Here is a 72,089-nt window from a genome sequence, read left to right on the forward strand (position 1 = left end):
GTGTTATTGAAACAGTCGTAGAAGAGTAGGTCTGAACCGGAGTACTGGAGAATGACCATGTTATCTCTGTTATTCCAGTGCCCCTTTAACTATAGTGCTGAGGTGACTGCCTACTTAGCCTACGGTGAAGGCCACACTTGTCTGCAGTGGAGTCCCATAATCTTAGTTTATTGCGTCGCATGTATTGTATTTGCTCAAGCTGTTGCCTCAGGGGGTGCTTGTGGGAAATGTATAGCCTTCTTCTCCCCCCCTTCTCTCGCAGACTATTTAGGCTGACATCTATCAATAAATTGCACATATTGTTATACATTTTTCTGTCGGAGCAGCGCTACAAGATTATGTGATGAGCACATTTTATCAATCTAGCAACACTTCTTTTTTTCCCTCTGTGCAAAGATTTTTGCTGCAGAAGTGACTGGAATGCCACAGCTCCAGCATGACCTGATTGCTAAGTCAAACCAGAGGTTTTCACTGCAGCCCTCATTTCAGGAAACATTTCTGGGGAAGGCTGTTTCTGGCTGCTCTCCCTCCCCCGGGCCTGTGGACGGCAGGACTGCGGTAAGAAATGCAACATGGCCCTCTGTTCCCCACAAAGCCCATAAATCTCCCACAATCAGGCGATTCCTACATTCTGCAGTTCTGTACGTTACATTTTTTCCCCCATGGGCTAAGCCGCTAAAAGCCACTGCCCTGACCTCCTGCTAACTTTTTTTGTTTGTTTTATTTTTTCCAAGGTAGCAGTACAATGACCCTGCAATCGAGATCATGTCATTTAATCCTCCTTTCCAGATCAGCACAACTCTTCCTCATGCATTACATTTAAATTTTCTTTTTAAAATGCCTTTGCTTGAAAGACAAATCATTTGTCTTCAAATTTCATCTGTCAGGATCTAGACAGGTTATTTCCATAGTATATTTTTAATCTTGCTCTGAAGTTTGCTTCTTCTGTTTTACTCTCCTCATTAGTTGCACCCACATATCTGGATTATTTCAAAATACCACTACTTCGGACAACAGGAAGGAAGCTGCGAGTCATTTCAGCAGAAGAATAAGAGTTAAAACTATTTAAAGGAACACGAGCAGGAATTTATCCTCATGCCTGCTGCAAAATATGTGGGGCAGTGCATACCCTGTGCACAACCAGCCTTCTTTCAGGTCCCTTGGTTAGAACAAATATGGGAAAATTTGGGGAAAACTTATTGCGACTATTTAGTATATTTGAAATAGAACTTGGGGAAGCTGCTAACACCATCAAATCTAGCACTTGTGCGCACACAATTTACGACAAGACTTGTTTAATCGTAAGATGCAGTTGGCATCATAAGCAAGTGCCACTCATTTTGGAAGGAGATAGAATGAGTTTAGAAGAGGTTAGGTCCCCAAACAGTGCAGAAAAGCGATACCCAAATGACTGAATTCACCCATCCGGAGGGAGCTTACAGCTGAAAGTCCACCCACACACCACGGCAGACTTATTTAAGCCTTCTCTGGAAGTCCCATTTGCGTGGCAGAATGCAGTGCTCTGTACACCTCTAAACAAGCCCTGACAGCTACTTGGCGTGGACCGAGGTGCGAAGCGATTCGGACACAAGCCTCAGTGCAGCGCAGCGGGCAGTCTGTGCCACGGCCCCGGAGATGGGTGTCGGTGCGAGCGGCCCTCCAGCACTGCAGAAGCTGGCAGTGCCTGGCAGCCTGCTCCTGGTCCAGCCTGATGCCCAGGCAGGCAAGCAGGGATGCCATCCATGCCCTGTTCTCCGCAGCAAAATTCAGCATGAAATAGACCTTATCTTTGTGTTGGTCCTAGATTTACTCCATCAGCAAACAGGTGTGCCCTGGTGAACATAGCAAGAATTACTGTGGAGGTCCTCACAGAGACATTTGGCACTAAGTGCCTACTGTTCCTTCAAGGACAGTCACATGGGCACGAAAAATTAAGGGTCACACCACATTTGTGGGTGACAGGAATGGCAATTACTGTGCAGACAGCCTGGCTTTTACTTCTTCAAGCTGGTGTGGAATTTTTCCTGGAACAGTCTGACTACTGCGGTGCTGCTGCCCCTAGCTTTAACCCAGAACTACAGAGTCACTGCAATTATGAAGAAATATCCAATAAACTGTTTTAACTTTGAGCCTTAATGAAGAAATTCAATCGGTTTCAACTGAACTGTTTTCTTTGGTCCACACTGACTAGTAGAGACTACTCTGAAATAAAATAGGGATAATACTGTGGTAAAAAGAAACAATGAAAGAACTCATTGGTTATGTAAATTCACTGCTGTAATTGTTTCATTATTAAAAATGTTTTGGTAAGAACATTTTGTTGAATCAAGATTGATTGCAACAAAAAGTAAATCCAAGAAATAATCTAAAAAGATGTCAAATACTGTTAGAGAAGAATTAAAATAAATAAGAAGAGTATTTTATGAAACATGCTGACTCTTTGTTCATCTTTTGATCATTAGACACACACATCAATGAAAGATTTGTCAGAAGCAACCATCTCAGTTTCTAGTCTTCTGTGAGTTACGCGCTAACTGAAGTCTCTGCATTTGTGAAGTGTTTATGATCACTTCAGAATTAACAGCTTCCAATGAATGTCAGATTTATGGACAATCTGTTAAATATTTGAATCAGATCTGCTTACCTGAACTAATCCATCTGAAAAAAATACACGTTCTTCTCAAATGCCAGGGGTTATGTCATGTCATTTTGCCAGTGCGAAAGAAAACATGTTATTATCAAAGAGAAATTTGCTAACAATCTGAAGGGTGTGTGATGAACAGAAGTATTTGGATTATTGACTCTCCACTGCAGCTTGTTTTTCACATCCTTAATTATTGGCTGATATATTCTCATGGTGCACAGAAGAATAAAATCAACTCAAAGGTACAATTCTGAATTTAGCATTAAAATTCAAATAGAAAAATTTCACAAATATCCAGGAGACTAAAATAGTATAATATATATGCAATATATTGAGTGAAGTCTGCTCTGTACCACAAACAGTGGAAAGCTGTTGCATGTATTTAGTAGACAAACTCTGCCCTTCCAATGCAGCATTTCAGAAGCATTTCACTGCAACCATTAATGAATTGAGTCCCACAGAGGAACTAAATGGAAGAGGACAGGAAGAGGAAAAGATTGGGAAGGAGGAAAAGTTACAAAGAAATTATAAAGGGCTACAGCAGAGAAGTGAACTGACTGGTTAAAAATTGACAAAGAGAAAACCACATGTGAAAGAATTGAAGCATGTTGCAAATCATGTCTCCAAAGTAGATACGTGTATTTGAAACTCTTTGGACTGTCTTCCTTTTTGTCAATGCTTACTTTTTCAGCCTGACTCTTCTCTTCTCTCTACCTCCCAGCTAATTCTATTTCGTTTCTATCTACCCCTAGAATATAGGGCACCTCTTCCTTTCTCCCAAAATCCCCCCTTGCTCTCCATTTCCTTCCAAAAGGCATGCAACAGCTTCCTGTAGTACTGCCTTGATTCTTACACTTTTTTTTCTGTAAGAGTTTATGGCACTGTTGACTCACAACACATACAGATATTGGAAGGATCCACTCCCTAGCATTTCACCACATCTACTCAAAAATCCTTAGCCACGTAAACTTTGCTCTGTAAAGCAGCAGGGTGCTACTGTTGCACAGTTATATTTCATTTGTGATCTGATCCCATCATCCGAGTCTCTATCATTCCAGAAATAGCAACAGCTTCCTCATATCATCCTTTTCCAATATTCTTGGAAACAACAATTCAAGTTGTTACAATTATACACCATCCCACTAATTCAAAGTACCCATATAAACATTTCTTGCCAAACATACCTGTACTTAGACTTTATATCCAACCATCAGCATGTAACATATGAACTTAATCAATGTATAATTTAGACATTTTATTAGCACATCTCCCAGAGAACTGGGAGCCAATGAACCGGTTTAGCTAATGATAATAAATGGTCAGGACCACCATGTAACTGGGATGGCATTTGCAGAGGGAAAAGAAGAAAGAAAAATCCTACCTTCATATGACCAGTGTCGCATGGTTAAATAGTACTAGAGTTCTACCCTCTTGCTTTTTGATGTGGAAATGACTAAATAAAACATTAACAAAGAGAAAATATGCATGAAAGATAATGAATGGCCATTTTATTAACTTTGCCATTCGTGTTTCATCTCAGTAGGATAATAAAAGACACATAGATCAGCAAAGCTGTGATGTGATGACCACACCTGGAGCTTTCACATCCCCCAGCCTCTGAAACAATGATAGCTTCCTCTTTCTTTGGTTCAGCTTGCAGATGCTCAACAGTTCTGAAGATCATTTTGGACCACAGAAAAGTCAGGAATCCAGAACAGAACTGTTAATAATTCAGGAATAATTTTTCCAATTACATATCCAAAGCAAGTAATTAACTTTCTAAAAACTAGAGTTGCCACAGATGGAAAATAGCACATGTGCAGATTAGATCTCTTGAAAAGAAAACCTGAATTGCTAGGGGAAGTAAGACAATTTGTTAATTCTAAGGCTACACATTTTTCTGGAACATGTTTTATGCACATGAATTTTGTCCTTAACACCATAATCTCTGCAGATATACGTGTCAGCAGTTCCTGCCTCTTCTAGCTTGCTGTTGTGGTTTAACACTTGCACAGACTTCTCAAGAGGAGAGAAAGGAAAAGTCGTCACTAATAGAATCTATATAATTTCATAAGAAATTCTCCAAGCAAACCTCTTTTCAAAGACTTTTAGCCCAAATGAAAAATTCAAGGTTTTAATAATTTTAATAAGCTTCTGATAGGCATTCAAATTTGAGGTGTTTATCCAAATACCCTCAAGCTTCAGAGAATCCCTTATCACTGCTTCAATTCCTAATAGCTGTCATTCCAATAAATATCAGAGCAATTAAAATCTCCATCAATCAAAAATATTGCTTTCTTACAGGCCTGTCATTTTTTTAAAAGCAAATCCTGATCTACCTTTTCTAACAGCTCTTGAATTTTATAGCAACATATAATAACCATCTGACTGCCTTTATTTCCGTTTAACTTTTATCTTTAATGTCTCTGCTGTTTCAACCAAAGTATTTATAGCATTTTTTCCTTTGCACACTTAATATTATTGTCTGCTTCCTGCTGTATTTTGCCTTCCACCCTATGAGGGAAGGCAAAGCCAGTGAAACCAGTTCTGGGAGAGAAAGCCAAATTTTTCATTAGTGTTCACAAATCTTATCAAGAGAACAAAGACTTCTTCCCATCATGAAGATGCAGAAATAATTCCATGGGCAATACTGACCATTTCAACAAACCTGGACAAATAGGCTAAGAACAACCCCTCCTTTCTCTGTAATGCCATTTTACAGACTAAAATTGCCACTTCTTCTGACACGACATCTTGAAGCCCCTGTTTATACCTTTCTTTTGGTGTCATTTGATTTCCTGGAGGGTGAAGGGGGTTAAACAGGCTATAGAGGAGCTTGCAGTACTTGTGACATGAAACTGTGATGGCCTTGCAAAGAGATTTAGCTGCAAGGACTAGAAAGAAAATCTTGGATTTAAAAGGCGTTGAGACAATAAGCATCAGAAATTAGATCTGGCCTGTAAGTGGAGTTGTAGTAAGGAGAACCAGGAAAAAAAAAGATTGCTCATACTAAAATGACGAAAAATTAAGAATTCTGCTCTTCTCATGCTACATTCAGTCTGAAAGGTGGATGTCCACAAGGAATCATCACATAGCTGGCTGCTTTCCTGGACGAAGGGGAGACAAGCCAGGAAAAGAAGATATGCAAGTTCTCACATATTCTGCAGGAGATCTAACCACTGATCTACATGGAGCTAAGATGAACACGAATGGAGTTTGGAAGAACATTCTCCCATTTTGCATTTTCTTTACTGCCACACCAGGACATAACCAAGGAAAGATTTCCACAGCATGCTTCAGGGAAGCATCCATCTTTGTTAGCCTTCTGTTCCCTCCCCCAGGTTACGCTCTTTTTTCTCTTCCTTCCTCTATCCTTCAGGTTTCAGTGTAGGCAAATAAATCCATTTCTAAATCAGACCCCTTTTATTTTGGTTTGGGGTTTTTTTTATCTACTATTTTAGGAACGAGCCCAGTTTTTCATGGAGCCCAGTTATCTGATCTATCCTAAATCTTACGGGCCCTATTTTCATCTGTAAAAACAAGCACTGAGGGCTGCCTAGGCAGATGACACTTAAAGGTTAAGGAGTTTGGACACTGTTTAGAGGACAAACTGTCATTCCATTATTTTCAAACCCAAGCCAATGTTTTGCTATGCAAATGCAATAATTTTCTGTATATTTGGTTTATTCTGTTTCATGTTTTCACCATTCCACACTCTCCAGGGTACTATTAAGATTAGGAGAGTTGCATGCAGTGGTTTAAAGAATATGAAAAGAAATACTGTTTAGTGTACGAGTGAACTTATGCAGATTGGATCTTTGAGTGACTTTAACCTTGACAATTTTTTTTTCAGATGTAAGATAGGTCTTTTCAGTAAACTTATATTTCTTGGTAGCTCATAATATATTCACTACACAAAATCTACTTCCCAGGTAATTTGACTGATTAAATATCCAGAGATATGTGTGTGTGCATGTGCACGTGTGTGCATGTGTTTCAAAACATGGAATAAAATTAAAATAAAGGAGTGAGACAGATGCTCTTGGGTTGATCTGAGTATGTTCATCATAGAGTTTTTATATACATAAATCTGTTGCTCTGGATTGATGTCCAGTTCTATTTATTCTGCCAGTAAAACAAAAGGTGATAGTAAATGTACTATATTGCAGCTTCAGTAATTGTGGACGAGTACCCAGTAGGAGAGCCAGCAAACTGCAGACCACACACTCAGTGCACCAGTCATATCAGCCAGATCTCCCAGTATATCCAGACCTCCCAAAATGTTGCTAATATAGTTCATGAAGTACCCCAACATTCACAACTGTCAGTTCAAACTCAAGGATGACAAAAAAGAGGTCTGGTGCTGGTGGAAAACATGACCTCTTTGTCAGAGGGCTATTGCTACGTAGGCAAATGTCCATCTTCCTATTACAATACTTTTAATTCAGTGTAGTACCATTATGTTTTAGCATCTCTTGACGAAATATTTACTTTTCCTTTTGAACACAGTTGGTCAACACAATTTTCATGATTTCCCAGACTATTTCTCTGGATCAAGTTTTTCACTGAATCATATTCACCTTTTGCTGATTTATTCATTCTCTGTCAAAAATATAAGTTTCAATCCCTTAATTTAATTAAAATGTTCTTGACTGAGATCATTAAATCTTGGAGAGATGTTGAATTCAAAATTTGCTGTATCCACAATGGTAGTGACTGAGTAACAGAAAATCAACTTATGTCATAGGAGTTTATTAGAATATTTGTTTACTCTTCAACTGAAGCACGCTAATTACAATAAGAGATCTTCACAAGCAATCCAGTTAGCAAATATGATTGGTTAATAGATAAGGAATGATTCCTGATTAAAAATATACAAAACCAGCATCTGCAGAAGAAGGTTACTAGACCTGGGGCCACATTGTAAAGCACCAAAAATTGGGTTGTCAAATATACTTGGGCTGCCATGTGGATGTGGAATCAGATTTGTATTGTATGTGCAAATAGAAGCTCACGTGTACATTCGCCTCATTGCAATTGCAGTGGCAGTGGTGTTTGCTGCTACAAACACTGGTCACCTCTGATCCATGTAAATATAGCATTTTCTCTTCTCACAAGAGTGTCTCACAAAATCAGAAAATTTAGGAATGGATCATAAAAATATTTGACCAAGCTGCACGGCAGAAACAATTTGCGGTCTTCAGAGCATTTTTGATTACTGTGTAAGAAAGACAACAAGCTCAAAAGACATTTCCATTTGTTGCACTTGGGCATGACTAAATATCAGGAATGACTCCTCTCCAGTGTAGCCATTAAGGCAGGAACAAAAGTCCTTGCTGTCAGCCTCTCCTTCTTAGAGACTCTTACATGCTTAGCTTATAAACAGGTTGGAGAGAGCTTAAACAAATAGGGTATCAAAGGTAGATGGTAGCTCATTTTTAACTGATTTGTGCAGATCCGGGAAAACTATTTGTTAATTAATAAACAGAGAAAGTCCATTAAGTATAGTGTTCTTTTTTTTTTTTTTTTTAACTGGGAAATTATTACTTTTGTTCACACAAGGTTATTTTAAGTTTGGGGATTTTGAAATAAGAAAGGATTTTGTTAACTTTTTCCACAGCCATTGGGGATCTTTGATTTTCTGTTTTAATTAAAAAAATAAAATAAACACTGCTTTTAGCAGTATGCAAACAGCTCTTGAACAAATACACTACACCACGACAGCAAAATGAATCCCATTAGAACAGTCTGTTGTTCTTTCACCTTGTTTTCCATCTTCTCAGATACACACATGCTTTTTGAACCTGTCATTTAAGTTCCAAAGCTTCATTCCCCTGCATCTTGCTCACTCAATCTGCATCTCTTACAGCTGATTTCCGCTCCTCCTTTCAATGAGCCCTATCATACTCAGGTCTGGTACTCTTTTTTCCCAGGTCAGCCTAAATGAGTATCTACTCTCAACTTCTTTCATTTTCTCAATATCCCTTCAACCATCCCCACAAACACTGTACCTCAGCAGTAACCCTTAGGATCTCCTACCAATAGGCATGGTCCCCAGCTGGCAGGTCTCCCCCAGGACCTGACCCCAGAAGGCATCTTCACCTAGGTTTAGCATCCCCTGACTATCTCAGCAGCCTGTGAAGCTATAAACCTGAGTCAGAATTCACCTGTCTCTACCCTTAGTTTACATTGTAAATGTGAATGGAAGCATTTTATTGTAATTAGCTGGAAGGGGTACAGATTGTAGTTGTTTTATAGAAGCAAAACTACGAAATCTATAAATGTAAAACTGTTATGGCAGCCATAATACATTCTGAGCAGTAAATTAAATTTTGTCGTAATATATAGGCCATTTATTAAAGATATAATGTCTAATAGCCCTTTTTTTTTTAATGAGGAGTTCCAAATTGAATATATTGGCAGCTGAACTTTTCTCTTTAGTCACACAGGTGCAGACTGTGATGGGGTGATCACACAGCTGTGTCCCAGCATGTTGTCGTCAGGAGTGAAACGCTGGGTGACTCCCCCATGTCTCCATCATCTAGAAGATGAGAAGGGTGATGTGGGGCACGGTACCAGCATCCTGACTGACTCCATGGAGCAAATGTGTCCCCATACCCTGGGGCAGCCCAGCTGACCTGCGGTCAGCTATTGCAGCTTACACTCTCCTTGCTGGAGGAGCAAGGACGCTGCCTTGCAGCTTCAACCCTTCCCTTGTCAGAACAGAAACTGCAGAAGTCATGGCAGCATAAAGCACCACAGGATACTCTCACCTACTGCCTTCTATTTCTCCTCATGGGGTCACTCAAAAGGGTACTGGGGGCTCGATGCTACACTACTGGAAGTGTACTACTGGAAGTGACTACAAGTCAGCAGTGACCGTTGCTTTCCCCAACTCCAAAATCAAGCCTCTGCTCTTCAGCAGTCTCCAAGGAATGGTTCTGAGGGCACCAGCACATTGAACATACCCTCAGCATAAACCTTTGTCAAACACTGACACGTGTTAGTCTAGCTGAGGATCTTGAGCTGGGCCAGGATTCTGTAATCCTTTCCTGGGTGGGTAATTTACTCTCAGAACAGTCTCGATAGCTCCCTCAAGGCCTCTCTAAATATGAATTAGCAGGAGGAGGTTTCTTGTAAGGCTAAGCTCCTCATGGTGAAAGAACTGACTCCTTTCATTGACGTTAGCTGAATATTTGTAAAGAAAGATGGATAAATTCACAAAGCTGTGGATTGCAGAGCACAGGAATGCTAAAGTCACTGATTCCCAGTGTAAAGGAGTAACATCCTTACTAGAGTTACTCAATGATTTTCAGATTAAGTTATTTACTCTAGAAAATTCCAGTTCCCCCCATCCCCCTCGCCACCCCCAATTCCTTTTTTTTTTTAAATCACTGTTCTCAACACACTCGCCACTTCCTCTGTGGTCCTCTGCTGCCACTTAGCAGCAATCCACTTCAGAGTGGAAAAGTTAGGTTTGCTTTTTCTTAAAAACCTTTTCCCAACCAAGGAACAAAAATCTAAATTTTTCGTTGTGGATTGCTTTGACTTAATTTTTTTTAAACATCACTTTTTGTGATCACTTCTTTTGCCCGTCACTTCCTGATGGAAGGAGAGACCTGTAAACAACCAATAATTTGTCCAAGCAGAAGCCTGTAACAGTAAATGCTATGCAGAAAAATATGGGGTTCCTGAAGGGTATGTAGCAGTGTACAAAGCAAGACACTAAATTAAAACTCACTAAATCTCAGTTCCACCCCCAAATAATATGATCTTGGGTATCAATAGCACATCTCATATTCATTTCGCTTTCCACCTGTGCTATCTCATTCTTTTGAAACTAAGTTCCTAAGTGCAAGAAATACCTGTAAAGTATATGTACAGCACTAACACGATGGGACCCTTAAATCCACTACAGCCTCTAGATTCTGCTACAACACAAATGAATAATGATAAGGAGGATCTCTATGCCACGGGAGCATAAGACACTGTCACACTTCATATTTAAGTATCTTTTTTCGAATTCCCTGGTTCACAAACAGATACCAAAACCACCAGATAACCTGCCATCTGTTCCTATTAGGGTAAATTCATGGTTGTTTTGCAAATGTTCATTAGGATTTTAGGCTGTAAGGGTGCTTGATGGAACATCTCTGAAGATTCACCTTCCAAAAGTGCACAAATGGTTGATGCAAACGGTGTTTCACTTTATGGATATAGATATTCCTAGTAACAGAGGCTTTTAAACAGTACTCTCAAGAAATGGCTGCTGGATAGTATTTAGTATTTCCCAATTACTGCACTTAGCCAAAGAGTCTGATCTCACCAGAGAATGTTTTAAACCTTGCCAAAAATAACACATCATTGGGTATAGAGCAACTCTAAACAAGCCCTTTTGGTGGCAATCTATGCAGAACTAAACATAGGTTATCCAACAACAAAGAGAAAATATGCCATTTTTATTACCTGAGCTCCACTGCGGCAGACACAGAAACACACCTGTTAACAAGTATGAGAACGAGTACGTGGGGATGTGGCCTGTGCAGAGTAGACAGCGTTGAGGCAAGCAGACATTATTCTGCTGTTCTCTACCCCGGTTACAATACAACCGTTGTATTACACGTGGCATTGCAGATCAGGACAGTTCATATACTACTATAAACATTAAAAGCAACTTGATCAATGGGATACGATAGATCCCACTACACCAGAAACTCCATTTACAGCATCTAAGGTAACATTGCAGATGGTCATTTTATTTTCTGGAAAGTTTTTTTTTTCACGTTTCAAGTGCTGCACTTGATGGTTTATTAAAGGGTTTGCCAGAATTAGTTTTATCTAAACAGTGGCAACAAACTTTACTACTGGCTCTTTACCCTGTAAGATTTTGCTTTTCCCTGGTCATTGCTATTTAACCAGTCTGTTTGCCACTACGATTTTCCCTTTGTCTGGTCTGCAACATACTTGTGACTAAACAAATAAAGAGCATCGGTTCAGTAGATGGATCTTCAGACCCAAACTCCAGAGCAAATTCCATAATCAACTAGGCTGAATGATGCTTTTAGCAGGCCAAGGCTGATACTCACTATAATTCACATTCCCTGGGTACACTGCTCTGTAATAAAGCTTGAATGTCAGGCATGTCAGCCAAGAGCTAACATACCTGTTTGAACTAGTCTTGTGCCAATGGAAACACATCACAAACTGAAAACATTTAGCCTACTGTATAACCGTAAATGGATTCTTTTTAACCAAATGAAGAATAATCACTTATACATAAGCACACAAATATGTTAAATGTTAATATGTAATAAAGCCTTAAACCACTCCTAGTTGGCAAGTTCAGAATAATGTCACTGTAAATAAATACATTGAACAGCTATTAGAGTCCAAGACATTTTTGCCCATCAGTAGTATTAGTTTAACAGGACAAACTTTCATTATATTCTGACATTTGGTACATACAGTACGTTGTTTATGCACTAAATGTCAGAATATAAAGATGGTCTAGCCCTTTTATTTATGTATTTAGGAGTTATTAATTTAAGAGTGACCTTATTTAATCAAAACTGCTGTTTAATAAAAATCATGTCCACGGATTTCAAAATAGAACTTTTGGTTCTGAAGAGATATTTGTTGTTGTTTAACACTCAGATATGTGCTCAGCCCTCCTTAGAATCCTTTTTTCCCCTCTAAGCTTGCAACTCCAGCATGCACAATGGTTTAATCGTATATTGTTCTCTGAGTACTAACCCTTTACAAATCATATGACATAAAAAGAAAAATAAGTAACATTGTAAAGACAGTAATGAGAACTGTTGAGCTAAAGTGCCTCTTAAAGAAATCCTAATAAATTCCAGAATTTCTAGTCTTCTGGCAAGCTTTCCATTTAGAATAAAATCAATGATCAATGGTTGCAAACAGTCAGCATCAGGCTTGCATGCCTCCAGAGCAGAAAAAACTCATAGACGAAAGATGACATTTAAAGGAAAAAAGCTGACATTGACTCCATCACTGTCATTGCTTCTGCCATAAAGCAGCTTCAAATATTAAAACATTTTTCATCTGTGCTGCATTATTGGCACCAGAAATTGTTTTCTCTCTGTCTGATACTCACTTGAACTGCAGCAGAGCTCCCCAGAGACTCCAGATTGTTACCAAGGCCTCATAACATATTGGCAGTTGATGTGGTGGTGTTCATGTACACTTGCCACTCACAAAGGAGCCTCCCCCTCCCTTCACACTCATAGGAAAAAGAAAATGCTCGGACAGGAATTTCAGTCAAGTTCAATGAGTTCACTGACTCGGACGTAGGAGCTGGTGTACATCATTTTGCGTGGCCTCCTTGAACTCAGTATGGGTTTGACTATAGGTTTGGGGCAGGTGGGTATACTGTCCACACTTGCGGTTTTGTGCCAGTGCATTAACAAACTGACTATTTACATTGATTTTTTTTTTTCCCCCAAAAAATCTCTGTCCTCCACTTTTTACATAAATGCCTCTTAATTCATTTCAGATTCTGTGCTCAAGCTGTTCCCAGGTAAGCGTTTCACAATTCAATGGGAAATGCAGAGCCTTTAGTGATCAGTGCACTTACAGTCTGTCACTAGGAGGGAAGACAGATTTAGGCACACCACAGAAAGCCTTCACTTATTGTAAGATAATCTTGGCACAAGTTTTTATGCAAACACACCAGTAGTGTATAGGTCTGTGAGAAATGGTAGGCAAATAAACCATAACTAATGCACCAGCTCGTCAACAGAAATTAGGCACCTAAATCCCTGTAAGTGTTAACAACACTGCTGAAATTAATGAATACACTGCATTTTGCATCATCTAACAAAAACCCCACAAACCTAGTATGTTGTCAAGCACTGGTACTCCCTCAGTTTATGAAAGACGATGCAATTAAATGCAGCTTTACATCATCAAAAATGATTCATGTATCCTGCTGCTAGGAGGAAGACCGAGCCTTTCATGAATGGAAGCTTCTGTCAGAAGCACTTGCCCTAGATCTAATGTTCAGAAGGACTCGGGGCAGCAGGACAGGTGGGTCAGCTCTACCTCCAGTCCCTTAGATGCATTACGACCATCGCAGAGGCTGGAGCCTGAGTCACCTTTGACTTATTATCAAGTGCAATAACAAAACAAAGCAAAGAGAAGCAGTAAATTATCTTCCGTTATTTTCCACTGCCTCTACTCTCCTTGTCAGTGAATACACCCCCTTGGACATGCCAGGTGTGAAACACAATGACTGTTGCAATTTGCAGCTACGTCCAGCAATTTTTTTAAGACCAAGGTCTCTGCCCTGTGACACACAAGCAACAATGCCCACCAGACCCTTTGAGACTATTTTCAGTTATAAGAAAGCAAAAAATTAAGACTCAGGCTGACAGGAAGCAAAGATTTTCTCACTGTTCACAACTTTACCACCTTCATCCACCTTTTGACCAACAGAGCCAAGGGACTGCTACTCAAAACGTTTCCAGCAGCTGGGGCATGACAGCACACAGAAGCTGACTGTGGTGTCTGTGCCTGCGGTATACCTCAGCTCTTACAAGCCATAAACCACTAATGTTGGCATCCCACATGCTACCAGACTGGGAACTGACCTGCAATACTGCTCCAAGTGCCATACAGCCTGGCACCAACCAGCGTTGCAAACTGATACAACTGCAAAGCCAAATGTGACCCTGAGGGACTGTCCCACTGCTTGGATGGCAGCGCTTCTTGTGCTATGCGCATCTTGTACTATGAAGACAGGCTTGCGCTTCCACTACAGTTAACTTAGCGTGGTTCTGTCTCACCTCATGAGATAGACTTTTAAAAGTCTGGACAAACAGGGCACTTCAAAGGTGTTAAACACCCCTAATCGGCCCTCTTCCAAAAGAGAAACCCTAAAAAATCCATGCCCACTTTGTCCCAGGGGCAAACCAGCTCACAGGAATTAATCTGTCTGGCCCCTTCCCGCCTGGCCCCAGCAGAAGGCCCAAACACATACGCTGCAGCTCCATGCCCTCTCACATATGGTAGTACCTTATTGTGCAGACCATTTTGTGAACAAAAGCAAGCCACAAAGAGCAAATGTTGCCACTGGCCCTGCCCAGGGTGTCAGGGAATGTACTAGCTGCGGATAACAAAATTTGCAGTCACCGATGCCCCAACCTGCAACAGGATGGTCTGTTTTAGCAAGTTGAGCATCTAAATTAGAGCAAGCAGCTCTAATCTCAGCTCTGTCAATGACTGGCTATTTTGACGGTGACAAGTCTTTCTCCTTCTGTCGTCTGTCCCAAACACAGACAGAAAAGCAAGTTACTTGCTTTTCACCAGAGCTGCTGGAGAACTAGCTAGCTGCATGCAAGCCACTGACAGAGAGAAAAATGCAGGACAGGGATGAGCAGTGTTGGTCGAACTCCTACCATAAGAGAAGCAAATCAGAGATGGAAAAAGGTATATTGGAGCACAAGGTGGTGCAAGGGGCATGAATGAAGGTGAGAGGAGGGTGCTTTATGTTGTTAAATGGTATGGTTTGTCTCAGTGGAAGACATTCAGCATCCCTCCACTTTGGGATTTGTTTTTTTTCACAATGTCACTAGGACACAGTTTCCTAGAGACTGACAGCATTAAAAAAAATTATAGGGTTTCAGTCTATGAAAAGGAAGTAATCATTTGCCACAGACCTTTTGCTGGATATTATCTCATGAGTCATGACCCATATCAAGAGAGCAGCCGTTTGAGTCTGGCTTGAAAAGCCAGTGGTTGGTAATGTTCCCCATATATTCCTGCAGGTAACAAGTGATATTTAGCTGAGAAGGTCTGTATAACTTGGCTTGCTGGCCCTTTTAACTCAAGTAACTGCCTGAGAGTGAATGACAGACTAGAGAGATTGTGTTGAAAACAAACAGAAAGAAAAATCAAATAAAAAGTATCTGTGTGGGTTGTTTTATTGTGGAAGTGAATGACAGCATTAGGATTTAGACCTCCTAGTTTAACACATCCTGCCTTCCCCAGTTTAATAACTATACACACAACTAAAAGACAGCATATAAAAACATGTAGCGATTTACTGGATCAGGGTTGCTGTATTTGGATTATCAGGGCATTTGGGGGGCGGGGGGGAAGACGACCACACAGGGAGACAGCGCAAAGAGCCTCTCCATAACCATCTGCCACAACATCACGTGGCTCTGTAAACTGACAGACACTCCTTTAGCAGGGCCCAGGCACGTCAGATGAATCAATCAATCAAAAAAATTCTTATGAAACTTAATCACAGAGGGTCGTGTTAGGGAGTGGGGAACAGATTAAATTACCACGGTATTAGATACGGGAAATGATTTCTGTCAAAACCATCTTTACTGCAATTATAATATGTTAATTATGTATTTCATTAAGTAAGTGGATTAGAGTCTGCACAGATGAAATCACGCTGAAGGCTTTGAATCATTCGCTGAGCAGTGTGGGAGGACTGGTGTGAATGGAACTTAGTTAATTTTGAAAACTTTCACATGCTAAACATGTCCCCCCCCCCCAACTGCAGGAAATAAATGCCTCCCAGATTGCTGTGTAAAACATCCAAAGACCACATTAATTTTAGTGATGTAATCAGATCATGCCTGATGTGGTCCAGGAGCTTGTCAAAGATGCCATAAATGTGTTTGTGTATAACGCAGCTACACTGACTCTGAATCTCCTAGCCATAGAAGGAAGATAACTTGGCCAGGATACCAGTTTTCTTTTAGTCTGTGCTCCAGAACAGAGCACTACGCAGCACATAAGGAAAACAAAAATCCCCCTTATTTTAGGTACTGCATAGCCATGTATGCAGCTGCCAGCAACATTTAGTCTGCAAATGCATTTAAATAGCACAGCTCTGCAGTATCGTATCCTGCATCTTTTGTGCTCCTGCTTATGTCTTATTTGATGGCCAAAAGGTCCTGGATTCGTAGGAAAGGGCTAGTTAGTGATGTATGAACAGCAGCCCTGGTAAGCCAACCATTTGCCATGTGTTTCGGGGTGCCTGAAGGGACTCATGCAGGGTGAAATGCTCAGAAAGTGTAAGTCAGCACAGCTACTGCTGTCAGTAGGACCAAGCTGGTTTACACCATGGGAGGATCTGGCCCAACACGGTAATCCTTCTATTTTTCAGAACAGATTATTGATGTACATAGGTAACAGTGAGAAACACCTGCATAAGCTATGTACAAACCTGGAATGACCATTTTCTTAGTTTGAATTCTGTGTGAGTGAAAGAGAGTGTGTTTCTCTTTCAGTAGTTAGATGCTCCTCGTGCATTTAATGCTGTGCTCCTAACAGAGGAAAGAACATGAAATAAGGGAAGATCATGGTAGCTATTGTTCTCCTCACTCCCCAATAAATTAAATGGCTCATTTTAGAGGTTTATCTCAGAAAGGCAAATTAATGAATAAATAAAACTAAACGTGTGAAGCTTTAATTAACAACAAGAATTGGGCATCTTGTCATGAGACTGTAGTCTTAGCAGTAGGTAACCTTCCATTCAGGAGAAACTACCCCACATTTTAAAAGTAAAAGGACATTCAGTGTCACAAAGGAATAAATCTTCCAGCTCTTGCATACCCCTCTCTTCTTTGGTATAGCTTCGAGAGTAGGAGAGTTGTTTAAAATATATGAAAAAATAAGAGCAAAATAATTAATTTTAAAAAGGAGAATACATACAATATACATAAATTTGCCTCATCCCAATTATTTAGTTATCAGTAATAATCACAAGGGATTTAGAAGGAGGAAAGAATCTGAGACAACATAACACCCTGCATGGAGTGAACGTTGGTGTAAATGACTGGAAAAGGTTGGCTGATTTGATGAAAACCCAATCAGACTCTCTAGGGAGATATTACTTTCCTCATTATTCCACTGATTGGCCTTATTTCATCTGAAGAATGCAGCACATTCTTTACAGTGCTGGCAAGCCTCTTTAACAATATCCAAGGAAAAAAACCCTATCACCTCTGTAATCGAAACAACGAGGAAATTAGCAGGAGTCACTTTCCTCGGGGAACTGTTACAGAGCCCCCCGAAATCTCCTGACGGACTGGCACAGCGAAGCTGCGAGGCAGAGGGGGTGGGATTTTGTCAGATTTGGCATACAGCAAAGCCTTTCATAAATTTGCTAAAAGCAACTTAAACAGCAGGCTCAAACCATAACTCCGCCCTCTGCACAGGGAAAAAAAAATAACACTCAAGTTGTTTGCTTGTAGCAACCTAATCTTAACCAACAGTGACATAATTTACTAAGGGAGTTAGTTCTTGTGATACAAAATTTGTTATGCCCACATCACGGTGCAGGGCTTTAGAATAAAGCAGCAATTTCAAGTCAAGTACAAAACACACTTGTGAAATTCAGTCTGAGAACTGTGTTATCAATGGCCTCAGGCTTGCAATAACTGTTAATTAAGTGTATTTTTCATTATTCTTTAGCAAAGAAGCAAGATTTAATGATGTAAGTTAACAATAGATGATAATTTAGAGTAGTGACAATAGTTTAATTATTCACACACACGTAAAAGTTAACTTCATAACTTATTTCTTTGTAAGAACAAGTTCATTTAAAATATTTTGAACAGTGCATACAATTACCACATACAGTATCTTGCCACACTATTTTTGTGGATACAAGTCAATTTGCTACAGAAGTCTCCTCTGGCAGTAATGCAGGGAAGGAATTCTCAGCCGTAATTTTTTTGTTTGTTTGTTTGGGAGGAGAACAGAATTTACTAGCAACAGATAGCAGTGGGCCCACTAGGCTAAAAACTAGAGGTCAGAGTCCTCAAACAATGGAGCTCAAGAATGTCTAAGCTATTTCCAACCCTTCCACAAAGGCCTTTGTTGAATTACAGGAAATACTGTGGGCAGAGAATAAAAATACAGCTTATGATGAGCTGGAAAATGATGCTCAAAACCTACTCGAAAACCAACTTCTGAATGCATTTTAATGTCTTGAGACCATCAGTATCCTAAAGTAAATCTAGACTAAATATAGTCAAGAGCCTTTTGTAAGGAAGATGTTTCTAGTGTTTGTAATAGAACAATCAAAAGGGATATCAGTTTGACTCAAAGACTGTGAGTATCCAAGGAAATTATAATCGTAATGCATTTAAATATAAAATGATTCAAAAGAACCACCTATTAAGTAAGCAATAATGAAATAATGATTCAATCTGTTCAATCAATTCATCTGTTTCAATGCTGTATTTTGTACATTTTGCTGTCATTGCAAAGGACAAGCCTTGGCACCCAACTAGTCAGCAATTTTAGACTAGATTTCCTGATTGGGAATGTGGAGCTATTCCTCAGTTATTACTCAAAACTCTCAAAAATGTCTATCACACGGAGAATTAGAACTCAGTAATAGTATGCCATGTCTATTTTCAGCTGACTCTTTTGATTGGCTGTTTTCTCCAACATTGTGCCTGAAAACGTGCAGGGATAATTCAATGGCAGCCTGATCCATTGGCCCAGTCAGGCTGTTCTTTCTCTCTGTTAAGATTACATTTTAAAGACAGATTCAAGACCAATTAAAGATTTCATAGCGTCCTACATCATGAAGAGCTATGAGGGTCTCGATTTTCAAAGAAATGTTCCTCCTTTCAAATAAAAAATAAGAAAGAAAAAAAAAGTCAAGGCAGATGCACACTCTTACACCCATAAAATAACAGCTGAGGTAGTGGGAAGGTTAAGATTATGAAGATTATTCCCATTTGCAAGAACTTTCCTGTTTTGCAGGAGATTTGTTTCTAAGCAAGGCCAGCTGAAAGTGAGGCCAGGGCCAAGCTACTTATTTGACTTATGCGTGCATAATTGACACCCACATTTTGGACTCCCACATCCCTGCGGGTGCTCTTGGGAAGACCCCTTGAGTTCTGAGTGGTTGCAGAGTAATGATGGAAACGTGGGAGACATTACATTCCTGCCTCTCAACTGGCTCAAACGTAATTAATTATGCCTTTTTCTCCTGCTGGATTCATACTGCTATGAAAGCCAGTATATTTGTTCTTCCAGCAAACACAAGACCCTTCTTTTTGTCAAGCTTATCGGAGTCACACAATTCAGTATTGAATCTTCTTGGAATGAACAAATACTCTGGGTATAATAGAGCCAGAAAATGTGACTAGCTCAGGATATGCTTGTCCGTCAGTACACTGGAAGCAAGGAGAGGCACCCTGACCTTTGGATCTGCATTTAGGGAAGTATCTTTGTTAGAAGGTGGCGCCCATGTTCTGGAGCCAAACATCTGTTTCTTTATACTAAAAACGCTGCTGCTTTTAGAAATATCAAGCTCAGTGCCTTGCAACTGTCTATAAAATTCTGAGGATAAGACAAAATTCACTATTTTGCAAGTGATGCTTATTGGGAGCTGTTGAAACCAGAATGATAGTTTAAAAGATGAGCTAAATAAACTGGAAGATTGCCGTGCTATCAAGTAGCAGGTCCTTTCCTCTCTGGCCCTTAGAGAAAAGAAACTTGAAGGAAATCTCAGGGTGAGCGGGAATGGAGAACATGAGGAGAAAGAGATTCAGTACCATCTTGAGGAGAAGACGCTAGCAGCTCTGTGGTTTTTCATATGTACTGTGGGCTCTGCAACCTGCAAGCTCCTCTTGCGTGACTCTATGGTTCATCTTAAGACACAGAAGTATCTATTCTTGGGTTCTAAGGGTTGACCACTTAACACACATAGTTTCTCAAGTAGGCTTTGAAGGTCACAACCATCCCTGCGTTGCTCTAATAGTGATGTTTGCCCTTCTAGCAATAATTGAATTTCTGGTGATTTAGAGGCTTGATCACTTCACTGAAGATAGGTCTGCATGGTATTTTGCAAGCCCTAGTCAGCTGCCATGCACTCCTCCTTGCGTAGAGGCTGTGAGAAGGATGCAGGCACAGCAACAATCCCGAACAAGATACCTTAACTTGAACTCAACACTGCTCACATTCACACCGTTCTTCATCAGCTCACAATTCAGGCAGACCTTCCTCACATCTGCCTGGAGAAAGACTACGTACACCTCCCCAAAGACATGTGATTAACCACTGATGTATTTATCAAAAGAAAGATGCTCTTATTTTGGGGAGAAACAGATGTGAAAATGCATTCCAGGATACTGCAGACCGGCGATCTTTCAAGACCACACCTTAAGCTACAACATCATGAAGAATTCAGCAGGACAAAATTACCCATTGCCTTTGATGAATCCAGAGTGCTACCTATCACTTATTTACTGCACTTTTCACTAAAGAAGGCTGATTTTGTAATGATGGAAGATTATAACATCTGATTACATTGTACATGACAGGGCTTATATCCTATCCACAAAACATTTCAATTAAATATGGCAATCTTGATGTGCCCTCTTGATCAAAAAATTAAAACTGAGATAGGAGATCATAGTACATTTCAACAGTACAGAAATCAGACAAATACATCAACCACCTTCATAAATACAGCAGCTGAACTGGCTGTACAAAAGGCCTGTTCAATTCAACTCCATCCCAGTTTCTGAATTTTAAATTAGAATAAACCAAAATATGTCAAATTAGAATAACCTCTGAAATTCCCCCTATATAATTTATTTAAAATTTCCATCTAAAATTCATTATAATCACTAGCTTGAGCAGAAATTCAACCTCCAGCATATATGGATGTACAGCTGAGTAAGTAATTTTTCCTGTTTCATTTAGGTATGGTGCTTGGCTCCAATATTATACATAACATCTCACTAAAGGACAAAAAAAAAAAAAAAAAAGAAACCTCTTGCTCTCCTTTTGGAAAGAAATAGGAAAAAGCAACCTGCTTTCAAGCCTTGTGGAGGCATTTATCTCCTTCTTGTGGAACGCAAATTGACTCACCTTCTAACCCACTCCAGTTCTCCTTTATCCCAATAAACAGATATTGCCTCTTGTGTGTCCTGACTCGGGTTGCTTAATTCAAAATGGGTGTGGTACGTGAAGAAAGCTTTCTCAGATCTGTTTTGGGTGAGGTAAAGTGTTTTGGGACCTGCTCCTTGTTAAGAAAAAAAAAAAAAAAATCCCTGCAATGTGTGCTGTCCTGTTCCCAGAAATGGAAACAAAGCTAAATTAACCATACTGGTTCAGATGTTGATTCTTGGAGGTTGTGTGAGCTCTGCTCTTGTTACCCACCCACAAAACAAAAAAAATCAAAATGAGATTTTTCTATTCTTTCCCAAATGGTCTTAGAAGGTAACCAAAGAGATGAAGCCAACAATTTTAATAACATTTGGCCAGCAAAGCAGCAAATTTTAATTTTACTGTACTGATAAAATGGTTGGACAGTTTAGAAAGCTATGGAAATACCAACCTCCAGTCAGCTTCAGACTAAACCCAGTTCTCAGTAAAATCACTTAAGGTTTTCTGGTTTCCTTTGTAGCCTGGGAAAAATCACAGGTTTTGACCAATTGCCGTGGAAAACTATAAATCAGACTGTGGTCACCGAAAGAAAGTTAGACTCAGGTTCACCACATGGTTTGTAAACCTGGGGAATCACTGATGCGTTTTGAGTTTCTGATGAAATCTGAAACATTAACTGGTTTCACATGGTTTCAGATTCCCTTGCAAACATTGCAAACTCTCCATTCTCTTAAAGTGCAAATTCTTTCATTCATTCTAGAACGTGTTAGGAGATCACAAAGGAAACTTAAGATTAGAAAGAAGAAAAAAGTAGAAACATACAGTTTTCACAAATGCGTATATAACCAGCTTAATGACCCGGACAAATGCACTTAATTAAGCATTTGTGTGCACAATTACCCTGTTTGTGAATAAAGTCTTTACAATTGTATGTACTAACCGGATGCCAAATGTGCCTAGATTGTACATACCCCATCATAAACTGACCTTCCCGAACTCTGGCCTTCAACTTAATCAATTGTTTTATCTATTTCAAGGCATGTATAAAACATCAGATACATTCAGCACATCAGCTCAGTGTAAAACTCAACAGCCAACTTGGGAGGTTAGGTTTTTGTTTTGCAAGATCGTCAGTGTAACTCACCCTAGATATTTGGAAGCTGAGAGGTTTTATTTTTTATAGCCAAGTATGGGAACCCTTTTAAAAAAATAACTGCATACTTTTTCCATTTCGGTGAGAAATAGTTAATGTTCCATAGTCTTTGATTTATTTATTAAAAGTATTTTACCAGGAAACACAACAGAGACAGGCCTTCTCATTTACAGTGAGACCCTAGAGAGCAGTAAATTTACATACACAAAGGACTAGCATCAACCCCTGAACCTTTAATGTTTATTTTGATAGCCCACCCTGCTGGTAAGGCCTTTTGTTAAGAAGCCAGGTACAACAAGGCAAGGATCCAAACAAACAACACTGGTAGCTTTGTTGACCAGGTCATATGATGTCCTGCCCTTGAACAGTACCCCTTGTCTTTTACCCTTTGCCCCCAGAAAATGAAGTTAGTTAAAGTCCCTGTGGCAGATTTAGCATTTCCTTTCAGTGTCTGCCAATCTATCAAAATTCAGCTACTGCTGTGAAGCCATCAACCCAGTGCAAAAAGGAACAAGGCTTACCACGGACCCCCTCAAAGTAGCAATCATTTATCCCTTCCTGAACTCTAGCTGACCTTTGTAAGCATGCTAGAAGTTGAAGCATGTAGCACCTTGTTGTGTACAATCTAGGTTGTAGGTTTTTCTCTCTCCCCACTCAGCCCCCAAATCAAAGCTTTTATTTCATTTCATTAATAGAAGTGTTGCATTTAGGAATAACCACTTGAAGGGAAACAAAGTCTTCAGCAAGAGGATGCAATTGCTTAGCACCATGCAAAGAATAGAAACAAATATAAATACTCTGCATTTACTGAGCCGGTTAGCATCACTTTGTAGAGGAAATAAACAAAACAAGTGGATTCCATTCACAAAGATTTATCGGAGGGAGGAGAGGAGATATTGTTCGCAGAACACAATGATGCATTTATATACAAATAATTGCAAAGTAAAATGAATCATATAGAACATTCAGCTCCAAAACTGAGAATACCACAAAACTACAATATATTGGCTAAATATTGCAGTGGTTTTGTTTTATTTTTGAAAGCAGGAGGAAAATCTAGATTGCAGTAAGGGTTATACACAGTGTAACTCCCTCTGTAAATTTAAACTGACCTAAGGGACATAATTACATACATCTCATCATGAGACAATATACTTTTTATTTGTTTGAATTTTATTTGTATTGGTGAAACTGACCTGAAACTGACACAAGTTTATTAGAAAAAGGACTCTCAAAAACAGAGTGGGCTGGTCTTCTTACTTAAGATGGATGTGCCAACTTCTAGTATGATTAGAGAAATGGATAACTCACTAACATCTGTGCAAACTACAATAAAAAGGGATTTAGTGTTACCCCAAGGAAGGTAAAAGAGGCTGTCTGTCCATTAAACGCTTTATTACAGTGCCAGCAGCTTTTTTCTAACTCAGTTATTCCTGCACAGAGCTCAGCACTGTGACTGCCTGTCATCCTTACCAGACAGTGCTTGGGGCTTCGTAGTTTTTTCGTGCAAGGTAGATGACAATCAAATGACTCATTGAGCAGGGAAAGCGCCTGACCCCTAGTGAAGGATTAACTACGGAAAGTGAGTGTGATCATGTCACACCATTACTTAGAATTTTCACAGTCAATTTCTGAAAATATGAGATAACTCCTTAAAGAGACAGCTCTTTCAGGAAGCGCTATGAGCCAGCAGAAATTCCCTTCCAGTACAAAGGCAGACAGTGCCATCACGAAGACATCTGCTTAGCTGTTCAGTGTAAACCAAATACTATCCTTCTCATGACAGCAGACAAGGTTATGAGCGAGCAAGACAGAAATCAGGCGGCTTAGACCATTCAGGTGGTCTAGGCAGAAAGCAAAGCCATATGAGAGAAGACTTACCAAATCCTATGGAGTGGCACGGTCTCCATTTAGGTTAATAAAAGGACTTTTAAAATACGAACATTAACAGCTCTGTGCAAATGTAGGTGGACATTTCATGTGACCCCTCTTTTATATTAACAGAAAACTACTCTCAGCGTACCACAGGAATGCAACAGCCCAGCAACTGCTCAACAAATCCATTGAGAACAGCAAATGATTTACCACACTTCCAAACATGTGAAGACTGTATCACGTATGGGAATGTGTGTTCCTCTATGGCACAGCTGGACTACCGTAAGGAAATCTCAAGAAAAAACACAGAAATACTGTTGGATTCACCAGCAGTTAAGCCCCAGCTTGTTGTTTCTGTGAACCTATTATCACTTTCTCACATTAAAACCCCCTCGTGGTATAAAGAGAGAGGCTTGACCCATTAATCAGCAAATGAAGGGCCCATTTGCTCTGTTTTTACATAACACATTTTTTTCATGCACAGTTCTAAATGTGAGATTCATCAAGTTTCCACCAAAAAAAAAAAAAAAGTCATTCAGCTTAAGAACCTCAAAGCTTGGGCGTGCCAAAATGAGTTAACATCTGCTGCTGCCTGAATCTAATTGAAATGATTCATTATAAAATTTACAGATCTGCTTAATGATTTTGTATTTCTTTTTCAGACTCACCTTGTTCATTATCTCACCTTAGGTAAGCTAAATTCAGCAGTCTCCCTAACCGGCTGGAGTTTGTATACAACAGTTGCTAATAAAAGGAGGCTGATTTTTCCTTTGACATTGTGTTTGTGATTTTTTTTGGTGTGAATGTACTCCCTCAGAGAAAAGCTCCATTATCATCGAACAGAGACCCATTAGGGGCACCTTGGAAATTTGGACCCTTTAACTAGAATCGGGGCTTAAATAGCAGTTTAATTTATGGCAGTTTTCTGGCTGATGGCATTCTTATTCTCAGGTAAGGTCATCTCAATGTATATCCCTTTAGAGAAAGCCAACATAAAAATCTTTTTATGCTTTATTTATTTTCAAGTAGCCAACTATTCAGCTGCTAAAGTGTAAGTCACATATGGAATGCATGCACGTTTGATTCTACACTGTTTTTTTTAAAGGGAATATCCTTTATGTGTGCAAGGAGGAGAAAAGTGAAAGAAAAAAATGAATAAGCATGTGAATAATTAGATCAGAGATAGATGCCACCTTTTCTCAGTGTTGAAACTGTGAGGGGAAAAGAAGTGCTACCATATAATTGACATAATTGATCTATTTTTTTTCCCTTTTTTGCTGCAGTAATTTTTTATGCATGCCATTGTTGCTGTTATTATCCAAGATGTGATCTTGTGTGGTTGATAATACTGACTAGATATGAATACTGGTAAGTACCAGCCAATCACAAATCTATAGTGTCTATTTCTGCATCACCAGGTGCTATCTCATGGGAAATATCCTCTTTTTTGGCAGGCACACAGCGCTCTGCATTATCTGTCATTTTCATTAGATTCAAGCTACAGCTGAGCCAAAAAGACTTAGTTCTAGCATATGTGCTCAAAATGGCCAAGATGAGATTGTCCAAATTCACCCTTTCAGGATTGTATTAGAAAACAACTGGAGCTAAAGCTAAAAATTAGAGCTAGCAAAGTATCTGAATTACATTTGGGAAACTGCAAACACCATAAGCTCAAAAGATTTCCAGCTTATCACAGTCATCACCTCCAAAAGCTCCAAGGAGCCTAAGTCAGCAATTTCTATGTTTTTCAACACTTCTTTTGTACAGACTAAATGTGATGATGTCAACAAAGAAGAACAAGGACATCACAAGAAGACAAAATCCTTCTGTTTTCCAGTGGCTCAGAAAACTACAGCAAGAAGCCACTGATTACATGCAAATGCCATATTTAATAGGTCAATGTTGTTATATTCTGAGTCAGCACTAATATATTAGTTGGGACTGTTGTTTATTAATAATTCTGTAGCTAAACTATATGAAATGGGACCATGAGCCTTTCTTCAATTACAATAAAATAGTAATATACTGTATCCTCCATCTAATGAGGACAGGCTTAATTGGGATGGTTGCTTTATTAAGATACCTCCCAGGAAACTAATTTGGTATAATGTTAGTGAATAGCTGTGAGTGCTGTTTAATTGGGATGGTACTAACAAAAACTCTGCTTAACAGGGATACATTTGGTCAGTACCAAGGGGTTAAGTGATACTTAACTTGGTGTTAAATGGGTGTGAAATTCTGACTTTTGTTCTTTTAACAAAGACCTAGCTAACTAGGGGTCAGGCAAGTAAAACAGGGAGAAAATGGAATTCTATAGCTATCATTTTTGTCCTCTTATTTCATTGCAAGAACTTTAAAAATGGCGAGTGAGTCCTTGGTAGCATTCATTCAGTTCCTTGAATATAATCTCTTCTATCCATTTTCTGTTAAAATTTCTTAGTATCTGACTTTTAACCTGATATGCTTTCACTGAAATATGAATGACTGATTTCATACGATTTCATTTTGCATGTAGGAAGCATTTCTAGGTGGTCACTTAGCTAAGGGCTGTGAAGAAGCCTTTACTCCACTTAAATCTCTTTATTTTATGAGCTGAAGCACAAACCTTCTGCTACTCCTACGCAAAAGAATGAAACTAGGAGGAATGCACAAAATGAAAACCAAAAGCCATACCCATGTGAGTTCTCCTGCAAGCCATCCGTATGCATGAGAAAATGTATTTGTAGTAAAGTTTAGTCTCCTGTAACAAGCAAATAGCTTACACAGACCTTCCTCCTGCATGTAAGCCTTTTACTCAAGGAACAAGGGAAGCAGAAACAGTAACTTGATCTCAGCAATCAACACATGTATAGGAAGTTACCAATAGCAGTACACCTACCAGCAGTTGTCGTACATGTTAGCTAATAAATGTTTTATGTTAAGAAGTTTTGGTCTATGGAATGTAAACCCTTAATTATGAGCTCTTCACCGCATCTAAAACATTTATCAACCAATACTGAATAGCAAACATCTGTAAAAATCAATCTCTTTGTGGCTTATTTGCAAACCAAGGAAAAACTAAATTGTGCATAATAAGCACAAAAATGTTCAGAAAATATGCATAACAGGCATAAAAAGATAAAAAGATACCCCATTATGGTACTACTGCATATCTTTACGTACAACTAGAAGTCAAGGTTTATTGGTGACAGGAAAGGTACCCATTGGCATTTAATAAAAATATTTACAAGAAATCAAGTTAAGGTCTATGTTTTAAAATCAAGATTGAGGTACCAGTCCAAAATGGATCTTTGGTGATTGTTAAAATTTAATGTTACTTTGAGTATTGTTTACTCCTACCAAGTATTAAATTACACTGTCTTAATTACTCTTCTTGTGCATTCACTCTATTTACATTGCTATGGAGAAAAAATAATTTTAAAACAAATGACATGATGCTCTCTTAGGGCCAAAAGTCATCAAAATCAATGACAAAATACCTTTAAGATGCTGGAGTTCAAATCAAGACCTTCATTATAACCTATCTGTGAAAAAGAATAATACAGAAATTGCCTTATATTTTTATTTAATTTATTGACATGTTAATGGAAACAAGATGAGAGAATCTCAAAACACTTGAGTGAAAGAGCGTACAAATAAACTTTCTTGCACAGAAACGGTCTTGCACAGCAAGCAAGTCTAAAGTTATTGAATATGTAAATTGCCTTATTAAAAGAAGAATGATGCCTTTCTCAGCAATCAGTTTAATTACACTGAAATCTTTCAATAGAGAAATCAAGTAGTTCTGTACAGGAAAAGTCTTTTAGAAAAGGAACTCAGGTGTGACATGAAAACTGGAAAAACATTCATGACTTGTGAAACTATTGAAATGTATAGGATTTACTATGTGTTACAATGCTGCAATAAATTGACATCTTTATCAGCATACGGTGATACCATTCTATGGAGGCATTGCTGCTCTACGTTGCGTTTGGCCTTTTTGCCATGTTACTGATCTTCCATTCTCATAACTGGTACATTTAAAAAGAAGAGTCTTATGAAATGTGGCTTTTGAAAGGAGCCTGAGATTCTGATGAGAAACACTGCTAACCCATCCTGAGAAGTACAATACAGAAAGTTTTTTCAATATTTCTGATACGACTTTCTTAAAATAGTCATTTATACTTTACATTTCACTGCAGTAAGGTGAACCCAATTTTGACCAGGAAAATCATCATACAAAATTATACCTGAGGATAAAGGACTGAGGCTTCTCTGGAACTTAAGGATACAATTTAGCCTTAAAAACACCTGTGCTTAGTTCTTCTCCCTTATTTTTTTGCAGAAACTTTTGAAATTGACGGTCCCAGTTGGGCCTTCTATTTGGCAACAGTGCTAAGATAAAACGGTGAAGGACATGAAATCTTTCAGCAAGCAAGGTCAGATGATGCACAGGCTAATGATGATTCCTAGTGATGAGCTAACCTAATGTTTATGCCATACAAGAACCAAAGGATTAACGGTCAAATGACCGTCAGGACTAACACTCAGCTAGCTCAGCAGACGTCACTGTAGTCCAAATGTGGCTTTGAGGGCACAAGGAAGATAATGGACCATACTTTGAGAAATCAATCTGCATTTTTCCTGTGGGGACAAATGAGCTTTTTGCTGCAGCAAATCTGGAATGCTAATGGAGGCTCAGAAAGGCCCTGGAAGAGGTAAAATACTGCCTTGATTTTGAATGAGGGAAAATATGATTTGTAATTGGCCTGGGTCTTTGAAATTTGCTTACGGTCATTGTCTGCTAAATACTTTTTTCCTAGCTTTGTTAGCCAGGATCCTCAGTGTCCTATGATCTGTGGCTGATGAAGGTAGTTAAGGGAAAACGTTAAAATGGCAATTTGAGTCTGAACAATTGCTGCAAAAATTAACGAAATACTAAAACATTATGCAGTAAGATCTTTGCAAACTTTCCACATTAAACTGAGGGCATTAGCTAGACTGAAACTTGAACTTTGAAGTGTTTTGTATGTCAAAGTCTTTGGGGTATTGTACTTCTATACCAAATATCCCTCATATTTTTAAACCAAATATGCAAAATGATACTATATATAAAGTCAAAATAACGAAGCAAAATTAACAAGCAATTTCTTTAAAGCTTATGTTACGTCAGCTGAATATCAAGTGTTGAATGTGACTGTTTTTTGCACAGTGCCTAGAGAACCAATAAAATCTCCTTTTTTTTCCTTTGTTTTTAGTAGTATATAATCCCTAGAAAACCTACCACCAGCTAATGTAAAAACAAAAGCACCCTGTAGACCTATGTACTTGTCTCAGCTTTGAAGCAAAACAAATTTTCAGTTCTGTTAGGGTTAAGGGTTGGTGGTCTCATTTGAGTCCACAGTGGACAGTCATCTGCATGACATGGCTGGTATGCCTTTTGGCACAATTCAGTGTGATTGGCAGTATTTGCTCAGGAGAGGCCCAATGCTGGATGATGAAGTAACTTCCATTATAGAATACAGACAAGGTCAGCTTCATGCAGAGAGTAGCAACAAGAAGTCCTGGTCCCCTAAGCCTTTGTCCTACCGGATGTACACTTTTGTATTTTGCTGCTATGTTTCAACGAAAAAAATGTTTTTCATCTGTTAACTGCTATGTGCATGAAGGTTATCAAAACTGTGGGAAAAAATACATTCCATGTACAAGTTAAAAAACAACTGCGCTTACCTACTGCATCTAAAATAATGTAAGGCTGTCATAGATGTTTTTGCGATACTTTAGATCAAATGATTGATTTTAGAGAAGCTGTTTGGACTGTGTCTCTCAGGAAAGCTGCCTGTAGAGCAGTAACTAAGAATAACAGTTGTGTTTTAAGAGTTATGCCCAGATTTGAGAGGCCCACCTGCAGAGAGCCTCAAAGTCCACCAGCTTACCTACAGAAATGGGATTGCTTAGAGCTGGAATGGAGCATTTGACATTGCTGTCTGAACTGAATTTTCCTGATGAAAATCAGAGCTACAGTAAAGCAACTCATTCAAACCTAATGAACTTACAAAACTCACTATGAGGTTAGAGTTAAGAGCAATGTTAATATGAGCAATTCAAGTACTGCGAGAGACTTTCTCGTGCTACAGCCTGGTTTTTGCTACCCAATAGTTCACATGACACAGACATTTATAAACTGAAATTTGGCTTATGCAAGTGGACAAGTGACAGTTCTCAATCCTCGCTTTAACCTTAGCGCTTTAGTATCTTTACTCCCCACAAGCCTATCCAAGACCAAAACCTTTACTAAGACAAAGAAGCAGCCTGTAAGAAAGCTCATGGAAGATAAGTCAGGTTTTGTAATATGCCCCTTACATAATTTTCTTCAGAATTTTCTTTAACAGAAAGTAAAGGGTTGCTTCTTTTGGAAAAACAAGGGATAATATACATGCAAAGATTGATATGAGTCCAAACTCTGCTTCACAGACAAGATAAGATTGGGGACTGCTCTTCCCCATCCCAAGCCTTTTGCAATCTATCCCAGTTGACTCAAACTTTTTGAGTTATTAATTACAGTCTATTTTCTTCTTGGTCAAGGTCTGTTCCCAAGGTCACTAGGGAACATTGGCAATATTGCACACTGTGTATTTAGTAGCCCACCTAATCCCTTCCTTCCTTTCCCCCCAAATGTAAAGCCATCTCTCATTTGCATGCTGCCAGACAGTACAGCTTGCAGGGGTGAAAGCAGAACATACAGTAGCAAATTTCTTTTAAATCACAGACGACAACAGAAAAACCCACCAAACTGCCAAACAAGTACATTCTTAAGTTAAGAAAGCATACACCTTGCTGGAGCCTCGTGATGCTACTGACAGATTATTCCCATTATATACGTCTATTTACTTTGCTAATCAATTAAAACACTGAAGTTAACATATGCCATATTAAGTGGTACATATGCTATGAAACAGTTTGTTAAAAAAAGCAGAAATACTTTTTGTGAACTTCTGTTCCCATCTGATGTTTTAAAACAGTCTTGAAAAATTATCATTTTCTAGCCCCAACACAAAAGCAATTTTCCCACCCTCTGCTGAGGCAGCTAAAGTTAATGGAGGAGACCTTAGGGGAGAACAGAAGCAAATGAAAACATCCCCTCTTTGGCATGAGATTGGCCTTCAAGTCTTCTGGAAAGGTCTTAAAAATGTTTAGGATTAAGTGAAAAACAAATCAGCTCAGAAATTAAACATCTTGTCTTTGGGCAAAAAAATTTGGCTGCAAAAATCTCCTGATGACAGACTAATTTCTGCAGCTCCTATGTGACACTATTCCCAGCAAGACTGGACATCTAAGGAGAGGGTCATCCCCAGGCTATAGCCTTGCATGTTAGCATATAATGCTCTGTACCACTGGAGTGGTTTGACTGCTTAGGATTGCTGTCACACAGATAAAAACAAGGAAAAAAACAAGGGTTTTTTTCCCCTCCTTGAAGAAAAGTGGTAAAAAGGAAAAAAAAAAGACATTAAAGAACATTGGTCATTAGGTCCAGACTTCCAGGCCTTCCCAGGTGAGACTGACAAACAAACTGGTGTGAGTGCACATTTGTGCCCATCAATCCTGAGCATCCAGAGAATGAGTGAACATGTACAAAATCTACCTTTCCTGGGGCTTCTTCCTGCCCAGTTCAAAATATCCATACACCATTCCCACCACTTCTTGGACTAGAGTCTTCATTACTAATTTAGTAAACAGCTATGTGCTGATCTCAAACTAGACCAAGGGTAGAGGAAACTAAAAAATTAAAACAGCATTTTAAGACTAAATGTTCTAGTGTGGTTAAACAGCACTCCTGAAGTGCCCCAGGCTTCACACATCATTCTGATGAGGATATGTCATATTCTGATACTGACATGTCAAGCTTAGGAGGTTTAGACAGGTGCAGTTAAATCACACTGCAGCATTGAACTTCCACTTCTAAAATTTTTATCTTACTTGTACAGAAGGTCAGGATGGCTGGCTTTACGAAGTTGACTTACCACAAAAATAAAAGAGGGGGAGGGTAGCTTACTAGGTCATACAAAAATAAATGGGGGAGGTGGAGAAGACCTATATTGCTTTCTACTCCCTTTGTACACAACCAAAAAACCAACTATGTGGAGAAAAAGAGAGGCAGGAGAAGTAGAATTAGCTGCTCTGAAGATTCAGCTGCTCACCCTTTGCCAGCACACCCATTTCAATTTGGAGTTCCAGACTGTCACAGACCACTAGGTTCCCAGGCTGTTCCTTTCATTGATGGAGACAGTTCCCATGGCAGGATAAATCCAACTTCAAACCACCTATGCAGCACATAGCTATGCTGACCAGATCAAATTTGAAGTTTTAGTGCACAGCAGGCACCAACAGACTCAATTAAGGTGAACTGCTAAGGTATATTTGCCCTGCCACCCCTTGGCAACAGAAGGTTCTTCCTCTCACAAATTTCCCCTGTGGATAAACAGCCCAAAAAGCCTTTCAAAGACACTTGGATGCCAGGCAGGAGTAATCACTGAGGAGAGCTTCAGGGGATTCATGCAGTGCTATTAGCTTCAGCAGTAAACCAAGACACGCAATGATAAAATAAGTTATTCTGCTGTGAGAAGAGGAATATACATGATGCCTCTTTTTCCTTACCTTCATATGAGAGAAGCACGGAAAGATCTATTTCCACCAGTAGGCCTCAAAATAGCATTAGAAAGAAGAGCAAGCCAAGCCATTGAGACAAGCATGGGGATGTTAGCTAAGGATGCATCTGTATGATGGTAGCAAGAACCATGCATCAGCACTGTCCAGATGAGCGTTTTGCATCCTACTATATATCATATAATTTTGCACCAATGGATTTTACTCTAACCAGCAACAGCCCAGTGCAGTTAAAAACAGAACTGGATGCTCTGTCCAAGACTGATGTCAGATATTCCTGTATCTCCATCTCCTGTCTCCAGTGGACTCCTATTACAAAATCCTCTGGAAATATTTCCTGGCAGCATAAGTATCTGTAGTTATTGGGAAACAAGACATAGTCTACTGTGTTAGAGGGAAGTGCTAACAGCACTGGGCTTCTTTTTCAAGAATTTTTAATCTAAACACTGGTAACTGCTCCAAAAATCCTGAAGAACCTCCAAGTGAATTAAAGCAATGCAGCTCACAGAACAAGCTCATTTGAAACAGTCGAAGTTTGTTTCAATCTGCAAAAATTATGTATTGCTAATTCTTTAAATCAAGTCTTGGGCAATAATGTCCAGGTATTTCCCAAACTTAGGGAATGTCTAACCAGCTTAGAAACAAAAACATACAATGCTGTTTTCTAAATCATAGGAATTTTCACCATTGGTATAAATGAGCGAAGAATATAGACACTACTGAGTTTTGGAGGCTGTGCTAGAAGAAAGTGGGAACATCCCAATCACACAGGTCAGCTGATTCCTGTGATAGAAAACTTCAGCCAAGATCTTTCTAGCCCAAAATTGTATCAATGGGAATTAACTCATTTCTTGGTTGAGGTCCTTTTTGTGAAGATTTTTCTACTTTTGAGGTTCAAAAGTTCCTCTGAACATGCATTCTTTAAACCCTAAAGTTTTGTTCTCTGTCCCTGTATCACTTTCCCAGTTCTCCTTCCTAGAACCAACAGGAGATCACCAAAGGCACTGATGTCCAAGACTCTCCCTCCACACAATTGTTCAGAGTCAATTAAGTAACTGTTAATGAAGAATTCCTTTTCCAAATAACATATCTTTGTGAAAGAGGAGTTGAAAACACAAACAAGCAAAACTCAGAAAAGTCACACTGTGGATTTCAACAAGTTTCTTGCAAGGTAAGAAAAACACCACTTTAGAAGTTATGGTCATGGTTCTAAAATAAGTATTTTAGAAGAGGATGGCTCAATCTGAGCCTTCTTCCTTATGATTCATTTATTTCATATTTCTCTTTTCAGCAAGAGATTGTTAAACTCCACATAAAAGGCAAATACACAAATATCTTTATGCTAAAGAAATTCCCAGGTTTGTTCTTTTTGGGGTTTTTTTTCCTCCCCTGGAATCTAATTCCCTGAGTCAGGGGGACAGAGGAAGATACAACTTGACTCCAACCCTGAAAGAATAGGCAAAGTCTTGGAAGGCAAATCCTAGAATCAAAGTCCTAGACCTTTCAACTGGACTTTGTTTTGGGGTTTTTTTTTCCCATTAATTTAAATCCCTTTGTCCTCCTAAACCAAAATCTAAACTCTATATATTTCAGGAACATGACACCTTCAGAGAGGAAAGATGCTTGGCTTAAGACTTCAGCAACTGTAATTCTTCTAAGGCTTACAGTTTTTACGAAAAGGTCATCTCACTGAAACTCAACAACATGCTAATAAACACAATGGAGATTAACAAAATTCTTGGTCTTATATATTTTTTTTTCTTTCTTTCTAAAGTTTCAGTCAAAACACATTTCAGTCCCAGCACCCAATTTCCTTAAAGAATTACAGAAGGCGATTCTGCATTTCAAGCCTCAACCTCTGGTTGTTTGATGGCAATCAGAGGTCAACTTATTTTAAACTTCTTGATCATATCATTTTACTTGACCCTTTTTGCCTTAATTGCAGATCACATTGGCTGTAGCACTGTATTCTATAAATACTTGAACAATCTGTTCAATAGAGTGATAAAGCTAAGCAATTTAAAAAATAAGTTGAGCTATGTCACCTTCTTGTCAACTAAGCTACTAATTTAACTATATGTAGAACTTATATAATGAACTGCTATGCTGAGCACTGAGTAGAATTTCTAGTTACTTGCTTTCAGTGCTCATTAAGGTGAGAGATGACAGGACCGGCCACATGTTCCTCTACAGCTGGATATCACCAAGCTTATAACTAACCTGGCTAGAATAGAATTAAAAACACTTATCAGCATTTAAGGAATGGAGTATTTCAGCAGTAGGCTAGCCCTGCTTACTCAAGCCCTCATGTTTTACTGTTACTACTGTGGATGATAGTAGAGTTTTAATTATTACAACCATTTAGATATATGGTTGACTAAAAATTGTTTCCCACCCCTAGTCTCTGCCCAGGCCATGATCTCTTTAAATCACCTTGCTGACCTCTCCTCACCCTCATCTTCACATTTCAGCTTTTGAGGGCTACTTCTACCTCCTACATCACGTCCTCCTCCTCCTTGCACAGGCAATTTTCAGACCCAGATGGTCTCCAGCTGTCCTGTCTGCCATTCTCACTCATGAGCTGTCAGAGAAGAGGTTTCTTTTCAAAGGCTGAATTCCCCTTGGTGGTGCAAATGGACCAGAAGGAAGCATGCTGCATCTCTGAATCCAAGAACCCTGGGAGCCAGTTTCCGACTATTAGCAGGTAGCTGAAACAGCACTTTGCTAGCAATTCATCCCTCTGCTTCAAAAACACCTTTTTTTTCTTAGGACCCCTTCTTGGAAACACTTGCTATAGCAGGTAACTTTTTCAAAAAAAAAACAAACAAAAAACTTTCCCACTTGGGAAAATGCTGATTTAGATATCAGAGAGAGGAGAATATCACATCATTATGAAAACCAAACAGAAACATATAGTGTCAACTATATTGCCAGTAGCATTCACCAGGCAGTTCATGGAAAACCTTAATTTCACAATGCAAAGCAAACAAGTCATTCCAGAACATTGTCTCCAGTAGATTTGTGTCTTGTAGTCTTAACTACGAAATCTATGCAGATGCAAGGTCCATCCAAGGCTTCTCCTCTGCTGGGATATTTAGAAGGGTTCCCTACAGTACAAATCCTCTGTTGCCTAGTAAATTACAAATACCAACCAAAATTTTTCTCTCACGTGTGAACTATTAGACTCTTCCTCTACCTGATTGCCTGGGGCTCATAGGAATGAATATCCTAAAACCAGTATTCATCTGTTAATTTTTGAACTCCAGTTTCAAAGAAATTTATGCATGGGAGGGACCTACAGAACCAAATACGCTGTGTGGCTGCATATGTTTTGTTTTCATAGGAAACTAGGCTAGAAGATGACCAGTTTTAGTTTAGTTATACTGCAAAAAGTCTTAATATACAAATGTATTACTTTATAGAAGTCCTTGTACCCTCCTGGAGAGCTGTCCTTGTTAAGTTCTGTTTGCTCAAGGAAATGACATGGCTTAAGTTTTGATGTATACCTCTTCTTTAGGACATGTTATTGCTGAGAGAATACTTGTAAGTGTTAAAAGGTGCTTCTTACATGGTTTTCAAGTGATTATATCGGGGCTGAGGAAACTTTTACTTGCTGAGAGCAAAATAGACCTTCCCAAAGAATTTGGCAGGCCACACTAACACATACCCTAACGCTAACCCATACTAACAGGAAAAGAGGAATATCACAATACAGGGCACAAGAAACAAAAATCACAGTCTGTAGCAAGCCCAAAGGCTTCAAGTTGCTGAAAAAAAAAATTAAATAACCTTCTCAGGCCTTGATCTCAGACTTTCCTCTTAAAGGATTCCCCATCACTGTCCATACTAAACAGCACCTTGCAAGCAGGGTTCTACACTGCAGGAGTCACAGTATGCAGAAAGTATGCAGGAGTCAAAGTATGCAGATTTATAATTCCTATTGAAGTCTTACCATTTATTAAGTCAGTAGAAATTATGGACCAGGATAAGTTTAAGAGTCTCAGCCTTTCTGCCTTCTGCTTCCCAAGTAATACAGGATCAAAACTGTTATTGTGTAAGAAGGAATATCTTAGGGATTTAGCTATCTTCTTAGCACACTTAAAATCTTGAAAAAACATGCTAATACAAATAAACACAAACCAGTAAGGTGTTCTCTTAAGTTCTAAAAATGCACACTTATTCCTAAAACATAGGCATAGATTTTTCTATCAGAGGCAGATAGGAACTCCCTTTCGGTTTCTACATTTCATTTTAAAAGACTCTTTGCCCTTGCATTTGAGAAATTCTTATGAACCTCTTGTTTCCATCCAGCTTTCAAAGTATGACACAAAGAAATTGTTGGAGCTAAGGAAGTTCTTCCACTATTTCTTTAGTGCAGGAGGAAAGAAATGGTTGCAGCTTATGCTTAACTCCTTGCCTCCCACACATACAGTTTCCTTTCTGCTCTCAGACTGTCTGCTGGGTTTTCACAGAATTACCAAGTACTGATTGAAAATGAATGTTTTAAAAGGCCAAGTCACCCTGCAGCCAACGCAGCAGTAGTACACGCATGTCCTGCAGGGGAGCAAAGCCTTTATTTAATAGGACTTTCCTCACACATCCTCCACCTCTGTGTCACCACACAGCAGAAGAGTTTCCTCAGCGTTAGGATGCGCACACAGCCAAGAAAGCATGAGCTTGCATACACAATCTGGTCTGGGTTCCCTGGCTCAGTGCGTAGCTGCAACAGCTCACCCTTTCCAAGACAAGAACATTTCCTGCTGCCAGTAATTTAAAAAGTCATGTCATTCAACTAGTTTAAATCTGTCCTGAGGCATCAGAGTCAAATCACATGCCTGATGGGAGCGGTTAAGACTGCACAAAATAGAATTTTTTTCATTTCTTTCATCTGAAAAAAAAAAAATTCCCAGGAAATTACATTAAGACTATTGAGAGAGGACGATTTATGTTATAAAAGTTAAGCATTTACAAGATAGGTAATACTAAAATTAGGTGGTCCATATGACTTCAAATCTGCTTTCTACTTAAGTGTAGCATAAACTGTCTTCAATTATATTATTACTTTTTTTTCCCCCCACGCAAGCCTTGCATCATGGAGTATTTAGGGAGGACACTGCAACTCAGGGAAAGAGGCAGCTATTCCAAGAATACCTTTTCAGGTCTCTATTTGGGTTTCTGCCTCTGATGCACTTGCTGCAAGGAATGCTGAATTGCTTTGACATCTATTTCCAGAGTATACACATGCCTCAATATTACTAATGATGTCTCTCCACAGGGAGATTGGACAATATTGTTTTTCCCATTTTACAGGCAGCAGAGTCCCGAGTAAGTCTGGGTAAGTTAAAGTTAGTTAAGTAAGTTAAACCCTCTTGTCTCCTGGCCACATGCTCCAGCTTCCAGATCTGCATATGCAATTACTGCTTGGTTGACTTTACCCACCACTGTAAGAGCTTAGGAAGTCTGCTGTTCAGGCCCTACACACCCCATGCTAGGCAGCCGAATTTATGATTGAATTTTCTTGCATATTATTTATTCTCATGATTTATCCATGTTTTTTTCTCTTCTTGCAGTAGAAAGTGTTACTGTTAACTTTCAACTGCTAAAGCCACTAAGGCAAGCAACTTGCAGATAATTACCTGATACTGTGCCTTACTTCATTTCCAGAAAACACTTCGTCCTGTGCTCTCGAAGGAAAGGATGGGGGGTAGGGGGAAAATCCCATAGAGAGGAAAAAAAAAAAAAGTATTACAGGATCAGGGAGCTAAAGAAAATGCAGAGCCATGTATGTACCAGACAACACAAACAAAGTTTAGCTTCAATGAATAGCTAAAAGTTATAGCATTTTCTAAAAGTCGAGTGTTTGCATGGGAAACTGCAATGATCTTACAAGACCCTGTTATGTGCTCAAAGTCCTAAGGGTTCTTTACTTAAAGCAGTTTAAAGGTAAGTTGTTTACACGAAAGCAGTGCAAAATAACATAAACTTATGGTTTCTTATATTCTTATGACTTCCCTTATCTCACTTCTTCCTCCAGAAGATATTCTTTTTTTACCTTTTCACATGACTTACATTTCTATTATAGTTTCAACTCTGAATTTGCAAAGAAGGGACAGGATGTGAAAGTTGCAGTAAGAGAAGCAATTTATGTGCAACGAATATTAGCTTTTCTACACTGTCGCAGTGAGTGTGATAAGAAGTAGGCACCCATGTACTGTATGCACAGAATGAAACCTTTCCTTAGCAAACAGAAACTGAAATGTTTGCCCAGAGGATCAAAGATTCACACTGCAAAAGACTAATATTAGAGGGCAAGACAACCAATTAGTGTTTCCAGGCCATGTGCAGACTTGAGTATTATATTTAACTCAGGTACAAATTTCATCCTTTGCCCTCTATAAACTACCACGGTGACACAGACTCTGTGACTATGGGAGAGGTGAATAATTTCTAACAAGATCTATGTATGAAAGCACAGGTAAATTCATATACAATTCATCTAAGAATTTGTCATTAATGTAGGAATCACATTTCTATTCTAATGTCTTATCATTTATTGATAATGCTTAAACGCAGCTAAAGAAAGGTAAATTGTGAACCCTTAACAGTGGTTTCTGACCACTCTGTCCTGTTTAAGTCAGAGAAACTCTTTGAAGAATAAAGTACTAATCAAAGTCAGGTTTCACTTTTGCAACTTGATCCTATATATAGTAAACTGGAAGGTGAGGTACCATAACGTCTTAAAATACCAGTACAGATTGTTTCTACCCCTTCCAGGATTTCCAGGGTCATCCTATCATCTATGCTTGCTAAATACATCCCATGAACGGTTATGTAATAAATATAGTAACATCTGGAAGCCTACAACATTCAGCACTGTTTAGTTAACATTTAGAAGTGTGGGCTGTGTAAAATTCAGGTTGAAGAGCACTGATCCATTACCAAGGTTATCTGTATTAAGGAAATACAGAGGGCTGTGTGGACACTGACAACCTTACAGCATATCATTACTGTTGTTGTTATAAATGATAACTATAATTTCCTATTTAATTTTACTCTTCAAGTACATCCATCCTGTTCTTCTGGTTTCTCATTCCTTTTTTTCCCTTTTCTCCTTTTCAGAGAAGTTAAGAAGGCCCACAGTTGGCCTAACACATACATACCGTCCCCCTTTCTAATAATGCCCCTTACATTAGTGCCAAACAGTCAAGCTTTTCTAAAGCACTGAAGTAATTCTGCAATGCTCTTACTGCTGTGGAAACTGCTGAGCAAAACCCTCGCAAAATGGGTCTCCCCGGCATTCTTTAACCCTGTTGGTGATGATAAAGCCTCATAAATCTAGGTAAATCTTTAATTATACCTTAGGAGCACTCTGATATAATAACTATATAGTAATAAAGAATACACTGACAATTAGCTCCAGTAAGTCCACGCTTTATTGAATAGGGGGAATTGCTTCTAGGGTTAAACTAGAGTTGCATCATGGGTTCTTGTTGCTATTTTCGGTTTTCCTTCACTAACCCAAATTTTATGGGTTAGCATATATGCATAGAGCATATAACGTCTGCACTTTTTATTTTCTTGGCAAGTATTTATCTCCTGTACCTTTTTGCTTTTCTCTAGAACATTCAGAGTTCCTGGTATTGGAAAGCCATTTTAGTTATAGAAAAATTAAAGACTTGACTACATTTTTGCCATGCATGGCTATTTCCAATAACAGTTCTTTTTCGCCCCATCTCTGGTTGAAAATTAGCAAAAGTAGACCTCTTTGGCTTTGGGGTTCTGGTGATACTAGCAGAAAAAAAAAAATCAGATCATGTCCGTCTGAAGGATATAACTTTGCTTTTAAATGTCAGCGCTACATGTGCATGTATTTTCTACTGGTGTGTGCAAGTTATTTATATCTTAAGTCAAAGCATACATTTTAACTTGCGTGAATAATGCTGAAAGAATAGTAAGTTCTTTTACTTTGCTAATTAAATCATCTTGAAAAATGGTCTATGTAGTAAGTGACAGGACTAACAAGGGCACTTTGCAGGATTTTGATGTTTCCTTGATTAGATCAGGAGTATTTTATATAGAAGCAGTATTTGATGAAGTGGTTTTAGCAATGTGAATGAATGCACGACGCTAGTTTATCTCAGTATCTTCATAAAGAAGCCATCTTAGCTGTCAAGGAAGCCCAGCCAAGAGTGAAAATGACCTTAGCTCACAGCTAAGCAAAAGGTCAGCCGAAAAGAATAGTGAAAAACATTATTCTTCATTCTGATCCTTTGGGTTAGCTAGTGCTATTTTCAACTAATGTAATGTATTTGTGCTGGTTTTGGCTGGGATAGAGTTAGTTTTCTTCATAGTAGCTGGTATGGGGCTATGTTTTGGATTTGTGCTGAAAACAGTGTTAATAATATAGAGATATTTTCATTATTGTTGAGCAGTGCTTGCACAGAGTCAAGGGCTTTTCTGTTTTTCACAACACCCCACCAGTGAATAGCCTGAGGGTGCACAAGAAGCTGCGAGGGGACACAGCCAGGACAGCTGACCCCAACTGGCCAAAGGGATATTCCATACCATATGATGGCACGCTCAGCATATGAAGCCAGGGGAAGAAGGAGGAAGCGGGGGAATATTCCAAGTTACAGCGCTTGTCTTCCCAAGTAAGCGTTACATGTGCTTTTCCTGGAGATGGCTGAACACCTGTCTGCTGACAGGAAACAGTGAATTATTTCCTTGTTTTGCTTGCATTCATAGCTTTCACTTTACTTACTGAACTGTCTTTATCTCAGTCTGTGAGTTCTCACTTCTTCTCTTCTGATGCTCTCCCCCATCCCACCACAGGAAGGGTGAGCAAGTGGCTGTGTGGTGCTTAGTTGCTGGCTGGGGTTAAACCACAGCAGTATTGTACTGAACTTTAATAGGTCAACATTATAGGAATATTAGGTCTAAACACCACAAAATTCTTTTCACTTTTCCTTTTATTTTTTTCCTGCAAGAAATAATGGGTTTCCTATTAATACAAGGAGCTTGCTGAAAAGATTATCTGAATGGGGACTGTATTTTAAATAGATGCATCAAGATGAAACTTTGATGTATGAAGTAAGAGAGTTGGTCAGAATACTTCTATTGGCAACAGCCAGGCAAATTCTCAGCCTTTTTCCAAATATAATTCCTAAACCTTTCTGGTTTTAACGTAGAAGAAATAATAAAACTGTCAAAATGTTTACATATAGTGCCTACCACCTGAGGTCTCAGGCTGCTCTGTCAATATCCTATTAATTGCATTATAAATTTTATAGAGCTGGAAAGTATAAAAATTCCCATTTTATAGATGAGGAAATGGGAATATTAAGAATTCATGCACTCTGTCACACAGGAACTAGCAAGAAGAGGGCTAGAATGAAGATCCCCAATTGCCTAACAGCAAAGCTGATTAGATAGAAGTTGAGCAAAGAAAAATATTGCATTTGTCCCTGTGATTTCAGTCTTCTAGATATGAAATAGTTTGGTACTAACACAATAGCAACACATTTCCATGGATTGCTCGAGGATGATGGCAATTTGGAGCAAGTTACAACTCTCTGGCCAAAAGCAACATGAATAGACTTTTACAAAAATAAATTGCGAAATAACAAATAGTAACAAATTTTTTTTTCATTGAAATATTAAAAAGAAATGAAAATAAAAACCAGTGAGGATTATTAGAAAGCTACCCTATCTTCATAAAAATTCAGTGTTGGTAAATGCAATAGCCTGGATTTAGTTTGCATGTGTTATATTAATCCTGATCATACTTAAAATGGAAGATGGAGGGTATAAAGAGATCACATCCAAAGCACTCTCCTTGAGATTTTTAAAATGACAAAGAAAATCCAAGATCACTCACAGAGAAGGAACTGGGAAAGGCGATATCCACTGATTCCAACCTATCTCTGACAGATGTCATTCAGGCATTGAATTTTATTTGGTTTTATTTGTAAGGCTACATGTATCGCTTAAGTTTTACCGGATCTGAATGCTTCAAAGGCAGCAGGATTTATCCTGTACTCTGGTCAAGTTTCCTCCCATTCACGCTCTCACTGTAGTCACCTCTTGTTCTGTGCATATGCCTTGCACAGAAATGCAAAAAACTTCAGTCTGTAAAAATGCAGACATGTTGCAATGTTAAAAGCTCAAAGCCCCTTGCAAAAATTCACAAAATAAGCCTTAGAAACCACTCTAGGAGCTACTTTCTCCATATATGTTTTCAAAGACTTTTTTTTGTGTGGCTTCCACACTCAAAGAAAACAGTTTCTCTGTGAGAACGTTCTTTTGGCAAAACTTGAAATAAGAATTGTGTGTTTTCAAAATAAGTTACCCCAAAAGGTAAATCTTAAATTAAAAAAAGTCCTTCCATTGGAAAACTGTTTATGCTTACGAAAAACAAAACAAACCCATACATTATTTATCTGAATAACTGGATACAGTGTCAGTAGCCAATATCCTGTCGGCTACAGTTCTTTAGAAACTTACTTCTTTACTTCCTGTGTGATTTCACACTGTTTTTATTCCTTTCCTAACTACAGTTCTAGGAATAGTTTATTGATTATGACTCATTGCTTGAAATTACACACAGGTTTGGAAATCCACCACTTTCTCGACGTTTGACAAGTGAATTCGAGCTATATTAGAGTTTTAGAGATCTCAAGGAACATGGTATGTCAAACTTTTGACACAGAGGCTGCCTCCTGAAGCTTAACTGCCCATAAGTTACTCAAAAAATTCAGAGTGCAGTAGAATAGAAGTGTAAAAAAGTTCTGTTTGCTTCTTTTTATCTTACTATATTTTCTTTCAACAATGTATGAGCTTATATTACTGGGTTCTTCATTCCTAGTCCTTTTTTTTTTTTTTTTAATATTTACTAATACATCATTTTTCCCAGGGTACTTTTGAACAGATTACATCCAGCTCTGTGTTGGATGAATTTCAGCTCTTTACATGCTGTTACAACACTCAGCACAAACATTACTTGTGTGATCTAGGCTTTGGAAAGTTATTTCCCAACCAGAGTAGGAATAAATGGTTATCTACAATTTAGGATACTTCTATTAGGCTGCAATTTCAACCCAGCTAACAAGGCTCAGCTACTGTCCCTGCTCTGCACATAGTTTCTGCTTGAACACAGGTAGATTTGGGGTAGGGCAAAACTTCTCTGCAGAGTTTAGTGGACTTGGTTTGGTTTTTCACTTCCCTCTGTTGCTATACAGACTGCCCACACCTGATGGGAGGATAAAGGGTAGAAAACACTGGTACTATTGTAGGTGGTAAACTCTCAGAAGTTTGATTGGTGTCTCCCATTTACATTCACAGGATTACTCCAAATCCCAGGTCTTGCACCCAGAAAGAATCCCCCCAAGTGAGAGAATAGGAAACTTAGGGTTAGCAGAAGTTACCCCTTGCTATACTATGAGAGTTGATTCCTTTCGTATGATTGTTTGCATTTTTTACCTACTAGTGCTCCATGAAGTTCTTTCCTCTAATATTTCCACATTTCAGAACTGTGGCACTATTCTGGTAGTAAAGGCTCAATAATTATTTTAGAGGTGTGTTTATAGTATAGATAAGTATTTATTTGTTGGCAAGTGCTTTGTGGTCTATGGAGGCGAAGAGGTGCATGGAGGTGATGTTGCTTAACCAACAAAGATACTTATTTCTCTTCAGATGCTGTCTTTGAGTCTTATTGCTGCTTGCAGAGACACAGTCCCTCCCAGTTCAACATCTCTATGAACAGATCCAGAGGATTCCCACAAGCAGATCACCTGCCTCATCTCACACGTCTTCTCTTCAGCTTGTTATTGCCATCAGCACATAAGTGCCTCTGTAGGCACCAGGAATTGCTTATCATGCACTGATCCTCAAGTAAAAATGTGAAAGGCCTTTTCTAAGCTGCCAACACAATAAATAGCTAAGCCTCAAAGTTAAACATCAATTATGGTTGCAATAGGTAAGCTACAAGCACACTGGTGGAACAAAACAAGGATGTTTTTTCTTTCCTGAACATATACATTTTAGGAAGCTCAGTGCCTTAAAGGTAGTCCATGTTTGCTATCTGGACGTGAAGTCACTATTCCTCTAAATTCTGAGCTAGACATTGACAGGTTGTCACCTTTCAACTGCTTTCCAATTCACCAGACCAGAGATTTCAAAGAAAGCATTTTGTATGGGTGCTAAACACACATTTCTGGAGTTCCAAATAGTGATCCAAAAGCACAGGTATTCCAGATTTTGGACAGCTAGTTGAAACACTTGCCTATTTTTCACCCTGAACCTCTCAGATTTGATCAGTGTCTGTGATTCAAATACAAGATCAAGATAGATTCAAGAGAAAGAACTATTAATGCAGTTTTAAAAAAAGATTGTATCTATTACATTGAAAGTTAAAATGGAAAGTTAAATTAAAAGCAACAATGCCAATGATAAAAAATATGTTGATAGAAATGTTAAATAGGACAATTTTACTGTAGGCAAGTGGTTTCCAACTTCAATTGAATTCCTAATTAAAGCCATGACTGCTATTTATTGTGCAATATGCTTATTTGGTGCTGCAGCATCTGCTGCTTGAAAGCAGCATTCACCCTCCTCTCCTGGGTTAATTTAAGTTCACCCGCCTCCCCTCAGTTCAGTGCTGGCACTGGAGTCTCACAGAATGGGAATTCAGCACATTGCAGAGATTTAGTACCTATTCTAAAGCCCAAATCTTCTTTAATAAATACATTCTAAATACTAAAAAGTTTGTTTAAAAGTGGCAGGGACTGCACGTAGAACATCAAGGTGCCCCTGTGTGTGCCATTCACTCCGATGTGCATAGGAAGTGTCCACAGTTCAAAGTCCTCTATTAGGAGAGCTGGATGATTAAGGGGAGAAACCTCCCTTTTCAGTCCACAGTTCTCCCCACAAATGCAACCGCCCTGAAAATAAAAGGCAGGCAAAGTGCTTCCTTTCTCCCCCTTTTTACTTCTTCAGCAGCCTCAGGCACAATGATTTATCACCAACGCAACTTCTCTCCCAAGGAATCCTTTTGGAGCAGTACCACAAGGTCCAAGTAGGGATGTGGGCTGCAAGGCTGGGTGCTCCACAGACAGCAGGGCAGGATCCTCTCTTTTCTCTGCATCTCTTTTGGGATTTAAATGAACAGACAGAAACAATTGTGGGGTAAAGCTGAGGTCAGCATGGGAGACTTATTTGCCCACAGTCCCATATGGAGGGAGGAGGAGGAGGAGGCCGCAAAGGGGAAAGCATCGCACACAGCCGCACCGCGGGCCCTCCCCTGCCGGCACAGCATCCTTGCCCCTCACCGCACAGCGAGGCTGATGCGGAACACTTGGTGAAGGTAGCAGTTCCTCCAGGTAGGGCCTGCACACAAGACAGGCCCAGTGCCCACCTTAGAGTAGTGCTCCCAGGCTGACTGAACACAGACACCCCTTCTGGCTCCTCAAGGAACTGAGGTTCTCTTAAAAAGACAAACCTCTAAATCCTTATGAGCAAATGCCTCTTTTCTGCTGCGCAAGAAGGGTGCAAACATTTGTGCCAAAAAATCAGCAGCTTTGCACTGTCTTCAGAGAGGCATAGCTAGTAGTGTCATGCCTACAAGCCTGTGCTGAAGGAGGTGGAGGACAAAGAGAGAAGTTCAGTTCAAGTCACCCATGAAGATGCTGCGCAGACAACTACTGGCAAGATAGACTCACTTCCTTCAGTGCAGTCAGAGAAATTGAGAAAGCATCACAAAAATCAGAACAAAGGCTAGAAATACGGCTACATATTTTCCAGATAAGTATCTAAAGCAAAAGTGTTCATCTGAACCAGTTCACACATGCTTACACTTCCCAAGGTTTCAGTTATCCAGAAGAGAGTGCCAGCACTGAACTGTCAACTGGTTGGGCCCAGAGAACCAAGGCTGGAGGAGACCCTTACCAGTCCTATTTTTCCTCCCTTGCGTCACGATCTTTCTGTAGATGTTTGCACAGCAGAGCTGAGATTTCAGCCTTTGTTACCTGCACAGCGAGGCACCCCATTTATTCTGCCAAGAAAGGCAGCGATGAGCTCAACTCTATTACAGAGCTACTCCTCAATCAAGACGCCTCCCTTACAGTCAATCCTCTGCATCTCTCTCGGGATGCTAATTCTGGTAGTGGATTTTTTGTTTATTTGTTGTTCCAGGACTTATGTAAAGCATCTAGTTCTTCATGTGACAGCCTGGAGGTCCATTTGGCTGCTCTGTCCAGGGCTGGCTGTACTAGGGCCAACCAGGAAACAGATCAAAAAACTGAAAATCTTTGCCCAAACAGCATGCTATTGCCAAGAACTCTAGAATATGACTGAAATGTTAAAGAATTTTTAGTCACTGTTTGGGGGAGGGAGAAAATTATATGTTAAAACATAAGAATTCTCTTCCAGCATAGTTTAAATTGCTTCACAATACTGATTAAAATAACAGAAAGTTATAGCTTGCTTAACTAAACATTATATTTCTAAATCCATTTTCAATTGTTTTCCTTCAATTTAAACATTTTGAGCAATTTTATTGCTATTCATACCTGCTTGATTTTTTTTATTAGAAATCAAAATGCATTTTTTTTTACCTAGGTTACAGAGTGCTGGTACATTTAACTCCTTCAGATCTGCAGACTGAGAACAGGAGAGCTATCAATGGCATAAACACAGTGCCTGTCCATTAGATTATTTATATTAAAAGACACTTTTTGTCAATTACAATTGAGAGGAGAAAAATGAACAAAGGAGGTAGAGGGAAGGAAGCGTCGGGGAGACAGAGGGAGAAAGCTAGAATAAAGAAAAGAGTATAAGTGACAGCCTCAAGATTAACATTCTATTTTGCTCATTCGTATCCCTTCTTTACATTCTGGGCGCTTCTCTCCCTAACCCCCACTTGGCAGGAAAAACAAAGCAAGAAAGCGAGAATTTTTAAGAAATAAGTGAACTAATTTTGACTACAGAAAAAGAAGTATCTTTTTGTGAAATAACAGTGAATTGTAAATACACTTCTGTGTCAAGACAGGCACCTAGAGCTCTTCTCATGTAGCAAGGTAATAATTATCAATACTGAGAGACAACCAGCCTTGTCTGGAGTCAAACTGCACACCATTTGAAAACCCCTCTTTGGGCTTAATGCCTCCTGCATTTCCTTCTCCCCAGCCACCCTTCACTGCTCCTCTGGAAGGCTTCTCCCTGATGGCACGAGTCCACACCACCACCCTTCATAAAGCGGAAATCCGCACCCAGGTAAAGATGGTATAACAGGCCCCACCACATTTATACATGAACGTTTCTAATTTCCCTAAGTCAGCAGGAGATGTTCAGGGACCACTAAGTGCTGGTAACCACATCAAAACATTAATTAACACAACTATATTCCCACACAAATAAAACATTAATATGGTAATTTCTAGCCTATAACCAGCTGGTATCTTTTCCCAAGCTATATAGATAGTAGGATTAACAGTGCAAAGCAAGTATTATAACAAAGTCAAATTAATATCACCTTTTCCCTGTTTTATAATTCAGAATCAAACAATAAATTACAGAAGTCCTTTAGAAACCGTCCCTCATGAAATACTTCTCCTGGATCCACGCTCATGGTGTAAATCCCTTTCCACCGAGTTCTCCTGGTTTCTATGTAATTCAAGGCTACTCAGTGACAGGATCTCAGCCTAGATGACTGTGGCCATCAGATGGTCCTGCTCCCCTTTCCACTCAGTGTCACTTTCTCTCTTCTCTCCCTAGCTTTTTCTCTCTTAACACTTCTGAGATAAGACAACACGCATATTATTCAAATGGAGTTGCTATGGATCTATTGTCATACAGACAAGGAACAGAAAGAGAAACACTGTTTGGTCCAAGAGAAAACCAAGACAGAAGAGTTTTCTGCAGGAGGACTACTTGGTTACTACTTCAATTTTTTTTTCTTTAAATCCTCTCAGGCTCAAGCTACACTTGTCAAAAAACCACACACACATATTTATTTTTCACTCTGTAATAATTTTGGTATCGCCTTCAATGATAAATGCATTTCATGAATGTTAACACATTATACAGACATAATTTGAAAGAACTATGGGGAAAACAAGCAGCAAAAATATGAGCAGTGTCAGTTAATGAAAAGCTCACATTTTCAAACTAGTGTTTGGCTAATTAAAATTGAATTAAGTGACTACAACATTAAGTATGTCAACTATTTAGCATAAAAAGTTGTTAAATATATCATATTGTATGTAGAAAGATCCTTGCAATCTTTAATTGTAAGAAATAGTCATGTACTATTTAATTGCACAACTTGGTAGGATATAAAATTCAGTTACATGAATTATATTTAGTAAAATATTTTAAAACACGTTGTTTTTAAGATTGTGGAATTTTATAGATAGTATAATAGAATTGAAGTACATTCTTAATTACATAATTATTTCCATTTTTAAAGTCCAGCTAACAGCTTAACTGGTCTTGCTTTTACAGTCTAAGGTAGAAAGAGACATCAGGTTAAGTTTTTTTGAATTTACTTACTACGAAATAATTTTGAATTCTTACTTGAATCATTTTTCCACAAGATTTCGACCAAAGTTAATCCAGCATCAGACCATACAGAGTCCTCTAATTATTCATGGAATGTGTGTTCCTCATGATCATATATACATAAACATATACAAAAAACTTTTGGCAACACTTTGATACTAACCTTATAATAATTAACGTTTTTGAAGAATAAAAAACCACACAGAAGAAAGCCTGACAAGCCTGAATATGTCCAATGAGGATTTTTTTTAATACAATTATTGCCATTAAAGCTTCTGACATGGGGAAATCTGAATCTTTCTTTTTCCTTCATCCATAAAGAGACCGTCCTGTTTCTTCATCTACCACAATGATAATTATTTGCTTTCAAAATTAGATGGGTTTATACCCTATTCACCTGCCAGCATACACAGACAGTTATTAACTTTTGCCAAGAAGTCTATGCTACATGTTGCTATACAAAAACACCACCACTAGTTAGGACAGAGATTAGGGTAGAGAACTACCCAGAAAAAAAAAAGCAGGTAATACTCAACATTCATTGAGGTAATTAATTTTAGAAGTGTTCTCCACCCTACTTACACTATGACTCACCAACAGCCATACTCCTTGTGGTGCACGCATGGCCGAAGGACAGAAGCGCAGCAGGTGACAGTGGGGAGAGCTCCACGGCTCTTTGAGGCCCCCCCCAGCAGCACTCCTTTGCCTGGTTTCTCACGATACCACCTGCCCTCCCTCATTGGCAATCAGGGCTTTGCCTACCAGCTTAAAGGGGAAGTAGCCTGATTGATACAAGATGAAGGAATAAGAAACATACTTTCCCCAGCCAGGACAATAAACACAATCTCTTAAACTAAATCTAAGTTAGAAATTTCAAAGTTTTTTTTAATACACTCCTAGAGGTAGCAACAGCTGTCATTCCTAGCTCTACATGTACCACTTCAATGTAACTCATCTATCACTAACTCATTTGAAACCCACATTTTATGAAGCCTCGAGCTAAACTGCAGTTAATCATCTGGGCATGGCCCAGAAGACACAGCGATCATAAGGAAGTGACTAAACAGCAGAGCGAAAAACAGATGAAAGAAAGACTAAAGCTTCTCTTCCGTTATCTTTGCAAAGAAATTCACAGGCAAAAAGATGTCACAAGCCTCTGGCACTTCTGCCATGCCCAATGGATGCCCATGGCCATGCCAAAGTACTGCATAATCACAGGCATCTTTTGGCACATACCCAATTCCAGGTCCTTTTTTTTTTTTTTTGTCTTTTTGTTAGCAGCACAGTCATTTAAACAGATACTCAAGGTTATACCAAAATACAGCACATTCAATTATCAAAACCATCATGCACTGAGGCTGCAGCTCACCCATCCCACTCTTCATGCCAGTGGGCAAGAAGCTCTCAGACTCATTGCAACGGCCATACTTTTAGATATCACCTTTCAGAGATTACCAAGTGAAACACCTTAAATAGCTTAACTTTTTAGTTAATAGCTTTTTTTTAATAGCTAAACTTCATGTGTACAATTCACACGCAAGAAAGGAAATAATAAAAAAAAAAACAAAACAGGAAAGAAACTTAACTACAAAGGAGGAGCGCATACACAGTCCTTCCTTTAGTCTCAGCAGCTGTGTCACTAAGAGTCAGTTTATGGAGCTAGCAAACCCATCTGCATTTACTCAGAGCCTCTCTTAAATTCCCAAGCTCCCCAGCTTTCCTTAGAAAGACCTAGCAAGATCAGGTGATATCACTTAGGCAACCCCCACTGCTGTAATTCTGTACAACCTCCTTTCAGGTTTGGGGGGTGGTTTTTTAGCATAAAATGCTTTTTAATTGTCAGTTTCCCCCACCTCAATATCCCTGGATTGTCTTGCTAAAATCAAACAGTACACATGGTTAGACTAAAACATGCTGTCCTGGATAGAGTTGCACAAACAAACATATTAACTATCCAGATCAAGTGGTCTTTATACCACTTGTTGAACCCATTCTACCTTAATAAATCAAAACTTTGATTCCACATTTAAATTCCAAGTTTCTTAAAGAATACAGGCAAAGCTAATAACTACAAAAACAACTGATACATTTCATTGCCATCCTTTGTAGACAGGGTGATGCATTGGATCACAATTCTGTTTTAAAGTGCTGTTTTGTGATCATCTCGATTTATCTTACACTCATTCTTGCATTAATATTTATCATGTCTGATGAGAATTTATATAAACAAGTACAATCAAGATTATTTTAGCATCCTTATTACACAAATGCTGTTGAGTAATTTTATGAAAAACATGGTTGTGTATTTATTCAGAGATAGAAGTATCACACAGGCCAGTCATCTTAGTAACAACCTTACCAGTCCTACAGCCAGCTATAGTTACAGTCCAGCAGCAGTATCAACAAACTGGAGAGAGTCCAGTGGACTGGAGACATGGGAAGAGAGGCTGAGGGTACTAAATTTGTTTACGCTGGAGAAGGGGTGATTTAGGGAGAATCTAATTGCTGTCTTATACTAGCTAGGGCAGGGTTATAGCAGAGACTCTTCTCAGAGAAGCACAGCAAAAGAAAAAGGGGCAATGGTCACAAGTTGCAGCAGGGGAAATCCAAATGGCCTAAAAGAAGAAAAAAAAAAAAAATTTCACAGCAAGACTATTTACACACTGGGACAGTTTGACTAGAGAGGCTGCAGAATCTCCATCCATGGAGATTTTAATTCTTTGTCTTCATAAGGCAGACAAACCTTGAGCAACCTGCTCTAATTTTCGGTATAGCCCTGTGTGGAACAAGAAATAGGGCTTCCCAGCCCCACAGGTCCCTCCAATCTAAATTGTCTGATTCCAGTGCACCTCCACCACAGAGGATGTGTTTCCTAAAGCACTTCTTCCCTTGGACAAAATAGCTGTCAGTATTAAATATGATATGCAGGAGAAAATGCTTGAAAAATGTAACAAAAAGATGGAGAAACTTGTTTAGTGATGGCCCCTGATCTGCATATTTTAAGAAGTAAAATATCTCCAGTGTTTATGTCAGTCTGAAAGAGCTCTGCCCATCTAAAGCTGAAGTTTAGGCTCTTTCCATGGCTCTTGAATGTAAAAACATGTTGATGGCAAACAGCAGGAAAGGAACAGGACTTTTGCATCCCACTGTGTTTCTCTGGGGGAACACAAGAGGCAGGATTCTCTCTGTTTGCTTTAGCAATTACTTTACCTTACATCAATAACCAAGAAATCCCTAGGTCATTCATCGCAAAATCTAAACAAATGAAAGATAGTTACTTAAATTAAAAAAACTTCCTCTGACAACTGTTGGGAAAAAATGGCATTATATACTCCTAAGCCTTTGCATAAAAACTTTTTGCATAAAATCTTTTTTTATGAGGCAGATGACTTTGTGGGTCATTCTTATGCTAATCTCACAAAAGAGTTTTTGGTTTTTTGCTTCCTGGTAGAATAGCAGGTGCTTTGGTCTTATCTTGCACTTTTTTCCTCAGCTGTAATCTATGAGTAGATTGCCGTTCAAGCCTCTTTGCTTGAATGTCTCTGTATATCCAGGCTGACTCCTGGCTCTCAAACAGAAAGAAACACACTGCAACATGGAACAAAGCAGGTACTTATGCTAAAAATCACCCTGCAATGGGAGCTAGGGACATTTAAGTTGTCAAGCAAAGACAGAAGATCCACATTAGGAGACTGCAGCCCAGGATAACTAGACTCTCCCTTTACCTCTGAGGGTAATGGCATTAGAAACCCATATAGCACTTTACCAGTTACCAGTCATTGCTCTCTCTCTGAAGAGCTGTTCCTTTCACTTGAATTACTAGGAAGTTTGCAAGCCAGATCTTATTTGGTAGAAATCTTTCCTGACATTCGGATGAAGAAATGGTTGCAAAATGAATGGCAGCATTTAGAACTTTTTGTATTCTCAGGGGGTTTTTTACCTCTCTTTCTGAAACTGAAGTATAAGTGTTACCAGCCAAAGATAATCTACTTTCCCTTATCAGACAAAAGAAATAAGACTTCGCCATTCATCTCTATGCCAATGCTAGTGACATCTAAAGCATATAAGCAGTAAAGTTGTGTCCAAGGCTGCAACAGTAGAAGATGGGGGAAGTAATGTATAGCTGGAAAAGTTGCACTCTCTCTTTTCTGCTATCAGTTTTGTCAACCATGCTGTACTACTGGTTGACATGACTTCTAGAGGAAGACAGATACTAATTTTTATAGTTTATCACTTCTTCATACGCTGCAGGGTGGTCTCCTTTCCTGTGTCACTTCCATGATGTGAAGGTTGAGTTATATACCATAGTGAATAATGCCCTAGTCAGTCATGCTGAATGTGTTTATGATGAGGACCCAAGAGATAGGTCTTCATGCTGCTTCTGGCATGGAGCACTGTGGTTTGGTATTCCATTCTGATGGTATTGTCACTGCTGGGAATTCTGAGCTGCAATGTGAGAAAAATTCCTATTTGAAGTCCAATGTTTTGGGCTCAACTCCCCAGTCTTGACACTCAACCTCTGTAGAACATGGATTTGAATAAATTGGATATGCTGCTTGTAAATTATATAATAGATTCTTCCTATGTGCAAGAATGGAGTAGCATTTACCTATTTTCACAAAGTAATTTCAGTTCCTTATATGAATAGCAGTCTTGTCTTGTGTAACCAGAAGATGTTGGTATTAAAATAGTATTCTATTTTTAATTGTACACCATACAACTAGCATCTTTGTCATCCAATGCGCGTCTATTTCTTTTTTACTTCAGTATTTTCCTTTTGCATTTTCAGAATACACCTCCAGAAGAAGGGGTGATGGAATCCTTAAACCAATTTCCGTGATTTGGGAGTGAATCACAAGGGTATGAAAACTATAATTAGCTTAGGTAATGTGACTGTAAATCAGGCAACCATAGAGCTGTGTAGTTAGGCTTTCTGAGATGTGAGGTTAGGTGCAAGGGAAATAACCTTAGTTTCTTCTAGTGATCACAGTCACTGAAGCACAGCCTTCTGAGGTGTTTAGTCCTAGCTGGTTTGGATTAGGATAATTACTTGGATTTTCTGATAGTCTAATGAGTGCTTTCATCAGTGTGACCCTCCCACCCACAGCTATAGGCAAGGGTCTAGGATGTCAACAGCCTGTTAATCACTGTGTCCTCTGGTGCAGGCAGTAGCCAACTTTCATGTCCAAGAAGGAGATACAATTTGTGGTCCAGGAAGAAGCTGTTTGGCTCTAAAATCTGACTAGGATTGAGTGACCTTGGAGCTTAGAGAGTCTTACAAAATGTACATATTGCCATATCTAGCTCAGGATTTGACCTTCTGCGCAAGCTGATGAGGTTAGTGTTATCAGAAATGCCGTATCATGACATAAGACATAGCTCCACTTTCAACACAGGCTTTTCAAGTATTGCCATATAGCATAAGGGATATGTCTTTATTGCTATTCAACTTTGTCTCCTATTAAGAGCCAAAATTTTGTTAAGTCAAGAAGTCATGTCAAATAGTAGAGTAATATTTGAGTTGTCTTTGAATAGGGCTTTCTGCATTCAAAACCACTTAAATATCTGCTTCCTTGTTACTCCTCCTGGAACATAGCCTAGATTTTTCTGAGCATTGCCCCTGAATTCCAAGCTATGATGGAGAACAGGGACGGCTGGTTGAGGCAACCTCAACCATTTCAGACCCCAACCTTGCCTTTTAAAGCAGTGCAACCTAACGTATTTAGACAACAGCTGGATCAGTTACAGGCCCACACAGTTTTGAATTATTTCCCAAAGAAGAAATTCAGTCAGAGATTTTTCTCTGATTGACTGACTGCAACTCACTCAAGACCTGTTTGGAATGATTATATGAGCACACAAACGAAAAAAACATTTGTCTAGCATTTCCAAGAGAAAAATTGCAAGAGAACTTTGATATTAAAAAAAACACAAGTATTGGAAGGGAAAAAAATTATGTTTTTATCTATACTGGACTATAAATCCAAAAGGAGGTAGGAAACTAAAAAATGCAATGGAGGCTTTATAGATAAGCTTTAGCACTTAACAGTAAGGGATGACCTTTTTTAATGTTTGAAAACTGTACCACATCCTCTCCTAGTTTATAACTCAGAATGATTTGTCCACATGTGTATCAATTAAAAAAAACTAATAATAAAAAAATAATTTAGCATTTTAACACACTATCAGCTTTCCACTGGCTCAAATGCTCTAATAGCAACATCAAAAACTCTCAAAATTTTCCAGATAGTTACAGTTTGCTGTGGACTGTTCCAAGGTTATAGGTACTGAGGAATTTAGCAAAGGTTGTTCTATTTAATGGTGTAACAGGCTATGGGAAAGTCCACTCAGTTCCTAATTTTCATGGTACAGTCTTAATGATTGTAACAAGTTGAAGGAATAAGAAATCTTTGATTCATGTTGAACAGTTTTCACTGTAGAAGACCCGGCCACCGATAAAAAGTCTGTGTAGCTGCATGACTCCTTGGCTCCACGGGATACTGCAGCAGAACAGATGATGCCTCTGAAGCAGGGATGTAGGAAGAAACACATCAGAAAAAGGTACTTTATGACTCTGGGTGCAGTTCTGCAAAGACCTGACCTGGTGAACAAAAAGCTGTTTGAGACATTCCTACCCTAGTCATTGGCCCATGGTCCCACTTCGGCACTACCGCTCACTCTCCCTGCAGTCTGGCTTTAAAGAAATCCAAAAAGCCCACCTCCTCTCTGTTGCTAGCAATGTCAAAAGGGCCTCAAAAAGATGACGTGCCCAGCCCTGGCTTCACTCTGTTATGTGCCATTGTCCCTTAGATTCCTTTGTTCCTAAATGACCCTTCTTTCTCCTTACATGCAGTCCCTCCTGCCTGCTTCTCTCTTCAAAGCTACCCTTGATCTCTTATGTCCACATTTCGGTTCACTCCTCCTTCTTCAGCACATGCTGTATTTTTCTGCCATGCAGTGATGCTACAAAGGAAGGAAGAAATATAAAATTCAAAGGATCATCAAAAATCAGATCTAGTGGACAATAAAATACATAGCTATATAATTACTGTATGACATCACTACAGGGCATGATGAAGGTTATTTACTTGCCTTAATTAGGTATTTCCCTACTTTAACATGTTTGCATTTCTTTTAAGTTTAATCATGTCTATTGAATTTTGTGGGCTTGTAAAAGTTGTTTTAGGGATAATTACAACACCCTGGTTATTTCTTTTACCCCCAAGTTACTGAAATACATTCTCAACTCCAACCCTATTTTAACTCAGTGCTTTCATTAGGGAGTATACAGAGCTTCTTGTATTCTGGAACTGAATTGTGTTAAATTATATTAAATGCAAGTTTCATTTGTAATTTCTTTACTTTGAAACTGAAAAATAGTCAGTTAAGGATCCTACTATAAAAATTAGTGGCACTCATCTATAGATCTCAGCTTGATACTCCTGACTAATTTTTTAACCTCCCAACAGTTGAATCCTAAAAAAAATATTTTGAGACACAAGATACTTTTCACTCACAGGTAGGTGACAGGAAGCTGTTCCCAGGTTAAAAACTCTGTCAGAAGCAAGGACAGCTATACCTTCTCCCTGTATAATTTTTCTCTGTAACAAGTAGTTTTCTGACTTGGATACCAACTGAAACTCTCAGATCCTACATTTCAAGTGCATTTGTCCACTAAAGAAGAATGGAAAAGCCCAGTGTCCATGGAGGTCCCCTCATGCATCCTGAGTCAGAGGACCTGAGCTGCTGGAGGCCATCACAGCTCTGCTTGTCCTACTGGAAAGGCACCAGAAGAGGCAGTGCCATCATCATACCTCACACCCAAGATCTGCAGCTTCATGTTAGCACTGAAGGTAGAAGGTAGGAGGAGAGGGAAGACACTGGGCTGTGATGATAGCTGGCCATCAAAGGCAGATTGCTGCTTCTAAACAAGTTATAAGGCAAGGGGAAAAAAACAATTTTCCATGGCTGTGGGAATGCAAGCCCACCACCTCCAAATACGTATCAGAATTTCCAGCCACCAAGATGAGAAGTCCCTACAGGACCTGTAGGCCAAACTTATTCTTTAAATTTGCTTTTGGACCTAAATTCCACTGTGTGAATACAAATTTCTTTGGAAATTATAAAGTGATGATTTCTCTTAAATCCTTTTAATGATGTCTGCATACAAGTAGAATCTCACTTTTTTTTTTGCCTTGTCTAGATATTACATTAGTAGAAAGGTCTGTTAGATTATTGGTGTTTAGGAGGTTTTTTTGTCTCTTCTTTTTTTTTGGTGGATTTTGGCTCCTTTAAAAGGGACAGGCTGCTATAACAGGTGCATTGCAGACAGGTGCTGCATAAGGTTCCCTACATAGCTCTGCCAATGCTTTTCAATCATGATCTACAACACCCCTGTTACTCCTGTGTGGGGCCTCCCCTCTGCTGCAATTGCCAAGGTTATGAATTATGCCATTGTGTATTGATTTGGACAAATGTCCACTACTGACTAGGTCGACACCATTGAATTTGGTTCATGGGTAACACAAGCCAAATCTTGGAAGGCTCAAGCTGAGCATTTAACCCACTGTGCAGTCTTTGTCACAGTTTTTCTTTTTGATTCAGTCACACATTATGTACCCTGACTCCCATGTAGAAGATTTGTGGCAATTGCATGATGTATGAGGTGCCATTTGTAAAATATTATTTAGTGTAAAACATGATGTTTTCTCTGTTGATTTACAAGTTGGATTTATAAATCTGCACTTCTCACAGTTTGAGTTATATATCTTGCCTCTGATTTATAAAACTCACCAGTAAATCTTTAGCAGAAAGTTTTGATTCAGAAATCATTATTTTACACATTAGATTTAGCTAAAACATTCAACTGTTTTATAAGTCATGAAATGGATTTACATACCCCAATCTGGATTTACAAATTCTACAGCAGATTTACAAATCATGCTGAGAAATTCCTAAATAAAATGCTTTGACTTATAAATCGTCACTTTATACTTAGGATACAAATAACTGATTTATTACTCTGAAGCTATACAATAATGATTTAGTGTATAAAATCCTACTTTTACTTGAAGTTAAAGTTCTGATTTATAAGTACTTATTAGGTTTACTGCAATATAGGCCACAAAAAGTGAAATTGTTTGCTGCAGGGCTGCTTTGCAAGCAGCTCCCTGCATACATGAAAGGCAAGACATTTCTGAGAGGTCATAGGTGTCCAACTGATCAGAATTAGCAGCAGGACAAAGAAGAAAAACTGGAATGAAAAAACTCTTTATTTCTTGCTAATAAGCACAAGATTCTGAGATGGAACATTTTGAATACCTTGTCAAAATAATTTCTCAGTTCAAAAATCTTTGCCTAACCCCAGTCTCAACCCCCAACTATAGCGAAGTAGTTTGAGTGCCTCCAACAACTCCAGGAGTTACGGGGACTTCTACTGAACGTCATGAGGAGTTCCACTGAACACTGGAGGAAATTTGTTCCTCTCACGTGAACATAATGATTTCCAGCTTTTAGGCTCTGATCAGATGTCATTTATTTGCACCATTCCAGCCCAGGTGTTTTCAAGTATTCGAAACCAAGCAGTAAAATAGCCAAGTGTAAGAGTGAAGGAGACCTCTGCAAATGCCTCACTCTTTTATGTGCTCCAAAAACACTTACATGACCAGCAGGGCATTTAAATATTTTAGACACTTGAGAAGCAGTTCATTATTAATACCCATCAAGGACTCAGAAGGGATATTGGGTACAGACAGAATTGTCAGATAGTATAAACAAAAAATGCAGTGGAATAGAAATTAAACAGCCAGTTTTCAGTAAAAGCCAAATTTCCTGGAAATGTTTTGGTAATATTTTTTTAGAAATTACTAACAGAAGATTTCATCCAAAAAGCAAATTTAGAGTAATTATCTGGAACCCACTGAAGAAACCCAAGCATCCTGTCAAATTGTGGGAGAAAATGCCAGAACTCAACCATCATAGATGAAGCTCCCTTTCAAAGCTCACTTCGTAAATCTTCAGGAAATATGAGCAGGCTGGAGAACCCCATTGATCTGAAGGGGATTTTCTTTATCCAAGTAGCTCTATTAGAGGGTATCAGCAGCACTGACTCTGGGAGAAGCTGTCTTTCTAAGACAGCTGGAATGCTTCCATAATACAAGGTTGCTGGAGCACAGAGTTAGAAATCATGATTATCGATTTTATCCTTCTTTCTAACACTGCATCACCAAGAACTAAATCCTTCCAGACATTTGGGTTCCTAACCCACAAGAGAAGCTAGGCATTTATTTAACTCTGAGAGTCTGATGACAAAGGTGTCTTTAGATTACCTCTTCCCTCCTTGTCCATGAATTTCCACCCCTGTACAACGGGTCTGGCAAGAGCCATGTTACTGCATCAGTGTGCTGGGAGCTGTTAAAGACAGGAATTTTGAGGCATTACGGGAAAACAGTGATCCTCTACTATCTCTGCTCTCCCTCCTACCTCCTCAGACAAATATCCAAGATATGCAAAGTACTTCTTCAGAAAACGTAAACAAGATACATATGAATTGACACTCTGTTAATCTTGAATGTTTTCTTTTATTAAAATAGCATGCGAGAAACTAAGAGTATGTGTTGTGTTCTCCTAATGACTGATACACTACCTACAGCAAACTTGATTTTTAAAATGTAATGCTCAAAAGTTCAGTTCACCATTTGTAAAATGGAGGTTATATTTTTAAAGCACTCTAAAATCTATGAATGAAAATGAAATATAAGATCTAAGTACTATTTTATTACAAATTATGATTAATTCATCAGTTTTCTGAAACTATTGCATTTCATTTTGCTGTCAAATTTTTGGAGTAGAAGAAAGTGTTACACAAGATTGAAGCCTTAGAACCTAACAAATAAAATGAAGATCTGATCCAAAGCCAGAGAAGGAAATGACAATGCTTTAGTTTTCTTCAGCAAGCTCTACATCAGGCCTCTTCTTGCTGGTACAGATAATATAGTTGGTACAAATTCCAGTAAATTCAAATGCAGGTGCAAAAAAGATCACGCCTACATGCACATGTATGTTATACTCACTTCAGCTATAACCAAGTGAATGACTTTAGTAGGGTTGACCAAAAATAAGCACCTAATTCTCATTTGTGAATGTGAATTAGCAATTACTGCAATTCCATAACTGCTGCATAAATACATTTGATGATTCTGGACTGCAGCAATCTGAAACTTGATTCTTATTTTTACAGTAGGTTAAAATGCGGCAGAGGCATGTAAATGCTGCACCATACTAGATATATGCAGAGTATTTTGTTAATTTACCTTTTGCAGAAGATCGTGGTGATGTCACATGAAAGAAGAATGGCATTATTGGTTTGCTGATGTAAGAGTTGTGGAGCCTGGTACCCAGGCTGTCCCATGAAGGAGGCACAGGCATCCACTCTGTGGAAGTCCTCACTGTCTCACCAGCCACAGAAGGCTGGCTGACCTACTGCTGCAAGTGTGAACCACAGTAAGCTGAAGGTGTGCTTTGTCTGTGGGTTGTTCCTTTTAATTGCCAGAGCTCAGGAAAAAAAAAACAGGGTGACATGACTGTGAAAAGGAAAAGTAGCTCTGCACTTATATCTTAAAGACAATGGTGCACATGTATGTGCCTCAAAGTGCTTCCTGACATATGTAGATGGCCTCTTGCTCTCAACCGCAGCAGTATGTCCCACGGTCTCCTGCTCAGGCAGGCACCCGATAGCTCCTGAGCCAGGCAGGTCTCAGCCCTTCCTCCAGCCTTGCTTGTTTCTCTAGGACAAGGCCTAACCCAGAAGGGCCACAGCAGCTTCTCCCAAGCAGGTACTGAGGTGCAAGGGGCTGACTGCTGGTTCCTAATGCCACTCACACCTTCCCTAACCCTGATATACACCTAGGGAAACAAAACTCTTCCTCACCTGCTGCAAACTGCAACTTGCATCCAAGCCCAGTACACTCTGCAGTGTGGGGTGGCCAGATCACCTGCCTGGTGTTGTCAGAAAGCAGGGCAATGCCCAGCTGCCTTCCCATTCACCTCCCTGAAAGGCTCAAAGATGTTTTAGCACCTTGAAAGCATCTCAGGTGTTGAGACTCCACATCTGAGATGTCATTGTCAGAATGACATCAGCAAAACTCAGCATACGTTTGCCCTCAGCTAATGGCATTTCTTTCCTATTCACTGTTAAATCCTTGAAATACTATCCCATTATCTGCAACTTTGATCAACTCACACACACCTATTTAAAAGTCCACATTTACCTTGCCGTGTCATCTAAAGCACAAGAGACATCTGTATTTGGGATAACTACAGTAGATTAGCACCATTAGGAGATGATTTTAGGAAACAACCTCTCTTTGAATTAAAGCTCCTATTACTCGTGCTAGCTTAAGTAATTCTGACACTGCCGCAATCAGAGGATCACACTACATCCTGATGCAACCTCACTGCTGGAATTGGCTCAGTATAGTGCCATCATTTGGTGTAAATCGTAAGAAAATTAAGGCTATGCTTACACTCTTGAACTTTCCTTTAGTGCATTTGAAGACAGAAGACATACGCATCCAATTATTGAAATAAAAACGTCTTGAAGAAGAAACTAAATTGTTTCACCAACATATCCACAAGAAAAATGAAGTACAGCAAGCCAGGCTGTTATGGTCAAGTTGTATCCAACATCTAATACAATACCTCAAGTGCAAGTCTTAATGGAGTGGTTCTCAAATGCATGGGATCAGATTTTCTGTTTCGTCTTGTGAGCCTACAGCTTTATGTGCACCCTACATCTGATCAAGCACGATATGTGCTCAGATATGTACATGTGCACATTTTAAATATATTTACTAGGGTGTTACCACATCTGTATGCAGCTGCATGTGCACACATGCAAGTAGTAGATGTCATCATATGTAAACTAGGTACTTGCATATCTGGCAAACTTGACAGAAAATAAAATACCATTCCATAATTCATATTCCTGGCAGGAACATTCCTTTCACACTAGGCCTGCTATTGATCAACCATTAGCCAAGACCCCAACCTCATTGTCAAAGGAAGTGCAAGTTGGAAAGGATTTAGCTTTTCTTTTGTTTTTTTTTTTTGCAAAGCACTTGTTCCAGTACATGCAGCATACCAGTAGAGAGATCTTTTCATCCAGATTTTTTTATCTATGGTTTCTCCAGTCAGACCCTAGAAGGACTAGGCAAGTCATCCCAGTGTGAGACTTTGTACTGAGGAGATAACTTTCTTCGGCAGATCTTGCATTTAGCAATTTCCAAATGTTCTCTGTGTTCTTACATAATTCATATTTCCTCACTACCCTTTTACAAATCTTTTGCCATTCTTTTAGGTATACATATTCACCTACCTCCTTAAATTCACCTGGAAACATTTGGAAACTAACAGGAAAATACGCAGTCATATTTGCACATTCCTGCATGGTCTAACAGCCATAGTTTAATGGTGTATTTGGTTCCAGTGCAGTGGTTTTGGTTCACAGCCCGACTGTACTCTGGCATAAGCACTTGACGTCACTGAGATTCTGCCTCCTTAGTGCATGGTTGAACAGCTCCCCCAATTCAAAGCCAGATTCATACCTATGTTTGATTACTTGCATTTATTTTTCTGACAGGTAGCCTTTTGCTGTAATTACACTAGTAAAATTTTCTACATCCATGCTAACCGTTTTTAATGTTCTCAGCACAGAACTAAGAACATGCACGTACTGAAAAAGAGAGCTATATAGAGCAAAGGAGAGTTTTAATGCTGTCCTTCCTTTTCAGTCTCCAGTGTGACTTACATCCATTCAGCCACAGATAAGAAACAAAGCTTGTAAATTTACTGAATAAATCTCAGTATAGTGCCGCAAAGATTTTTTGGTAAAAATGCTTCTGTGACTGAGATGTATGAAAATTCTCCAGAATCAGCACTTTTGTATGGAGCACTCTGTGATAGTGAAAGATACTGGAGATTTTTATCTTGCTTTGATAAAACCAAGCAGACCAGCTGAACACACATGTAGCCCGCACCCTGCCTACTCTAGATTGTTTCCTTCACATGTTTTCCAGTGTTTCCTCGATTCGCTGTTTAAAACTCTGAAGTGACGGGGCTTCCACTACTCCCCTCAGAAGATTACTCTGCAAATTAATTACATCTCACCATTAGGAGCTTTTCCCCTGACATCCAGGCTGAAATTTCAATTTTTAATAACGTTTTCTTTTCATACTCCTACTGTCCTCTCTTCCTGGCCATTCTTTCTTTGTGCTACCTTAAATAATCCATCTCCATCCTTCAGGTCCAATTGTCAGCCTGTTAGAGCTGTTTTGCTTCTCAGTGGCAACACAAAGCAGCCTAAAAGCCAGTTTAACAGCCAGCAGAGGATTTCCCAGAAGAGGGGAGTCCATGTCTCTGGTGGAGGCATCATACCAGTTAAACAGCAGTCTTTTCCCCACTCTGTGGTGCAGAGGAGCTGGCTGTTAATGCTATGCTGTATTTGTAGTGCAAAGCTGCTGTGGATTGCTGGGTCTTGGTCCATGCCAGGCTATGCTGCAAAATTGGGGTGCCTTTGAAATCTGCCTCTGATACTGTTTGTCATGCTTCCCCTCTCAGACAGCAGAGCTGTTTTCGTTTTCCCCTAGGGCATTACCTTACATTTGTCCCAGCTGACATGCCTTTCCTTATTTCTTTGGCATGTTTCTGATCTCAGTTCCCTTTCTATTATTTCGCTGCCCTCAGTGATATTTATAATGTCTCCAATTTAGTATCATCTGTGAATTTCATTAACCAGCTGTTTACTCTCCTCTTTCAGATCATTAACGAGGATGTTAAATAACACTGGACCTAAAGCTATTCCCTGCATTACATTAGTAGGAAACTTCTCTACACTTGATACATTGCCTTTTATTGTTCTGCTCTGTACAGCTCTTCAGCTAGGTGTTCAATGCACATGCAGCATTTCTAGAAGCTGATATGAATAAATTCTCAGGTAAGACTTTGTAAGCAAAGATATTTGGTGTCTCACTAAAACCCAGTGTGTACCTAGCATTAGATATTATGGGAATTTTATTTCTAGGAAGAAATCAGGTTTTCTTCTGCTAAGAAATGTGCTGTATAAGTCACAGTGCTGATGATAACAGCAATGGAGGGACCAAAACTGTTTCAGTGACTGCTACACTCTTGTTACAGGATTGTTTTGGTTTTTTTTTCCCCTCAGCATTAATGCTACTTTATCTACAGTCAGTGCATTTCCTTGTTTTTGCATTTGCAAAAAGACACTATTTAAAAAAGACAGATTTTTTTGCATGGTTGTGTTTCAAGCTAGGAGTCTCCCACGCTGCAATCAAGGGTAATGGCAACTACTCACAGGTGTACATATATCACATAAACAAGTGAAACATTGATTGTGAGGGGTGCAGCGACAGTCCTCTATCCATAGCATAATCTTCTCAAGAGATATTTAATCAGATGATTATTTACATCTTAAAGACCAAGGAAAAGGAAAATGTTAACATCGAATTATGGGGAGGAATGATAAAGAAGATGCTATGCATGAAGTGCTCATCACAGAACTGATGAATAAAGGGTTTGCCTGAATATGCCTTAACACCACTAGTGCAATCTAAGCCCAGCCACTTGCATGATCTAAATCAGCAGAATCCACTAAAGCTAGCGGAGTTTCAGCAGATCAAAACCCAGGACACGGTGCCCTGACCTGTCTCTGAAGCTCTGAGGAAATCTGATGTTTACCCTTATCTTAAGGGTTTTTTTACAATTTCCAAGTTAACTCATATTATACAACATTATAAAGCATGCTAGAGAATACAGAGTCAAATGTCACCTTCAGAGGCTTGTTCTTTTGTATATAAAATTCTCCCAGTTTAAACTGACTCTGGGTAGAGATAGGACACTAAGCTGAAATTTATTCTACTAATACTGAAATGGAAGAAGGCTTGCAAAAGCCAACGAGGTTTCTATTGGGGCATAAAAACATGTGGAGAGCTTATGGCACAAATTATAGTTACATCCTTTACACTAAGCCTTTCTTTTAGTAAGTACACATTTCCTACTGTAAGAGCCAGCTACTTTTCTTAGTGATGTAGTTCAAGGAGTTTGCCGTGAGGTACTTTGCAAATACAGGCTCAGAACTGGGCCTGTTAAGAGCTCTGATCAAAAAGAATAATCTAATATTACAGGTGAAATTCTTCTCCTAATTCAAGACATTTCACTGAAGAATACAAAACGTCTGGAATTCTTTGGTTTGGGAGCCACAGAAAGAATAACAACATGGAAAGCAGAACAGGCCATTGTACTGTCTGCTGGATTGGTTCAAATACACAAACCCCATGTCACTTCCATACAATACAGCTTCAACTCCGGAATGAACTATAGCCTGTGAAGATGTTAAATTCATAAACTAAGTTTTGGAACAGACCACAGCTACTTTAAAGCCTAGGAAACTACTAAGTGCTTAAAGATGAGTGACTGGTGCACATCAACTATTACTCCTATTTTTATGATTGCTGCTGTGATGTTTTTGACAACTGCTGCTGTTAAGTAGGACATGCCTGTAGGATTCAGAACTCTGCTTTCAACACAAAAATTGTTCCCACAAATCTAAAGCTTTTGGTCACTATATTCTGATCATCCCCTACACCAAATGTTGTAGACAAAAACCACACTAGAAATGGTAAAATGTCTATCATTCACTTAAGTTAGTAGCTCACCAAAGCAGCTGCTTACCCTCAGTCTGCAGTATGCACATCCTTACTGTCCATTAGACTTGTAAATCAAATGCTGGAGTGGACTAGCTGGATGGGATTTACATAAAATCTCAATCAAATTCTCGGCAGCACACCTTTCTCTTTGGTAATTAGATTCAGTGTCGGTTTTGGTTTTCTGAACTCAATAACCCATTTCTTTACTTTATGATATCTTAGCAATTTTCATTAGCAAGTGAATTTCTATGCATCACTTTTAAAAAGCACCAGCTGCACCAGTAAAAATGTGCATCCATTCACTGAACAGTCAAAAAATCCAAACGTATATTAATACATCTATACTCATTGAACTCTCGAGCACATCTAAATAGCTATCACTGGTTCCTGATTTCCAGTGCAATGTCTCACATAATGCTGATGGAAATACAATACAGTGGGTGCAAAACTGGTTGCCATATCTAGAGAGCAATTATCATGGTTCACTATCAAAATGAAAGAGAGGCATCAAACAGGGGGTCTAGATCAGGTGCTATTCAGCACTCTCATTAGTGACCTGAATGATAAAATAAAAGGTTAGGCTTATAAAACTCGTTGAATAGCTGAAACTAGAATGTACTGCAAGTATGCTGAGCTATCTGAAGAGCCAGACAAATTAAGAAAAAATCTGAAAATGTTTTTGGGCTATAAAGAATGTTTAATGCCATACTCAGATGCATAAAAACACACATATACTACAACACATGAATGAAGAAATGAAGTAATTCTTCTGCTCTATATATTGGGAAGACCCCAGGTGATACAAGTTTGAGGAATCTTTCTTCAAATAAGGCTGTGATCCAAGCGGAGAAAATCTAGATGCAATGATAAATCAAGAAGCCATAACCCAGCAGGTTAATTAACCAGCATTATTAAGCCAGTGAAGGAAAGAGCGAGGTATGTTACATGTTAACCTGATAACAATTCGCAGTCACATTAAAGGCTACAGAAAAGAGGAATGGATTCAAAGCTGCCCCAAGCCACAATGAATAGAGCAAGAAATAACAGGTTTAAATTACAGGAAGGAAAAGTCAGATTGGATATGAAGAGAGAACTGTTGTATGGCAAAAACAGTGAAGCTCAGGAAAAGGTTTCCTGGATATATTGTACAGCTTCCCAAAATCATGTTTTTAAACAAAAACGAGACAAGCATCTGCCAGGAATGACACAGGATTGATCAGTTACACCACCCCAGGGCAAGAGGATGGACTTGTTGCCTCCTAAGAGCCCTTCAAGTTCTTGTGACTAGATTTAAAATCTCAGCTTTAACATTTTCCAGGGAGGCCAGAAATGTGAGTCTCCTTGTTCTGAGATTAAAACTACACAGATTTCCAGTTCTTACTTCAAATCCAAGATGAAATGTTAAGATTTCTTATTCATGATCCCAGCTCCTGAGCTTCTTTGCAAGATGGCGTCATATCATGAAAAACTTCCCTGCATTGCAAGCTATCCCAACACCTCCTCATCTTCACTTGTTACTCCAGTTGCTGTATTTATTTTGGTATGTTGCAGAATGTATACTGTACCGCATATTAATTCAGAATTGATGGTACCTCTCTGGCCCACTAACTGACTGGATGGCTAATTGGCTATTACAGCTGTGGTTCACAACAAAGTATCTTTACCTTATCTTAATGGTCCTTTTTAGATGCTCAATGATAGGAAAATGTAATTTAAAAGTTTATTCATTTCCATACTTGCTACCAAAGGATTCCTGATATAAACTTGTTTTCCTTATCTCCAGTTTGTAGATGAACTATAAACTTAGACTGCTAGATATTCCTGTATCATCAACTTTAATTTCAGTCTGGACTGCTGAGGGGCTTTATTCATTTATGAAGATGATACAAAGCTGTCCCTTTTCCAATAACACAACCATATCTTACTCCATTCTGTGTAGCCTCCCCTGTACAACACTTCTTGTAGGAATGAGAGATTAATTCCCTATCATAGTAAAAAGTTCTCTGGTCATTGTTTAGACTTAGTTCAACTAAAATTTGAAGTGTCCATGCAGTAAACTTCTTCATTTGATTCTCAGACTTCAGGGCACAGAGGCAATTTCATTCTCAACCTCCAGAGGACTGACCCTTAAAGGAAAGGAATGATGGTTTAATCACACCAAAAGGATACGGCAATTAGAACTCAAACTAAATCTGGTCTTGCAGAAAACGCTGGTGAAGAAATTTGTGAGCTACATGTTCTCCATCTAGCATGTTCTCTCACTGTTATGAGCTGTAACAAGACCAAAAGTCTGTGACAACTGTAATGCAATGTTGATAACGCTGTTCCATTCTATAGTTCTTCCATTTAGAGGGGTTCAAACGCACCATTATTAGCTTGTATAGGAATCTTAACTGTTGAAATGAAACCCAGTGAAAAGCAGCAACAAGTCTCTGCATGGAAAGAATCTTCACCACTGCAGAACATTCGAGGGCAGGAGATTAAGTATACCAAAATCTTATGTCAAGACAGGGGTGAGAAGAAACAAAGGGTTGGATTAAAGATGGATGAACTCCATCGTGAAAACCAGAAGCAAACATTCTCCTATTTATCCTCCTTTTCTATTTAAAGAGAAAGAGACTTTGAGTCCTGGGTGTTGTGAAACTTTAGGAAACCTCCCTGGGGCTGGAGAAAAGATGGATGTCCTCCGCTGATCTACAGATGGGTGAGTCTAAGGGCCAAGGTACAGAAGCCTTTGAAGGGAGATACAAGTTCAGCTCATTTGGCAGACACACTTCTCTCTCTCACTACTGCCTTAATTTTTTTAGATTGTATGAACTGGCAGAGAAAGAGTGCCAATGTCTTGCTACAGTCTGAATCAGTTTTTCCAGTGAAGATCCTGGAAGGGTTCTGTCCCTGTTATCTACTAAAATGTTGACAATGTAAGAAGAAAATCTATTTTTATCATCATCATTAACTTCAAGGAATAACTACTGTTAGCAGAAGGATGGCTTGGCTAAGAGGGAGCAGCCTGAGCTACAGCAACACTGCCTGGCCTGGGACTCCCACTCCTTCACCGAATTAGCTTTAAAAAACAACATAACACTAGGGCAAGAACTGATGGCAATGAGTAATTCCAGGCGTGCAACTGAGAGCAAAACAAGGCTGCATGAACATGCATGGGAAAACCTGACTTAAACTGTCATTACTGAACACCCTCCCAATGTGGATATGGTCCAGCTGTAGCTGTGAAGATGACATTTCTCTCTGGAGATGAGCCAAGCTGGGGGAGGATGTGTCCCACCACCATTGCCATGATGTTTGAGTTACTGCCAGTTATGGAGTAGAAAATTCATCATCTGTCAGTGACCTCCAAGATCAGTCAAAGTTCTCATTGCTCAGAAAGGAAAATCATACAAAAAGTAAAACATCTGTTAGGAGAATAAGCTGCATTTTATGGTGTTTGCTGTATGCAGCAGCATGCCTGTAATCTCAGACCACATTTGCTATAACATACTGACTCACCGCCTCTCTTCACTACACAGTTTTGATGCCTCAGGTCACCTTGACTTGAACAAGTAAAAATTTCTGTCAGTGGTGTTTTAAAAGTTTGCATAGACAGAGTTATCAAGGCAAGTGTGAGTAGACTGTAGGTATGGCCAGAGCAGCTCCTCACTTGGCTGTCCTTTTGGAGCTCTGCTCGAGTTGCGTACCCAGCAGTCACCGAGTCTTTCCTTACACATAGTCTGGAGTGTAAAGTCACAGTAGTATTCAAAAGGTTAAAGCAGAGTGAACTGTTAATTTTAATGCTTTCTCTAAGCTTCAGTTTTAATAAGCGAAAATGATGTTCTTATTTGCAGTAAAGTGGTGTTATAAAATTCTGTCTGTCAAGCTCATTTTAAAACCATGGAAATAAATGATCTGACAAAATCAGGCTATTAGACAAGTGAAGAAGAGTGATTTCCATAAAAGTAGAGGAGCTGTTCCTTAATTTCACACTCGGTAGTCTTTTGGGTCGACTAAATTTTTAAATAAGTGATAAAATTATATTAGCGCAATTGCATTTTTATAGATTTTTTTGGTCATTGTACTCTTTTTCAATTCCTTTATTTTAACTCAAACCATTCTGCTGAAAGGTTACCTCACAACTTATGTTACCTCATAACAGTTTCTGCTCACACAACAGAACTGTAGGTTCACAAATCCTCTATAAAAGTACCCAGAATGACCATGCTCACCCAAAAGTATTCTAAAGTGGAAAGATCATTTTATTGCAGTCATGTACTGCTGAAATGCTGGCCCTGCACACTGCATTTGACTGTCTGCAGAAACAAATGTGTAGTAAGTCACTTCAAAACAGTTTGGTTTCATACACGAACATTTTCTTTGGAAGCTAACTACAATTTCCATCAACTACACCATGCATGTAAAAGCCAAACAAAAAAGATGCTTTTCCATGTCCAGGTAAGTGTGGCACGCATAGCCTTTATAGAAAGAGAAGTCACTGTTCAGATTACCTAGTCAATGAAGATCAGACAGGTCTGTTTCTCCAGCTCAAAACACATAGCTCGATGCCAAGAGACGTCACAAACTCCTTCTGGAGTTGGTGTCCCTCAAACACATTCCAGGCAACAGGAAGGACAACTGTCCACAAGTCTCCCCTTCAACCCTGAAATGAGGGAAGTTTCCGCACCCACAACCCAGGGGAGAATTTCTGTTGCCAGTTTTCCTAGCCTAGCCTGAGGAGAGAGGAGCAAGGCTGTGGCTTCTCACCTGAACCCAGCCACCCATTCTGGGAGCACAGCTGGCTGTATGCAGGAATATTGAACCACTTCTAGCACCACAACCTCTGCTATGGATTAATTTTTCCACCTCTGGAAATTTATTACAAGCTTTTTTCTGACAAATCAAATCACACATTGCAAGATTGAAGCTAATTCTCCTCCTAACAGATTTAAATAATGTTCTAATAATTATGTTGTAGTAGGGAGGCCAGTATAAAAGGATTTTGACCTTTTATGAGGTCAATGACTCTTCATCTCATCTTGCTCAGTTTCATTTGTTTGTTGAGAGAAGAGATCCAATACATTGATACACAGGTTGTGACATGCTGTTTGAACATTTGCTTACTATAATTGGTCACGTCATCATGCATCATATTAACAATATACACAAAAGTGCCCTGAAACAATTGTCTTATAGATCCATCACATATCATAACGAAGCTTCTGGGACTGTTATCTGGCAGCATCCAATTGTGATGCACATTCTACTTGAGTTCTGGTTCTAAATATCACTGTCATCTTAATAGTAAGTGATAGATTAATAACTTCCTGCGTGCTTGCAAAACTTACATGCCTGTAAAAGATGGCAACACAAATTTATTGCCACTGAGCATGCTCAAAATAGAAAGCCTATAGAAAAGCAAAAACTTCTTTGTGTATGTTTTTCAAACCAACAGCTCTCAATTTTCCTAAGTACAGAATTCCCTACCCCTAGTAACACGGTTAATTGTATTGCAGTAAGTTGTTCCAAAAAGTAGAACTAGAAGAGTATCTTCATCTATTAGCTCAATGAGACACACGTGACCTTGAAATGCAAAATGAAAAAATACACTAGC

The sequence above is a fragment of the Phaethon aethereus genome (assembly GCF_964289735.1).
Source record: "Phaethon aethereus genome assembly, chromosome: 13".
Lineage (NCBI taxonomy): Eukaryota > Metazoa > Chordata > Aves > Phaethontiformes > Phaethontidae > Phaethon > Phaethon aethereus.